Source organism: Lycium barbarum, chromosome 3 (assembly GCF_019175385.1).
Source record: "Lycium barbarum isolate Lr01 chromosome 3, ASM1917538v2, whole genome shotgun sequence".
NCBI classification, from domain to species: Eukaryota; Viridiplantae; Streptophyta; class Magnoliopsida; order Solanales; family Solanaceae; genus Lycium; species Lycium barbarum.
In genome coordinates this window covers 54,351,401-54,423,489 of record NC_083339.1, presented here as the reverse complement: position 1 = coordinate 54,423,489, position 72,089 = coordinate 54,351,401, and positions in this window count along the sequence as shown.

Genomic DNA, 72,089 nt, shown 5'->3' with positions numbered 1-72,089 from the left:
GCAGGTGCACAGGGAGACAGACCTGATCCATAGCTGCCTATTCGGAGATTTCATAGAGAGCACCATTTCCTTCGGAGCCATATCTTTTGGGTACTCATTATTTTGTGTATATAATTATGGGCATAGCGGGGTCCTGTCCCGCTAATGTGATATGTCATACTCTTAGAGGCTCGTAGTCATGTGTATGTGGGTAGAGATGTTCGGCCATGTCGGCCCATGTTTTGTATATCTTTTGTTAGCCACGTCGGCCTTGTACTTATGATGTGGCACAGATGCCTATGATATGTTAAATGATGATGGTCGTCTAATGGGATCAATATGATTAACGACAAGAAAAGCACGAATTGACTTATGGCTCACCTAGATGTTATGTTATGTACGATAAGGGGGTGCTCGGGTGGGGTAGCACCGGGTGCTCGTCGTGGCCCCCTAGCCGGGTCGTGACAAGTGCTCACCCTGCAATTTCCTACTAATAAGCCTCGAGGAAACCCACGAGGCTGAGATGGATCGTGTAACAAACTCAGCACTCAAAGAAAGAGTACAAGAAAAGTAGATTTAGTACAACACTAGTACTGGTAAGCATCATAGGCTGACTAAGATTAGTTCACGCATAGAAAAACATAGAATTAACAAGTCAATATATAGTCACACAATAACCATCAAGACTTACAAAATACAACAAAACCAAGTCATAGCTTAAGGTTAAGCTTCTATACAACAAGTCTGCCAAATCATCAACTAAGCCACAACATGAGAACAAACCAACAAATCAACTGGATCAATGCATGATGTGATAATGAGGAAGCCAATGCAATGATTTGAAATGCCATGCAATGCAATGGACAATAAGTCAAAGTTGTACCCACATGCTAAGGACAGAAATATCGATGTCTCAGTAGTCATGAACCATGGGGGACCCATGAAGTCCATGTACCGTCACTGTAACACCAGACTTTACCGCCAGACTATGACCCTGCCACTATACATCTGCATATACCTCAAATCGATAGCAATAACAATATAACATTGATCTTTCTCTTTCTATCTTTTCAAACGTTTCTATAACATTTTCCCATCAAAGTATTCCACAAGTCTTGTATCAAACTTTTTCCCCCAACATTTCCATCATATATGAATGTATCAATGCAAGAATCAGAAATAAATGCAATCAATGCCATAGAATATACTATGGAGATCACAAACAGCCATAGGCCAATCAATTCTTGCATGAATCATCAATCGTCATGGAAAGATATCAAATATTATGTTCCATTTCCCACAAATGATTCAATCACATCCCACATGTCCAAATCACAGAGTCTAATACACTACATGTTAATCAATGCATAAATAACGGCGACGAGCCCACATAATCAGAAATCATACCAACCTAATTGGATCACACCTCCACACCATGCTTGAAGACCCATCATGCTTTCCCCATCAATACTACGTTACACGTGCGAATCGCTAATCAAAGTCTAACAAAAGTAATACATAACCTACCTCAATGCCGAGCGGGTGCCACGAACTATCCCACTCAAGCCTTCCCTTTGCGAAGAGCTTCCGAACGATCGAAGTCTATTCACAACTGTAATCCATATTAGAAACCGGAACTAATGATACCTATATAGCCATAGACTTAGTCGAATAAACAATAAACCTTTAAAAGAAATATCCGGCCCCATAAGGGAAAAACAGGGATTTCAAGTAAAAACCGGTTACCCAACACTTAAGAGGTCAAATACCATTCCCCCAAATCACTAATTAACCTTACATCGTCATTAATTACCTCATTGATAGAAACCCCCAATTTAGAGAAAAACCCCAACTTATTCCATAATCGAATTCCTTGAATTAAGAAAGATCCAACTTAGCAACTAGTTACCTCATAGATTAGAAGTCAGAATCATGAAGGCTTCCTAACAACACATATTTTTAAATTGAACAAACCACAAATGCTAACTAATGCTCATAACCCACCCTTCTTCAACTAGAACCTTAATACTTAGCATAGACTGCAATCCGAAATCAAAATGAAATCACAAATAGAGTGAAGAGACTTACCCTCAAGAAGATTCAGTCCCAAGCTCCTCAAAATCGCCCAAATGTTTCTCTAGTTTCTTAATTTTTGAATGGGAATGATTTTTGGCACAAATATCTATATTTTATGTCACTTTCCTTCTATTTCTTAATACTTTAATTGCATTCTTTATAATGAAATCGTTGAATTCAATCTTATGTGGGTATGTTTGTCTGTTTAGGTACAATGAGACCAAACGAATGAAAACCGAGCAGTTTTGGTAAATTTGTTAAAGCATATGCACTTGGATGGGGTGACATGAGAAGGGTGCAACAGTTAGAGTAAAAATGGAGAACCACTGAAACATCTGCTATCCATCCGCATCGTGTGAAGAAAGCAGTAAAATCAAGTCTCTGACCAAAACCTGAGATTCTACACACTTCTAGATTTCCTCCGCATCGCCTGAACATCGCACAAGGGTAATCCACGCGATGCGCAAGGATAGCGGATTCGCGCCCAGTTTTCCCGATTTGATTGGGATTTGGTCGACTTATTTTAGCTTTTAAACTACACTATAAATAGAAGTTTTTCATCATTGTAAACGGCGTGGTGGGATATTTTCTTAAGATTTGTAAGTCGTCGTTCTTATCCTCTCTTAGGTTTTATTTTATTTTCTTCTTTCAAGCCTAGATTATTCATGAATTCTTATTCTTCATCAAGAATCACGAGTAGCTAAATTTCCTAATTCTTGGGTTATGGCAAAGACATGATAGTTGGTTTGACGACTATTTCTATCTATTAAATTTTCGTAGTTTGGGTTGCTTATTAATTCTTGTGCTTAATTGTTTAATTACTTGATCACTAACTAGACACTATCTTTTATGTGTGAACTGAACTAGGGAAAGGGAACTTGCATATGCAATAAGAATAAATATAGCTTGTTCAATATAATCGTTTTGCTAATGAGGATAGGAACATACCCTTTAGCCTTGCTTAGTTGAATACGGAGAAGTAAATGCGTTATGATTACTTTTTGGTGACCATTGGGATATAGGCGTTAGAGTAGCATCTACAGGCTTGTAAGCAACTTGGAAGATACTTATAAAGTTATAATTAACCCATCAACTAATAATCAAGGAAATAAGATAGGTAGAATTGTCAGAAGACTAACAAGATCATCGAACGCGATGACCCTATAACTCTTTCTCATTTGATAAACCTTATAGTGTTCGTCACAATTGTCTAAGTCACAAAATACACATATTTGCTTGTTTACTTTCCGTCATAGCTTAGTTACAACAAACATCTTTGTTTTCACCTTCGTGAATAGTAAGAACGGAATTTGAATTAGTTGAACAGTATAAAATCTAAGTCTCTGTAGGTACGATATTTGGACTTGAAATCACAATATTACTTGTACAACCACTTATACTTGTGTGTTTGTTTGGGAGCAACAAGAAAAGGATTCTGAATAAAGAATATAAGGTTTTCTGATTCAACGATTTTCGCTTACGCGAAACTCATGTCTGCCTGCGCGATCCCGCTTCTACGGGTACATGTCTGCAGAGGCGGCTTCATTAAATGACTGGACATTCTGCCGATGGGGAACATCACTCGCAATAGCGGTACCACACCTGCGAAAGAATATTCGCAGGTGCGGATTCACCCAGCTTCGCAGATGTGCCAACAGCCCGCACACACGACGCACCTGAAACCAGAAACATCTAGTTCTCACCATGTTCAACCCCAAATGCCAACATACATCTGAGACCTCCCGTATACAAACCAATTATGCATACATATGTAAAAACGTACTACGAACTCAACCGTGCCCTCGGAATTCCCAACAGAGAACACCTTGACTCAATCAACCTTCAAACGCCCAAAACAAAGTTTCCAACCCAAGGCTCAAAATACCCATGAGTACCTCGGGAACTAAACCGATCATCGTACCTAGTCATAATCGATCATTTGGACCTAATGGAACCGACCAAAATCCCAAAAAGATCCGAATACCAAATTTAAGGACCCATTTGGTTTCTATTTCCTTTTTGATCCATTGACCCCTGTTGACCTTTCCCCTAGCCCTGTTAGTAGGATTTTGACCCACGGGGATAGCCGATGCGGTCCCTGATTTCATCGGGGGAGTTTTATTGTGATTTATCAGAATTAGAGCTTTAAAGTGAAAAACCTTTGACCAATAGTTCACTTTTGGGTAAACGGGCCTTTTTCAAAAATCCGTCAATTTCGTGAGGTTCGGAAGGTCGATTATGACTTGGTGGGGGCATTCAGTTTCATTCTCAAGGCATTCAAAAGCAATTTGTACCAATGGTTGGAAAGTTGGTTTTGGCTTTTTGGGGGTGTCACGACCCAATTCGTGAATCGTGATCACACCTACACTATCCCCCTAGGTAGGGGAACCACTACTAAATCATTCTAGTCATTTATAAGAACTATATAGAAATAAATAATGATTTTGCTAATAGATTCAAATTATATAAATGATAAGTGCGAAAGTAATACTAACCCCAAAAGTTGGTTTGGACTAGTACAACAGCCACTATTACATAGATATAAGTCTGATTGGAAGTACAAATCTCAAAAATCAATAATGTCTTAGAAATACAAAGTAGACAGTTATATACAAAGAAGATTGCCTGAGTTGCGGATCTCGCCCAGAAGCTCACCCTGGAATCTCTGTCAAGCAGACTCAAATCACTCTTGAGGACAAGAACTGAAACTAGTAACAGACTCTGCACTCAAAGAAGAGTACAACAAGAGTAGCATCAGTACAAACAACAAGTACTGGTAGGTATCATAGGCCGACAACAATGTGCTCACATATATAAAGAAAGAAATAAACAAGTAGGCAGATAAGCAGTCAAGCATATTTGCAAATCACATTATCATAATAATAAAGGACTTCAACCCACACATACATCATACAGAAACTAACTTTCGAAGTCATGAGCCTAGTAGAAGCTTCTAAACCATAAGTTTGTCGAGTCTCAATAATCGCAATCGATAATCACAAATCCAACTTCTGGACCTAGGCAGAGTGTCACACCCTAGCAATGGCAAGGCATGACGGGCACCCAACTCTCATCAGAGTCGAGCGAACCCTTAGACATTCGCTCTATCAAAACATGTTATTTCAAAAACTTTTAAAAACATAAAACTTTTCCAAATGGAAATCATTATCTTTATAACGATTATGATATTTTTTTAATCAAATAAGTACTTTAAACCAATTGAAATCATCTAAAATACATACTCTTTTAATATCCACAAATGACTCAACTGACATCACTTTTTCGACATCTCGACAAACATACCACACGACACTGTCTGCAGAAGTCTCTAAGGAGTAAACTAAACATTATGAGTCAGGAAAGGGCCCTGACATACCCATAATCATACATATCTATACATGACTCAACACATCTCCCGAATGAGGTGGAACTTTCCAATCCCAGCTGACGTACAAGCATGCTAGCTATACATTTAACCTGCCAAACAATCTGGGGCTGCAGGCATGAATGCAGCATCCCTAGGCAAAATGACATCAGTACAGACAATGTACTGAGTATGTAAGGTGGTAACAAGTCATAATCATAATTTGACTTAGGAGAGAAAAAAATCACAATTTAACTCGATACCTGCTGCCTTCGCTGGAAGAAACATAAATGCGCGCACGAAGTCTCAATTTTGTTTAAGTAAATATTGCAATCCAACAAACATGCCGCTTCCGACATGTTAATAGAATAGTCCATTCGGACAGCCGGTTCCAGCTAGTATCATAATAGCCCCTTCGGACGGCCGCTTCCGGCATAATAATGATGGCCCCTTCGGGCAGCCGCTTTCGGCTTAATATCACCTTCATATCAACACAAACTCAGTTCACAAATATCAATTTTAATCCATATCATGAGTCACTAATCAATTCATCACAATCCAGTTATTAGCCTTAGTCTTTCATAACAAGTTATCAAATTTGTATCTCACTAGACTTAGGAGGACATATTTCCAGGTTTGAGGGTAGAATTGCTATGAAATTCTTGCTACTTATATTCTACTCAATTTTAGCTTATTGCCCTACCCAAAGAATAAATGATCATATCAATACAAAGGGACGATACTATGGAATGTAAACAGAAATCGTAAATAAAATGAAGTAGTAAAATCTCGCACCCCCTTCGAAGTGGTTTTGAAAATCAAACTTTATGTTTCCTTTAGTATAAATCTCATTTCCTCGAAATCATTAGTAAAATCATATACAAAACTCAACTTGGCACCTTATGTGTGTTCCCTTCGGAATAGAATAGGAGTAAAATATCAATCAGCCAGCACAAGAAACATTTAGACCTTAATCGTCTAAAAATGGAATCATATGGAGTACATATAGAATGGATAACAACAAGAATCATGCCAAAGGAAGAAAGGTTTTCCTTACATACCTTATTTACGCCTCAAGCTAATCCTCGAGTCCCCTCCCGAGCTTAGTGAACTATAATACAATTAAAAAATATAGGGATTAAGACTAGGCCAATATTATTTTCTAACTAATCATTTATTCTTTCGCCTAACGGGAGCTAATCCTCGAGTCCCCTCCCGAATGTTAAATGAAGACTAATACTCGTATCTAATATCACTCAACCCTTCACAATTCCTAAGGTCCTTTTCGATACTTATCTTTCCTCTATAAGCTTCAACTTCCCTTAACCTCATTGATGCTTTCAGTTATATTAATTTCTATAAGGGACACATTACTCCCTTTCCTCACACACATATAATCATCAGAGAACTTAGCTTTCTTACGAGCAATTCCAATTTCGCAATCATAGGTGCACTTTACAATCACTTAATCAAAATTCAAATCTTAAAGTTAGCGGCAAGGATTCAAGGCCTATAACACAGCTCTATAGCATAATCTATGATCTGAATGAAGGGAAACCATCCTAGATGCCCTGTAGCCTCCTGTTCATATGTGTGGTCGCCAACACACCCATGAACAAGACTCTACCTGACACGACTCTGCAAACAACCCATAGAATGAACTGCTCTGATACCACTTTGTCACACCCTAGCAATGGTAGGGCATGACGGGCACCCGACTCTTATCAGAGTCGAGTGAACCCTTAGACATTCGCTCTATCAAAACCTTTCATTTCAAAAACTTTTAAAAACATAAAACCTTTCCAAATAGAAATCATTATCTTTATAACGATTATGAAAACTTTCAATCAAATAAGTACTTTAAACCAATTGAAATCATCTAAAATACATACTCTTTTAAAATCCACAAATGACTCAACTGACATCACTTTGTCGACATCTCGACAAACATACCACAGGACACTGTCTGCAGAAGTCTTTAAGGAGTAAACTTAACATTATAAGTCAGGACAGGGCCCTGACATACCCACAATCATACATATCAATACATGACTCAGCACAGCTCCATAATGAGCTGGAACTTGCCGATCCCAGCTGACGTCCAAGCCTCCTAGCTATATACTTAACCTGCAAAACAATCTGGGGCTGCGGGCATGAACACAGCGTCCCCAGGAAAAAGGACGTCAGTACGGACAATATACGGAGTATGTAAGGTGGTAACAAGTCATAATAATAATATGACTTAGGAGAGAAAAAAATCACAATCTAACTCGATACCTGCAGCCTTCGCTGGAAGAAACATAAATGTGCACTCGAAGTCTCAAAACAATCATTAATTAAATAATGCAATCCAACACACATGCCGCTTCTGACATGTTAACAGAATAGTCCCTTCGGACAGCTGCTTCCTGCTAGTATCGTAATAGTCCCTTCGGACGGCCGCTTCCAGCATAATAATGATGGCCCCTTCGGGCAGCCGCTAACGGCTTAATATCACCTTCATATTAGCACAAACTCAATCAACAAATATCAATTTCAATCCATATCATAAGTCACTAATCAATTCATCACAATCCAGTTATTAGCCTTAGTCTTTCGTAAGAATTATCAAATTTTTATTTGACTAGACTTAGGAGGACATGCTTCCAGTTTTGAGGGTAGAATTGCTATGAAATTCTTACTACTTATATTCTACTCAATTTCATCTTATTGCCCTACCCAAAGAATAAATGATCATATCAATACAAAGGGATGATACTATGGAATGTAAACAGAAATCGTAAATGAAATGAAGTAGTATAATCTCACACCCCCTTCGAAGTGGTTTTGAAAACCAAACTTTATGTTTCTTTTAGTATAAAACACATTTCCTCAAAATCATTAGTAATATCATATACACAACTCAACTTGGCAACTTATGGGTGTTCCCTTCGAAACAGAATAGAAGTACAATATCAATAAGTCAGCACAAGAAACATTTAGACCTTAATCGTCTAAGAATGGAATCATATGGAGTACATATAGAATGGATAAGAACAAGAATCATGCCAAAGGAACAAAGGTTTGCCTTACATACCTTATTTACGCCTCAAGCTAATCCTCGAGTCCCCTCCCGAGCTTAGTCAACTATAATACAATTAAAAAATATAGGGATTAAGACTAGGCCAACATTATTTTCTAACTAATCATTTATTCTTTCGCCTAACGGGATTTGGACAGCATCTCCTCTATAATCTTACCAACCCAACAATTCGAAATTCAGCTAATAACCAACAACAACAATAAATCTAACAATTTACAACAATAATATAACTAAACTCATCTTACAATTCCATCCAAAACATCCCCTAAACCACAACGCCTTAATATTGGGTATACAATAATTATAACTATATTTCTAACACTTTAATCTGTTAAATCTCTACGTAATCATCTCCATAACAAAGATGAGAAGATAATACAGACCTTAGCAGTAGTTCAACAACGAAAATATCATCCCCCAAGCTCAATATTTAGCTTAAAACTACGACAACTCATACTACACGTTATCCTTCACGAGCCTGGGATTCGGAGCCTCGAACTTGATCGAACCCTTGCTTTATCTCTCTAACTCTCCTCACTCTCTCTCTCTAAAATGTTCTGGATCTTTTTGGTATGAAATGGGGAAGATAAGGGTGAAAATTTCCTTAAATAGCAAGGGAAGTGGGCCTGAACCGACTTGGATTCGGGTTGGGCCGAACCCACTGCCCAGTTTGACCTTTCCGCCTTAAAACGTCTGTAGCTTTTTATCCCTATGTCGCATGAAGGCCCACAACCTATGATTGGAAAGGTATTTCAATCATCTACAACTTTCTTTTTGCGTTTTCTCAGATTCTAAACTTATAATGGCGTGTTGACCTCGTAAAGCTAGATCACCCGAAAACGTACCCTTAAATTATCCTCTTGGAGTGCTTATGCTCATATTTGGCTTAAGAGTGCTTCTTAAGAATTGATCAACATTCCATGTACTATTCATATAACTTTTCATATGCCCTATATAAATTCCCAACATATGGGACCCACCTCAGCTTACAGTTACGAGGGCTATATATCTTTTAACGTGTCATTCCAATTATATTGCACGAATTCCAAATATCATACTCGTGCTATCCTCATGCTAATACCGTAGAATTTCATCCTTTATACTTGTAATATTTGCTCCTCCTTGAGCTCACATTAAGCCATCGGCATCCTTAGTAACTCGAAATGTTCTGGGGTGTGACAAGTATAGAAACCCCAATTTGGAACATCAACATAGATGTAAGCATGTGGAATGAGAATGATGCATAATACTCAACCATGGAATAAATCAACGAACTCGTTCTATCAGCACAGAGAATCTATGACACCTTTTACTTTCAAATATAGCAAGTACACCACACAACTAAGTCTTGTGTCCCAAAGTGCCGTATTTTCTCATTTATCATCATCAGTACCAAGTCATAATTCGATATAAATATACATGTTAAATGAGAATGTATGCCATGCATGATATCATCATCAACAGTAAATCAGAATCAAGATTTTAACCATGTATTATCATAATTATACATCACGATTCAGGCCTTATTCATTATTCTTCCCTTCTCTTATGATAAATGACATAACCAGAGGGAAATGAGTGTAACACGTATCACAACACAGTAATTAAGGCAACAAGCCTAATCACAATAACAGGGCAACAAGCCACAATCAACAACAACCAACCTAATAGAATTCCATCCCATGTCCATACCCAAAGGCCTAGCATGCTTTCCCCATCAATATCTAGCTCCCACATATGTTTCATTAATTAGAGTCTAACCGAAAGGTAAGTCGTAACCGACCTCAATGTCTAGCTGGTGTCTCTAACCGCCAAATATGAGCCTTGCCATTTTGTAGTGCCTCGGATCGCTAGTCGTCTAACAATAGCAATACTAAGTAAGTAAATGACTACAATAAACTAACTAATCATAAGAAGAATCGATTTGGGAGAAATTACCCAAAATACCCCTAACGAATCATACGGGTTAAATCAGATATTAAGGGTGAAATTACCCTACCTATAGTCCCAATAGCCATAATCCTTAATTACATAGGTTTCTAATCACATTAGACCCCTCAATTTCATCAAATTAACCAAAACCCCCAATTTGGGCAAAACCTTAAGTTTCATGAATTGATTCCTTAAATTAGGAGTGATTCGATCCTAGAATGTGTTAATTTGCAATTCTAGATGATATAGATAGTAATTTAAGCAACAATAACCTACTTTATATAAAAGTTTTGATGATTAATACCCTAGATCTCATAACCCATCAATATAAGGCCATACTCTCCCACGGAATCTTAAAGAGTACGGTTAAGCAAGATTATAGGTCAGAACTTACCCCAATAGATGGTTTCTCCAAATTCTTCAAAAATCGCCTCTACTAGCTCTTAGAAAAAGGTTTTTGGGTGCTTTGGACTAATGATTCATACTTAGGGTTTTCAAATAAGGAACTGATGTCGTTGATTTGCCACGACGGTCATAAGAATTGCCCCTGGCGATCAAGCCATTCGCCATGGTAGAACTCCACTTAAACATGGACCCTTGCCCGGGCGGTACTGGACTCGCCATGGCGAGAACACCAGCAACCAGATTTTGTGGTTTTTCACAAGTCCATCCCAAAATCACGACATCAATCCTAGGCCTCCCGGACACAAACCAGATATGAACACATACTTAAAAACATGCTTCGAGCTCACCCGTGGCCTCGAAATTCCAAACAGAAGTCTAATTCACCATGTCAACCACTAAATTGATAAAATCAAATTTCCAACTATCACGACCCAATTGGATGGCCATGCCGAGCACTCGAATCTAACTTGCCGAGCACCACAGACATACGTGCATCACATAGTCATATGTGAATGTGGGACATGAGGGCCGCTACGAGACAACCTTCTAACTAATTAATATCATAAGCTGAAAGGGACACAAGACCAAAAGATATACATACGTAACCGTGCTGAACAAAAATGCACAAGCCGACAACGCTAACAAAGTTAATGGTACAACAAAATATAGACCGAGAAGGACATAAGACATTTAACTCTGTGTATATGTCTACGAGCCTCTACTAGAATTAAAGACATAATAAGGACGGAATAGGACCCTGCCATGCCCAAATATACACAAAAGAATCATACCAACCTAGGTTGCAACTCCGGAAAAAGTGGAGTGCACCAATACAAGCGCTGAGAAGGCAGCCTAAGGATATGAATCATCTCCCTGTCTACCTGCAGGCATGAACGCAGCCTCCACAAACAGACATCAATATGAATAATGTACCGAGCATGTAAGGCATGAAGAACAATATAATAAAGACATGACAGTAACATAAGATAAAAGAGAAACAACCTGTACATCTAAATGCCTACAAAGGCGGATGACATGCATTCTTTCCTTTTAAGAAAAACATTTTCATACATACATATATATATATATATATATTATATATATATATATATATATATATATATATATATATATAAGCCACACTATGGGGCTGCATCATCATCATAATACCATACCCGGCCTTAATAGAACTCGGTGTCATCGTACCCAACTGCAGTGGTATGCACAATAGGTACCATACCCGGCCGACTATAGCGTGGCTCAATGTCATAAAATAGACACTGATATATAAAGCATGCATGAGAGCACCAAGAAGCATTAAGACTCTATCGGAGGGACGTCAGGTCATTATACCTCCGATTATCATTATGGAGCTAACATCATCGACATATCTCATCTTCAGGAATCAATGACCGGAAGATGAGATCAACAACCGTAAAACAAAATCAATAACCTTGAGACAAGATCAATAATAATGAGACAAGATCGATAGCATCATAATAATATCAAGAACATAAGCTTTTAATATTTCTAAGAGTGGATTCATTGTGGATATCATTTGTATATGTTCGTATCAATATGATCATGCCATATGAAAGAAAGAGACCGAATTAACATAACTCATCATCTACTTTACCACTCAACATCTATCTCCTCGAGCTTGCAAATCTACAGTGAAGATGATTCACACTAAGGTTAAGTTGTTGAAACACTTATAAGGTCAAGTTAAACTAATAGATAAGCTAACGGAATTTGGACAGCATTTCCCCAATATTACCTACTTCCACCAAACTCCAAAAAAACCCCAAAACATCAATAAAAACATTAAAAATACCATAATCAAGAGATTACATTCAAAATATACTCAAATGAGTCCAAATCCTACTTTCAAAATCAGTCCAGAACCAATACTTCAACATAACACCTTAAGAACTTTCCACCATAATTCTTTTTACTTTTAAGACTTGCTAAACATTCAAATCAACTCAACATATGAAATAGAATGAAGAACATGTCGTATATCTTGAAGAACTTTAACTCACATAACTTTCTTCAAGGCTTAGTCACCACAACTTCAAGTATAAACAAGAACAATCATTTTCTATGCACTAGTTGAGGTTTTTAAAGATTGATCTCTCTTGTGATGGCTTAAGATTGATGGAGAGCTTTTGAGAGAGTTTGAAGGACCTTAGGGTTCTTATTTATGGGGGAAAAAATGAGATCCAATTCGTGGACCACCTATGTATAACTTAACCAAAAAATTGACCGATATACATTTCACGGCACATATTCACGGCCGTGAATTATTTCACGGACCGTGGATTGGTCAGTGTAATGATTGCAGTAACTCCACCCATTGCCAGCATTCCATGGTAAACCAAAACCACTTGCACAGTTCGTGAAATGATTCTGTCACGACCCAACCCCGTAGGCCGTGACTAGTGCCCGATCTGGGCACTCAAACACATTCTAGTATATAGCAGAAGCCGACAAGGCTTTATTTCCAATTTAGATAATTTCCAGAAAAATTTCGGCAGAGTTTCCTTTGTTTTACGGACTATCCCATACACCCTGCACGCAGAAAATACCAACAAAGGCCACACAGGGCCAACAGAGTAACATTTAAATATATGCGGCCCGGCCGCCGCGGCAAATGGGATCGCCCAAACACAACATATACACACAGCTGTACAGAAAGATCCCAACCCACAAACATGTCTACAGACCTCTAAACAGACCAACAGAATCAAATGGCGGGACAGGGCCCCGCCGTACCCATGAACGAGAATATACATATATAGAAGTGACAGACTGTACCAAAAGATGGCTCTGAATAAAAGAGCGTTCCAAATGGCGGAAAAGATATCCTAGACAGACGGATCGGCAAACCTGTCGTCAGTACCTGCGCGGCATGAAAACGCAGCCCCCGAGGAAAGGGGGTCAGTACAAAATATGTACTGAATATGTAAAGCCTGAGTTGCAGAAACAAAATCATAACTGGTATAGAACGTACAGAAAGTAACCAGAAAATACAAAGTATCAGATATATATTTTCAAAACATGCGGAGTGTGTACAGAAACATATGTCATATCAAATCCGGCCCCTGCCAAGGGACTCGGCAGACAGAACGTGGCCACCCTCCCGACGCTGGTGCCACAACACAGAAGAATCAGAATAGGGGCATAACCCCGTAACATAATATGTCATATCATAACAAGCGTACATGGCACAACATACTCCACAAACCCATGTACGCGTATACCTGCCCCCTCACATCGAGGCACGACAAACAATGCAAAGGATCACGCTTGACAACATATCCTGGCCCGGGCTCAGTGTGGGAAACATTGGGGCATCCACGAATGGAGTAGTGAGAGACTAATGCAATTAAAATATCATAAATGTTTTAATAGACTCGATGAGGCATATCAAAGACAAACCGATCAAATGAAGTCGAACGGGAACATAATAAACGAGTTTCGGATATCATAATGGATTACAGAAGTATAACCTTTCTGAAATCGTTCCGAGTGTCAAAACAATTTATCGGACTCAATGGAATATTTAAAACAATGTTTGTTAGGTAATTAGAATAGTAGTCAAAACGTTTCTTTTAAGAACTGCTCGTAAAGAAGACTTAAGTACATTAAGGGAAAAACCGGGAATAGCGGGCCCACCTCGGGACAAACAAGGCGGCGGGCTCAAATTATGCCCTTTTAAGCTTATGGGGTCACCTAAAAAGGTTCTACGGACATTCTATAGCTTTCCAAGTAATTTAGAGAAAGTTTGCATAATTTCAGGGAAAGCACACCAAATGGGCTCAATCTTACTGAAGGAAAAAGCGAGATTTTCAATTGCGGATTCCGAGGGGCAGGAAGTCTTTCGAGGCCCGAATTCGATTCTAATACGCTTAGGCATGCCAAAAGAAGGATCGGGTTAGCTTTACATACCTTTTGAGCTTTTTGAGTCTATCCAAGCTCACTAGCCGTTTCGTCAAAAATCTGCAAATGGTCACATTTACCAGTTGTGAGTTATGGATGCCATGATTTCAACTTAATGCATATTTGTCTACCGAAAATTTCGGCAGCACTTCCCCTATACATATAGCACCCCCGAGAATTCAACTCGGTTAGAAACCATCAACCACAACCCAAACGACAACATCAACATCAACAACGAACATTAAAAACACAAATATCCTTCAACTAGTCATCTTTCTAACAAGTTGACATAACCTTCATTCTAACCCAAACTTTCAAACTGATATCAATGATTTCGCAATTAGCAACTAAACAACTTCATTTTCTTAATGTCGGAAAAATCATACTAAAACGACATAGGTTACGGAATATGGGAGAAGTAGTATAAACAAAGGTAGTGCTTTCCAATTGTCTCTAGAAATAGTAGTGCGTTCTTATAGTTGATTAACTAACGTTAGTACGAATCCTCTTTTGAAAGTACAGACGTGACATTGAAGGAGAATAAGCGAACGCTATATTGCTTAAACGAGAAAGGTATGTGGGGCTTAACTCTTCTTTCAAAAGGCATGAATCCTTCAAGTTTTCCATAATCCTTCTATAAGATGAAGCTTATGAGTTCTTCTATATATCGAATCACCTATAAGCATGATAATAATGACAATGAGCTAGAGTATAGAGATTCAAGAAAATGTGGCACGATGTTCCTACAATACTAATGATGTTGTTATTGTTAACACTCGCCTTATGCTTTATTTCCTTCAAGGCATGGCATGATACTCATAAAATGTCCATAATAAAATCGGGGGTTCACAACCTTACGTCACCCCGACATAGTATGGTTGCCTTAAAGCCTAATGTATGCTCTAAATGCTAATGTATTCTATGACAATAGGATGATGAACAATGCTAAATTGTAATACGACTATGGGATGCATGGAATACCAAGAAATGATAACATGATGCTATGGCATGAGATGTGGAATAGTGATATGTTATGATAGATTTTTGTGATGATATGATTCCACAGCGCCTATATGGCCGGGCATGTCAATGCTAATGCGGGCTGGGTATTATTCCACCTCGCCTATATGGCCGGGCATGTCACCGCTAATGCGGGCTACTATGTTTACACCGATCCGAAAGGGCCGGGCATGATCACCACTAGTGGGCGACATATGAGGGTTACCTGGATGCGGGTAACGATGCGGATCAGGATGTGAGGATGTATGTGGTGATGTATCTGACGTATATGATGATGTATGTGATGATGTATGGGATGTGATAACATGTATACTATAATTATGTAAAATGCAATATATGTAGAGAGTATGTTGTCCATGATATACATTCAGGTTATACCCTCTCTCATAATTCCTGCTCCCTCTATTATGTTTGTTTATTTCATTCCTGCCTTACATACTCAGTACAATATTCGTACTGACGTCCGTTTTCTTTGGACGCTGTGTTCATGCCCACAGGTAGACAGGGAGGAGATCTTGCTCCAGATTCTTAGAGGCGGATAGCTGACTGAAAGCACCCCATTGTCCTGGAGGTGCCTATGATGATTCTTTTGTGTACAATTGTAGATGTCATCTCATAGAGGCTCGTAGATACTCAGTGTGGGTCATGTCGTTTCACAGCGTGGTCATTGTGTAAATATATACATATATATTTTTTTGCTAGCCTAAGGGCTCATGTGTATAAAAACATTATGTTTAAGGAAAACAGGTTTTCTTATAAATCGAGTATGAATCTGATAAATGATGGTTAAATAAGCCTAAGGAGTACTAGTACGAGCGGTGCTCGACGGTTAGCCCCGGGTACCGGTCACGGCCCCTAGCCGGGTCGTGACAAAAGTGGTATCAGAGCAGTTCGGTCCTCGGAAGTGTCTACGAGCCGTGTCTAGTAGAGTCTTTTCTATGGTGTGTAGCACACCATATCAATAAACAAGAGGCTACAGTGCATTTAGGAAAAGTGACCATCTTTCTTTCCATGAGATCGTGCGATAGAGCCATGCATAAGATTTTATCCTCCCTAATAGTGTGTTATGATTTCAGAATGCCGCCAAAGGGAAACGCTACAGCCGCCCAGAAGGGCAAGACTACGACAAAGAGGCGGGTAGAAAGAGAGCCTCCAATGAATATTGAAGAGGGTGAATCGCATAACGAGGCCTTGTCTAATACTTTCTCTACCCCGCCTAATGTGGAAGAGCAAGGACAAGCCCCAGCTCCAATTCCTCCGCCGGTTACTTCGGGTCAACAAATGACCGAGGCAATCCAATTATTGACACAATTGGTTGCCGCACTGGCACAACGACAGAATGTGGGTTCAAGCAATCGGGCAGTGAGTACAAAAGATAGTGATTTTATGAGTCTAAATCCTCCAGAGTTCTTCGGGTCAAAGCCGGAGGAAGACCCACAAGGTTTCATTGATGAAATGTTGAGGACATTGAATATTGTCCATGCCTCCGAAACCGAATCCGTGGAGTTGGCATCTTATAGACTCCGGGATGTGGCGGTGTTATGGTACAACAATTGGGTATTATCAAGAGGAGAGAATGCACCTCCTCCAGTGTGGCAAGAGTTTGTAGATGCTTTTATTCGTCACTATTTGCCACCCGAGGTCCGCCGAGCTAAAGCGGATAGATTGTTAAATTTGAGGCAAGGAAATATAAGTGCCCGGGAGTATAGCATGCGATTCAATTCTTTGGCTAGATATGCTCCGATTATGGTGGCCGACATGGGAGATCGGGTACATAGATTTGTGAGTGGTTTGGGGCCACATTTATTCAGAGATTGTCTGACGGCTTCCCTGCAAGATGGGATGGACATTTCCCGGATACAGGCCCATGGTCATAATTTGGAAGGGCGACAACAACAACAAAGGGGTGATCACGAGAGTGATAGAAGACAAAGTAAAAGGGTTAAATCTATAGGCACAGGCAGTGATTACAGAGGGGGATCGAGGCAGACGTATTCCCGACATTCAGGCCAGTCAGTGACTAGCACACCTCCCAGATTTCAAGATAGAAGATTTGACCGCTCCTTTCGCTCGGGAAAGGATCAGAGTCCGAGGGCTGCAGGTTCCCAGTTTTAGGGTGATTATAGTCTGGGGAGACCCCCAGTTCCATGATGTAGTCGGTGCCGCAAATTACACTCAAGGCCATGTCGTCAGGACATTGATGGTTGTTATGTTTGTGGGCAGACCGGACATTTGATGCGAGATTGTCCCTCGCGATATGACAGAGATGGGGTTCAGCCCACAGGCTCAGCAGCGGGTTCCTCATCAGCACGCCCAGCGGGGCAGACTCCCCAGATGACAGCAGGCTGAGGTAGAGACCGAGGGGCAGCATCTACTTCAGGTGCCACTCAGCCCCGTGTATATGCTTTAGCCGGACGGCAGGATCTCGAGTCCTCTCCGGATGTGGTTACAGGTATATTGTCTATATTCTCCCGTGATGTGTATGCGTTGATAGATCCAGGTTCTACATTCTCTTATATTACTCCATATATTGCTGGTTGTATTGGGGCGAAACCCGAGTCAATTAAACCCTTTTATGTCGTTACTCCGGTTGGGGACCCCGTAATAGCAAGACAAGTGTACAAAATTGTGTCATTGATATATGTGATCGACAGACCAAGGGTGATTTGATTGAGATGGAAATGGTAGATTTCGATGTAATCATAGGTATGGATTGGTTGGCTTCGTGTTATGCAAATGTTGATTGCCGCACAAAAGTGGTCTGATTCCAATTTCCGGGAGAGCCCGTGCTTGAATGGAAGGGTAATACAGCATCGCCAAAGGGCAGGTTTATTTCCTACCTTAAGGCAAGGAAGATGATAGCCAAGGGTTATATCTATCGCCTAGTTTGGGTTCATGACACCGAGGCAAAGCCTCCAACTTTCCAGTCAGTTCCAGTAGTGAATGAATTTTCAGACGTATTCCCAGATGAACTTCCAAGTCTTCCACCAGAAATGGAAATTGATTTCGCTATTGATGTATTGCCGGAAACCAAGACTATTTCTATTCCTCCTTATCGAATGCCTCCGGTAGAATTAAAAGAGCTAAAGGCACAACTGAAAGACTTGCTCGATAAAGGATTCATTAGACCCAGTTCATCACTGTGGGGAGCACCGGTCTTGTTTGTGAGAAAGAAAGACGGATCTCTATGAATGTGTATCGATTACAGGCAATTGAACAAGGTGACGATAAAGAACTGATATCCTCTTCCAAGGATCGATGATTTGTTCGATCAATTGCAAGGTGCCAAGTGGTTTTCAAAAATATATTTGAGGTCGGGCTACCATCAAGTGAGAGTCAGAGAAGCAGATATTCCCAAAACGGCCTTCAGAACGAGATATGGCCATTATGAATTCCGTGTGATGTCGTTCGAGTTGACTAATGCTCTGGCTGTATTTATGAATTTGATGAACAACGTATTCAGGCCTCTCTTGGATCTATTTGTGATACTATTTATTGATGATATTCTGGTGTATTCTCGCACGGAATCGGAACATGCAGATCATCTGAGAATTGTTCTTGGTATTCTTCGAGCCCGAGAATTGTATGCAAAATTTTCAAAGTACGAGTTTTGGCTAAATTCTTTGACATTTCTGGGCCATGTTATTTCAAATGATTGTATTCGAGTCGACACTCAGAAAATTGAAGGTGTGAAGACTTGGCCAAGGCCTACGACGCCTACGGAAGTTCGTAGTTTTCTGGGTTTTGCAGGTTATTATCGAAGGTTTGTAGAGGGCTTTTCATCTATTTCAGCCCCATTGACGAAGCTCACCCAGAAGACAGCTAAGTTTCAATGGAACGACGCTTGCGAACGTAGTTTCCAAGAGTTGAAAAACAGGTTGACTTCAGCTCCAGTTTTAACACTTCCAGAAGGGCCAGATGGCTATGTTGTGTATTGTGATGCTTCCGGTGTGGGATTAGGATGCGTATTGATGTTTTTAATGGTAAGGTTATTGCATATGATTTGAGACAATTAAGGAAACATGAAAAGAACTACGCAACTCATGATCTCGAATTGGCTGCGGTCATTCATGCCTTAAAAATGTGGAGACATTATTTATACGGTGTGCACGTTGATATCTATACAGATCACAAAAGTATTCAGTACATTTTCAAACAGAAGGAGTTGAATTTACGGCAGAGGCGGTGGTTAGAATTATTAAAAGATTATGATGTTAACATTTTATACCACCCCAGGAAGGCGATGTAGTAGCCGATGCGCTTAGCCGACGATCGATGGGCAGTTTATGTGAAGTCCCTCCGGAAAGGAAAGAGATGGTTCAAGAACTTCATCGATTGGCTAATCTTGGAGTGCGTGTAATTGATTCGGGTGATGCAGGTATTAGTATCAAAGATTCCACAATTTCGTCCTTGGATATGGAAGTGAAAGAACGACAGTGTGAAGATCCTCAATTATGTCGTTATAGAGACACATCTCATGGGAAAGAAAAGTATCCGTTTGATGTTTCTATAGATGGGATTCTTAGGTACCGAGGCAGGTTATGTGTGCCGAATGTGGTGGAATTGCGCCGACGAATTTTAGAAGAAGCACATTGCTCTCGATATTCTATTCACCCAGGTGCAACAAAAATATATCATGATCTCAAGATGATATACTGGTGGGATGGCATGAAGAGAGACATAGCAGAATTTGTAGCACAATGTCCGAATTGCCAACAAGTAAAAGTTGAACATCAGAAGCCAGGAGGCTTATTGCAAGCAATAGAGATACCCACCTGGAAATAGAAAGTGATCAACATGGATTTCATCCTGGGATTACCTCGTTCCAGTGGCAGGTATGACTCTATATGGGTGATTGTGGATCGATTGACGAAAGCAGCCCATTTTCTTCTAGTTAGAACTACATATGCGAGGTTTTATCTCAAGGAAATCGTGTGACTCCATGGTATTCCATTATCTATTGTCACAGATAGAGGAGCACAGTTTACAACAAAGTTCCGGAAGTCTTTTTAAGAAGGTTTGGGCACGCAGGTGATGTTTAGCACGACATTTCATCCGCAAACAGATGGGTAGGCCGAGCGTACTATTCAGACCTTGGAAGATATGCTACGAGCCTGTGTCCTGTATTTCGGTGGTAGTTGGGATGATCATTTGCCACTAATTGAGTTTTCATATAACAACAGCTATCATTCTAGTATACAAATGGCTCAATATGAAGCTTTATACGGAAGGAAATGTAGATCTCCAATTGGATGGTTTGAAACTGGGGAAGCACAATTAATAGGCCCCGAATTGATTCAACAAGCAGTAGAAAAGGTCAAGGTGGTCCGAGATTGGTTGTTGACAGCTCAAAGTCGCCAAAAGTCTTATGCGGACAACCGCCGGCGAGACTTGGAATTTCAAGTCAATGATTGGGTATTTCTGAAAGTGTCACAAATGAAAGGGGTGATGAGATTTGGCAAAAAGGGGAAGCTAAGTCCCAGATATATTGGACCCTACAAGATCATCCGAAAGGTGGGTCAGGTAGCCTATGGATTGGATTTGCCTTCAGAGCTTGAATCAGTCCATCCAGTCTTTCACGTTTCGATGCTCCATAAGTATGTTGGAGACCCCACAAAGATTGTCCCGATAGATGATGTGCAAATAACGGAAAAGCTAACTTATGAAGAAGTGCCTATTGCTATCCGAGATAGGCAAGTGCGAAAGCTTCGAAATAAAGAAGTGGCGTCAGTCAAAGTATTGTGGCGAAACAACAATTTGGAAGAAATGACCTGGGAAGCAGAAGAGAGCATGAAATCTAAGTACCCACACTTATTCCAACCCCCAGGAGAGATCCAAGAGGAAACACCGACAATATAAGGTATGTATGCTTTATCTTTATGCTTTTGGTCGTGTGTGGCCATAGATATGTTGCTATTGTGGTGTAGCCCTGTGAGGCGATGATGTTATGGGTTGTTGTGACAGGTTGGTAGTGCCATGTTATAGGGGAAACTCTGGCAAAATATTTGTAGAATTCCGAGTGTTTAACATTCGAGGACGAATGTCCCAAAAGGGGGGAAGAATGTTACACCTTGGAAAAAAAAATTCCCCATATATGTACAGTGAATAGGCTAGCAGAGGGCATAGCATATACGATGTTTTGACGAGTAAGAAAGAGTATTAGATGACCCTCAACGAGATTTTAAAGGCATACAACGCAAGGAGAGAAAGTTGTTAAGGAAAGCGAATCATACGTTGTGTATCGGATAAGAAATTAGAGCAACAAGTCCATGATGGCATAATTATGTCTTAGAGAAGTGTAATAATTTCCCTAAGGTTGATGTTGAGATGTTAAACAAGTGCCAAGAAGGTTCCATAAGGATCGGAGATCAAACGTGTTGATGAGAACGAAAACGAAATCACTGGGCATTATACGGCCCAACATACGGACCGTATAAATTGTACCAGCCGTATGTTGGACCGTATAATTGGCCAAGAAGGCCACCAGCTACTGTTCGTATAAATAGTACAGACCGTATGTTTGTCCGTATAAAGATGGTCGGCCAGGTTTTTAATTTAAGTATAAGGGATCTCTTTCATTTCACACTCACTCAACACTTCAAGAAACATCTGGAACCCTCCGTACTCTTCAATTACAAGAGAAATCAAAGGGAAACTAAGATCAACAACACATAATCCATGAATCAAAGTGTATGAAACCCAAGTAAAGTTCATCTTCCTCAATGAAAACCAAAAGAGAGGAGATAGTAGTGCGTTCTTATATTTGATTAACTAACGTTAGTACGAATCCTCTTTTGAAAGTACAGACGTGACATTGAAGGAGAATAAGCGAACGCTTGATTGCTTAAATGAGAAAGGTATGTGGGGTTTAACTCTTCTTTCAAAAGGCCTGAATCCTTCAAGTTTTCCATAATCCTTCAATAAGATGAAGCTTATGAGTTCTTCTATATATCGAATCACCTATAAGAATGATAATAATGACAATGAGCTAGATTATAGAGATTTAAGAAAATGTGGCACGATGTTCCTAGAATGCTAATGATGTTGTTATTGTTAACACTCGCCTTATGCTTTATTTCCTTCAAGGCGAGGCATGATACTCATAAAATGTCCATAATAAAATTGGGGGTTCACAACCTTACGTCACCCCGACATAGTATGGTTGCCTTAAAGCCTAATGTATGCTCTAAATGCTAATGTATGCTATGACAATAAGATGATGAACAATGATAACTTGTAATACGACTATGGGATGCATGGAATACCAAGAAATGATAACATGATGCTATGGCATGAGATGTGGAATAGTGATGTGTTATGATTGATTTTTGTGATGATATGATTCCACCTCACTTATATGGTCGGCATGTCACCGCTAATGCGAGCTGCGTATGATTCCACCGCGCCTATATGGCCGGTCATGTCACCGCTGGCTGCTATGTTTACATCGAGCCTAGAGGGCCGGGCATGATCACCACTAGTGGGCGGCATATGAGGGTTACCCGGACGCGGGTAACGATGCGGATCACGATGTGAGGATTTATGTGATGATGTATCTGACGTATATGATGATGTATGTGATGATGTGTGGGATGTGATAACATGTATACTATGATTATGTAAAAGGCGATATATGTAGAGAGTATGTTGTCCATGATATACATTCAGGTTATACCCTTCTCTCATGATTCCTGATCCCTCTATTTTGTTTATTTATTTCATTCCTGCCTTATATACTCAGTACAATATTCGTACTGACGTCCGTTTTCTTTAGACGCTGTGTTCATGCCCACAGGTAGACAGGGAGGAGTTCTTGCTCCAGATTCTTAGAGGCTGATAGCTGACTGAAAGCACCCCATTTTCCTGGAGGTGCCTATGATGATTCTTTTGTGTACAATTGTTGATGTCATCTCATAGAGGCTCGTAGATACTCAGTGTGTGTCATGTGGTTTCACGGCGTGGTCATTATGTAAATATATACATATATATTATTTTGTTAGCCTAAGGGCTCATGTGTATAAAAACATTATGTTTCTAAAGGAAAACAGGTTTTCTTATAAATCGAGTATGAATCTGATATATGATGGTTAAATAAGCCTAAGGGGTACTAGTACGATCGGTGCTCGGCGGTTAGCCCCGGGTACCCGTCACGGCCCTAGCCGAGTCGTGACAAAAGTGAACCCCCGATTACATTTTGGAGTGATCATAATCATTATATCTCACCGTGAGGGGACTAACATTTTAAGGTGAATGTACACAAGGAAACGCATCAATGGAACCATACTTAGGATCATTAACCTCATAGACATCGTTTGTTGCTCTAGGATTCTTTGTACTTAAGATCATCATCATCAGCATCATGCTCGTATCTTATCTCTTTTCCTTATCATGTGCGTACGTAGCTCTTTATAGTCATAGACTCATAATTTCCGTTATTTAGAAAGATTATGGAAAATTTGGAAGATTCATGCCATAGGAGTCATTCCTTAGAAGGAAAGGATTAGCCTTACATACCTCTTTTGTTTAACAATTCTATTGCTTGATTGTTCTTCTTCAACGCTCACGTTTCTACCTGCAAGAGAATTCGCATCAACATTAGCCAATCGATTATATGAACGTGATTACTAAAGCTAGAGAAAATTGGGCAGCATTCCTTTGTTTGTACAACTTTCCTCATTTTACATATCAACTCCCAAACTTCCATAACAACATTCACAATATTATAAAAAACAATCATCATTTATCTACATTATCCACATTTCATAATTTCACTTCAATTCCTCCATAATCGTGGTCATAGTTCACTATTGCGTTTTCTCACATATAATGCTTTTCCCATGTTATAAATGTCATTCATAACATACTTACAATTACAACATATCAATATTCATGATTCACTCCAAACTACTACTCAAAATCTGATTATTCATATCTTTGTGACCCATTTTCTATATCCTTCTACAATCCAAGTGTTTCAACTTCTCAATACCTCAAACAACATAAAAAGATCATAAAAATTACCTTAGATTGTGTAGGAATAAGCCTTGAGTAGAAATACTTCTCTTGCACCAAAACCCTAGTTCACTTCCATTGGAATTTCTTGGCTTAGATGAGCCCTAGTGAGTTTCTTGCACTTGTTTCTCTTGATTTGGTGAAGTTGATCCTTAGTTTCACTTGGATTCTTGTAGATGAAGAGTGTGGAAGGTTCTAGAGAGTTCTTGAGTCGTGGAGAGAAAATGAGAATGAAATAAATGAACTTGGGGTGCTCTTTTATAAAATAAAAATTTGTCCCGACATTATTATACGGACACTTATACGGTCTGTATGAGTGACCGTGAAATCATCCCACACACTTCACTTCTGTGACCATTATACGACACATTATACAGTCCGTATACTTTTATATGGTCCGTATAAGTGACCGTATAATCCCATCAGTGAGGGACCTTTACTGTGACGATTTTGCGGACCATTATACGGACCGTATAATATTATACGGACCGTATAATTGGTCATATAATCGATCTTTTTTCCAATTTTGTTCTCGTCACTTCGTTTGATCTCAATTCCTTATGGAACCTTCTTAACACTTGTTTAACACTTCATCAACAATCTAAGGGGCATTATAACTCTTCTCCGAAACATCATTAAGCCATCATTAATTCGATATTCATAAATCTTGGCTGACACACAACAAATACCTTGCTTTCCTTAACAACTTTCGTCTTTACCTCAAACGACTTTGAAATCTCATTTAGAATCATCACATGTTATTTCTTACTTACCAAAACATCGTATGCGTCGTGCACTTCATTAGTCTATTCACTGTATGTTAACGTAATTTTTTTTTCCTGGGTGTAACATTCTTCCCCCATTTTGGAACATTCGTCCTCGAATGTTAAGCACTCGGGCATTCTACGAAAATTTCGCTAGAGTTTCCCCTGTAATATGGCACTACCATCCTGTCATAACAGCCCATAATAAAATTGCCTCACAGGGCCATAACACAATAGGACTATAAGTTGGCCACACATGACCCATATGCATAAAAAGAAAACATACATAACTCACAATCTCGATGTTTCATCGTGGATCTCTTCTGGGGGATAAAATAAGTGTGGGTATTTGGATTTCATACTTTCTTCTGCTTCCCAAGTCATTTCTTCTCGGTTGTTATTTCACCATTGGACTTTAACTGAGGCTACTTCCTTATTTCGAAGTCTCCGTACTTGCCTGTCTAATATAGCAATGGGCACTTCTTCATAGACTAGCTTTTCTGTCACTTGAACATCATCTCTTGGAACAATCCTCGTAGGATCTCCAACACACTTGCGGAGCATTGAGACATGGAAAAATGGATGGACTGATTCAAGTTCTGGAGGCAAGTCCAATTCATAAGCTACTTGACCCACCTTACGGATAATATTATAGGGTCCAATGTATCGAGGACTTAACTTTCCTGTCTTACCAAATCTCATCACTCCTTTCATTGGTGACACCTTTAAGAATACCCAATCATCAACTTGAAATTCTAAGTCTCGCTGGCGGTTGTCTGCATAAGATTTTTGGCGACTTTGGGCTGTGAATAATCGATCTCGGATCACCTTGACTTTATCTATTAGCTGTATTTCTCCTATTTTAAACCATCCAATTTGGGACCTACACTTCCTTCCATATAAAGCTTCATACGGAGCCATTTGGATACGGGAATGGTAGCTATTGTTGTATGCAAACTCAATAAGAGGTAAGTAGTCATCCCAACTACCACCGAAATCTAGTACACATGCCTATAGCATATTTTCCAAGGTCTGAATAGTACGTTCGGCTTGCCAATCAGTCTGCGGATGAAATGTCGTGCAAAGCTTTACTTGAGTACCTAGACCTTCTTGGAAAGATTTCCAGAACATGGCTGTAAATTGCACTCCTCTATCTATGATAATGGATATCGGAATACCATGGAGTCGTACAATCTCCTTGAGATACAGCCGTGCATAATCTTCTGTTGAGTATGCGGTTCTAACAGGAAGAAAATGAGCTGCTTTCGTGAGTCTGTCCACGATCACCCATATGGAATCATACTTGCCTTGGGAACGTGGTAACCCCACAATAAAATCCATGTTGACCACTTCCCATTTCCAAGTAGGGATTTCCATTACTTGCAATAATCCTCCTGGCTTTTGATGTTCGATTTTCACTTGCTGGCAATTTGGACATTGAGCTACAAATTCTGCTATGTCTCTCTTTGTTATATCCCGTAATTTCGCACATTCGGATAAATTGGGATAATCAAGACAAGTTAAGGACAAGGCAATATTTTGATCATACTTAATATATAAGTTGTTCATGAAAATATTGACGCGGAAATATAAAGGAAGGCTAATGGCAAAATTGGAAATTTGGAGAAATGTTCCATAAATTGCAAATTGTCATGAAATAAAAGTGGGCTTGGAAAAAAAAATTGGGCTTGAATTAATTGGCCAAGGTGGCCGTCCACCTTAGTGGGCCAAAGCCCATGTGAGAGCCCATTTTATACTATTAAAAGATGACCAAGTCATTTTATTTATCATCTTTACTATAGAAGGTTCAAGAAAAATTGAGAGGCAAAAATGAAAGGCCATTCGGCCAAGGTGCTCCAAAAATTGAGCCTTCAATTTTGATCCCAAAAAAATATTTCTTCCTAGCATTCCTACTAATTTGAAGGTCCTCTTTAACGTGGTATGATTGTTGAAGCAAGAATCCCTCTCTTTGTTGCAAGTTCTCAACCCTAGCCAAGTGAGAAGTTGAAGGAAAAAGGTAAGATTTAATCTTCTTTTATATGTTATGGAAGGTTTGTGCATGTTGTAGTATGTAGAAATGAATGAAAATCATGAAAATAATGTATGTTGTGTGTTGGGCCGTGTGGTGTGAAGTGGCCGAATGGGACTATAGTGGTAGGATGTGATGAGTTAATTTTATTTGGTATTTTGATTGTTGTTGTTGTGAATCCCATGATAAAAAGGAAGGTTTGATGGCTTGAAAATGAATTTTTATACTTGTATGAATGATGTTGGTAATGTGTGGATTGTTGGTATAGTTTATGAATTTGGAAGAAAGTGTGTTGCTATGGTTCTTGTTACATTTGGAAGATTTTGGGTGAAATGGCATATTGTCTAGATATTTTTAAATGTTGTATGACTTGTTTGAAGTATTCTTGAATTGTGTTTGTAAGGTCTTGGGTAAGTATTTGGATGTGTAAGCATTGATGTTGGCTTGACTATGTATGATGGAATTGGATACAAATGAAATGCCGTTGAATTATGTGATAAGAGTTGTTAATGTTAGAATATATTTTGGATTGATTATGGAAATTGGTAGAATAATTGTTGGCATTGTTAATGGTATTTTGGCCGAGTTAAATTTTCGGATTGTTGTTGATAAAATTGGCCGAGTAGGAATCTCGGGGATGGTGTATTTACAGGGGAAATGCTGCCGAAATTTCAGTAGAATATAAGTGAATTCATTTGAAAGAATAAGACGAGTATATGTCGATGAATCAAATGATTATGTTAACCTTCTTGTATGTAGACTAGCATGTTTGGATAAATAAGCGTAGCTAATAAGGCGTGGCACAGGTATGTAAGGCTTACCCTTTTCTTTCCTTTGGCATGATCCATATGAATAAGTATATGATGTATATGCATGATTTCAAGAGATTCCGATTCTTAGAGCCACTAGGATGGCCACTATTTTTGATCTCCGTAAGCCACTTCATATGGCTTCGATACGTACCTATGATTCCAAAGCTCTATTTGATAATTTCCCAAAGTTGTCTACGATTCTTATTGGTCTGTTGATATGAGTATACTCACTATGGTTAAGATTGTTACATAATTGGATAATGAGCCAAGCAGAAGCGTCATGTTTTTAAAATGGTTCTGTAAGTATTAATGCTTCTAACTTTGGTATACAGTCTTGGATCGGGCCGAACGTTCCTCGGCAGTAATATGTTATAGTATCGATCGGGCTGCACGTTCCGCAACAACACTCTGTTTGATGTTCTATAAGTATGCATGCAGGATTCTGTAATGTGTATATACGATATATGATGTCGGCATATTGATTTGATCCATAATAATATGCAAAAGGTACTTAATATGATTTTTCCTCCGATTTTCCAAAAACGGCTTCTGAAAGGTTCATAAAAGGTTCCGTAGTTCAAAATCCTATAACTTTCCCATACTAACTCCGATTGACTTGAAACTTGTTTCCGAATATTCAGATGTCGATAAGTATATTGGTCTAGCGAGTCTTGATTTGTGTGCATATGGTTTCGCACTACTCTGTTCGTGCAAGTCTTGATATGTCTATTCACTGAGCCCGGGCCAGGATATGTTATCGTGCGCACTCCTCTGCATTGTTCACCGAGTCCCTTAATGGGCCGGGTACGGTATATGTATATGATGATATGATTATGGCACCGAGTCCCATGATGGGCCGGGTACGGTATATGTGCACATGATTTCTTAACCGAGTCCCTTAACGGGCCGGGTACGATATGATTTCATTTACCGAGTCCCTTAATGGGCCGGGTACGGTATGATTTCATTCACCGAGTCCCTCACTAGAGGGCCGGGTACAGTATATATATGTATATGTATATGCATGCATGATGATATGAGCACAGGAATGACATGATTTCATCACTGAGTCCCTTAATGGGCCGGGTACGGTATGATTTCATTCACCCAGTCCCTCACTAGAGGGCCGGGTACGGTATATATATATGTATATGTATATGCATGCATGATGATATGAGCACAGGAATGACTTGATTTCATCACCGAGTCCCTTAACGCGGCGGGTACGGTATGTGTATGATATATGACGTTCGCATGCATGATTTCATTCACCGAGTCCCATAACGGGCCGGCTACGGTATGTAATAAGATATGCACGATTTATGTTCTAAAGGTAACAACTTTGGTATTCTGGACATTGTATATGTTTCTGTACTCCTCTTGTCAGTTACGATTCTTTTATTATGATTCTTGCCTTACATGCTCAGTACATTTTCCATACTGACCCCCTTTCTTAGGGGGCTGCGTTTCATGCCACGCAGGTACCTACAGATGAATAGAAGATTTGTCAGAAGATGTTTCAGCAGGATTGGCGAGCTCCATTTGCTTCTGGAGCGTTGCCGAGTCAGAGTACATGTATGTTCTGGGTTCTGAATTGATGTTAGAGAATTTACAGACAGCGTCGTGGGTATTGGTTGTCGGTTTGTAAGCGGCTCCATCAGCCGATATGTCATTCTGTATTATGTGATAAATTCTATATGATCACAGATTCTGTTTGATTTGGAAAGCATCGAAAAAGAATATTTTGAAAGTTTATTATGTATTTTATCTTTATTTGATTTAAAAGTCTAATAAGATTGTGTGTGTTCTAAAGGTCTGTGGGTTCGCTCGGCTCCGGATGTGGGGCCGGGTGCCCATCACACCCTAGTGAAATTAGGGTGTGACAAAGTGGTACCAGAGCAGGTCCGTCCTAGGGATTGTCTGCAAAGTCGTGTCCGGTAGGGTGCTGTTTATGGTGTGAAGCGCGCCACATTTATAAACAGGAGGCTACGGGGCACCTAGGGATTGTTGACCTTCTTTCTGTCATAGATCGTGCGATAGAGCCAAGTCATAGGACAAATGAAATTCTATATATAAGCCTTACATACGATGGAAGGAGGAAAGTATAGATATATTTGTTCTGTTACCTGAAATTGGCAGTTCCGGATGGCAAAAATGTGATAGATAGCCGTATGCTCTGTGAGGTATTGTTGATGTTTGTTGTGTACATATTTTGAATGGAAAGGATGGTATAAGAGCAGCCAGGTCTGTTGAAGGATTCAGGAAGTCGACAATCGGTTTGTTGCGAGTTGTTATGTAAGAGTGGTAGAGTGGAAATTCAAATAGACTGATACTCGAGATATTCATAAGTAGCGGCAATGAAGGCATGTTCGGCACCATTGGGAATCTGGAAGTCCAGGACATGCAATAATCATGCACATAAGTGAAAAGTGAACAGTGGGAATTGAAAAGGGTAAAATAGTAAATGTACAAAGAAGGACGTGTTACGAGAATGTCTCGGAATCTGTAAGACCTCGATTAGCCCCAAATCATGTAATAAAGGCCATACGAGAAAGTGGACGTGATTCTATCAGTATTAAGGCACCGGATTCCACCAAAGTTTCGAGGTTAAGCGTGCTAAGGTGGGAGCAATTTTTGGATGGGTGACCCTCTGGGAAGTATGCAAGAAATCCTAAAGATTTAGTCGAAAGAGACAAATGAAAAGATAGAGTAACCTAAAGGGAAATTAGCGTATACGGCATGGTTGGAGATTATAAGAAGCCACACAGCACGCGACAGGCTAAACTAGAGAAGAGACAGAAGGTATGCCACAGCTTTGGAATTAGGATAGGCTTGAATGATGGTTGGAAGTATTTTGTGGGCTAGTTGATAATAATTATATGTATATATATATATATATATATATATATATATATATATATATATATATATATATATATATATATATATATATATGGATACGTATGATACCTTAACTGTGATTGTATTAGTGGACACGTCTGTCCTAGCAACCGGTGCTACGATATGGAATGCACCAATTGAGTAAGGATACCGAAGTCCAAGTAACAACAAAGGTAAAGGATACAAGTGTTACAAGATAACATGACATTATTTTACTGCAGGTCAAGATTGGAAATTTTGATACAATGATATTTGGAAAAGAAAGTGAGTAAGTAGATGGGAAATAAGGAGATCAAAATGTCGGAAAAAGATGAAAGTTAAGAAAACCTTAATGAGTGGAACCCCCGAGAGAAATTACGGGTAAAGTACGAGACGGTTTGGATAAAAATTCAAAGGTAGGCATGTGAAAACGATAAAGTGTGGCGATATGGAACAGAAGAGGAATGTGTGAGGTTTGAGAACCAATTTCAATAAGTAAGGCTAAGGAAATAGTAACTACGACAAGGAATGTGAAGTGAGAGAAAGAATGATAAAACCTTGTGGCGATGCTAGAAAATTTCGACCCTTGAAAGGTATATACAGGAATAAATGTGCAGCTACGTTAATATGATTTGCCTCGGGAATGGAAGCGTTTTCTTGAGAGGATGACTTAGAATTGTAACAGATTTGTGAGCTTAAAGTAATATTTCACTAACTTCAGAATTCATACGGCAAATAATAAGAAAAGAGAAATGCTCGAGAGGGAAGGAACCCAAATAGGTTAAGGATGGAAGTAGGAAAAATGTACTAACGGATTAGTCGAAGGAAGAGTAGAACCTTTGGAAACTAAAAGCGTGGAGCGAGAATTCATGTGAAGTCTGAAAGATTTGATCCTAGAGAAATGGAATGAAATATAAAGAAGGTGCATGAAAGACCGCTCCGTCATAGTGCCATAAATGTAGTTAAAGGGTTGATGAGTGAGGATAGAGAGAGTGTAGGCCGTAAGGATTTTGTGTTGTGAGCAAAAGTAGCGAGATGTTTGAGAATGTGGACGCATAGCTGCGACGCGGACGTGTAGTTAAGAAGGACTACGAGTAACTAAATTAACATAAGTGAAAGGATTAAGAGTGGATGGAAAAGCATGGGAATGTTGACAAGAATAATAATGTAGATAGAAAATGAAAAGGGAGACTCATGGTAAGAAGTTACGACATGTTATGCTCAGGGTTGGAAAGATCTCACAAAAAGACTATTGGCATATAAAGAGCCCCTTAAAGGGGGGGAGACGATATTAGGCTTACAAGGAATTCCTTAGCTCGGGACCAGAGTTCGAAACGTGTTGGCACATCAAAAGGATACATGAAAGAAGTAGAAACGAATTAACAATGAGTGAACCGTAAGGCCGACATAAAGGGAAGGTTGGAGGATACCTTAAGCGAATGCTTCATGCTAACATGAATTATGCTATGTTTACTTCATGATTCGAATTCCCCTTACCGGGCAAATTTGCACCGTACCTAAGTACGCAGCGACGTGCTGTAAGAGTAATAAGATAGAAAGAAAATGGCTAAAAGCTGAATGCAGAAAGGATAAGGGAGAAAATGATAAGATTTAAAGATGTTTCGGACGGGAACGACTATTATAACGGAAAAGGGACCACTATAAGAGGGACCCTCCCCGAAGTGTTACAAGGCCCTATGAGGTCAGTTCAACATTCGAGGACAAATGTTTTAGAGGGGGGGAGGATGTTATATCCCGTAATTTCGCACATTCGGATAAATTGGGATAATCAAGACAAGTTAAGGACAAGGCAATATTTTGATCATACTTAATATATAAGTTGTTCATGAAAATATTGACGCAGAAATATAGAGGAAGGCTAAGGGCAAAATTGGAAATTTGGAGAAATGTTCCATAAATTGCAAATTGTCATGAAATAAAAGTGGGCTTGGAAAAACAAATTGGGCTTGAATTAATTGGCCTAGGTGGCCGTCCACCTTAGTGGGCCAAGGCCCATGTGAGAGCCCATTTTATGCTATGGAAAGATGACCAAGTCATCTTATTTATCATCTTTACTATAGAAGGTTCAAGAAAACTTGAGAGGCAAAAATGAAAGGCCATTCGGCCAAGGTGCTCCAAAAATTGAGCCTTCAATTTTGATCCCAAAAAAATATTTCTTCCTAGCATTCCTACTAATTTGAAGGTCCTCCTTAACATGGTATGATTGTTGAAGCAAGAATCCCTCTCTTTGTTGCAAGTTCTCAACCCTAGCCAAGTGAGAAGTTGAAGAAAAAAGGTAAGATTTAATCTTCTTTTATATGTTATGGAAGGTTTGTGCATGTTGTAGTATGTAGAAATGAATGAAAATCATGAAAATAATGTATGTTGTGTGTTGGGCCGTGTGGTGTGAAGTGGCCGAATGGGACTATGGTGGTAGGATGTGATGAGTTAATTTTATTTGGTATTTTGATTGTTGTTGTTGTGAATCCCATGATAAAAAGGAAGGTTTGATGGCTTGAAAATGAATTTTTATACTTGTATGAATGATGTTGGTAATGTGTGGATTGTTGGTATAGTTTATGAATTTGGAAGAAAGTGTGTTGTTATGGTTCTTGTTACATTTGGAAGATTTTGGGTGAAATGGCATATTGTCTAGATTGTTTTAAATGTTGTATGACTTGTTTGAAGTATTCTTGAATTGTGTTTGTAAGGTCTTGGGTAAGTATTTGGATGTGTAAGCATTGATGTTGGCTTGACTATGTATGATGGAATTGGATACAAATGAAATGCCGTTGAATTATGTGATAAGAGTTGTTAATTTAGAATATATTTTGGATTGATTATGGAAATTGGTAGAATAATTGTTGGCATTGTTGTTGGTATTTTGGCCGAGTTAAATTCTCGGATTGTTGTTGATAAAATTGGCCGAGTTGGAATCTCGGGGATGGTGTATTTACAGGGGAAATGCTGCCGAAATTTCAGTAGAATATAAGTGAATTCATTTGAAAGAATAAGACGAGTATATGTCGATGAATCTAATGATTATGTTAACCTTCTTGAATGTAGACTAGCAAGTTTGGATAAATAAGCGTAGCTAATAAGGCGTGGCACAGGTATGTAAGGCTTACCCTTTTCTTTCCTTTGGCATGATCCATATGAATAAGTGTATGATGTATATGCATGATTTCAAGAGATTCCGATTCTTAGAGCCACTAGGATGGCCACTATTTTTGATCTCCGTAAGCTACTTCATATGGCTTCGATACGTACCCATGATTCCAAAGCTCTATTTGATAATTTCGCAAAGTTGTGTACGATTCTTATTGGTCTGTTGATATGAGTATACTCATTATGGTTAAGATTATTACATAATTGGATAATGAGCCTAGCAGAAGAGTCATGTTTTTAAAATGTTTCTGTAAGTATTAATGCTTCTAACTTTGGTATACAGTCTTTGATCGGGGCGAACGTTCCTCGGCAGTAATATGTTATAGTATCGATCGGGCTGCACGTTCCGCAACAACACTCTGTTTGATGTTCTATAAGTATGCATGCAGGATTCTGTAATGTGTATATACGATATATGTTGTCGGCATATTGATTTGATCCATAATAATATGCAAAAGGTACTTAATATGATTTTTGCTCCGATTTTCCAAAAATGGCTTCTGAAAGGTTCATAAAAGGTTCCGTAGTTCAAAAGCCTGTAACTTTCCCATACTAACTCCGATTGACTTGAAACCTGTTTCCGAGTCTTCAGATGTCGATAAGTATATTTGTCTAGCGAGTCTTGATTTGTGTGCATATGGTTTCGCACTACTCTGTTCGTGCAAGTCTTGATATGTCTATTCACTGAGCCCGGGCCAAGATATGTTATCGTGCCCACTCCTCTGCATTGTTCACCGAGTCCCTTAATGGGCCGGGTACGGTATATGTATATGATGATATGATTATGGCACCGAGTCCCGTGATGGGCCGGGTACGGTATATGTGCACATGATTTCTTTACCGCGTCCCTTAACGGGCCGGGTACGATATGATTTCATTTACCGAGTCCCTTAATGGGCCGGGTACGGTATGATTTCATTCACCGAGTCCCTCACTAGAGGGCCGGGTACGGTATATATATGTATATGTATACGCATGCATGATGATATGAGCACAGGAATGACATGATTTCATCACCGAGTCCCTTAATGGGCCGGGTACGGTATGATTTCATTCACCCAGTCCCTCACTAGAGGGCCGGGTACGGTATATATATATGTATATGTATATGCATGCATGCTGATATGAGCACAGGAATGACATGATTTCATCACCGAGTCCCTTAACAGGGCGGGTACGGTATGTGTATGATATATGACGTTCGCATGCATGATTTCATTCACCGAGTCCCATAACGGGCCGGCTACGGTATGTGATAAGATATGCACGATTTATGTTCTAAAGGTAACAAGTTTGGTATTCTGGACATTGTATATGTTTCTGTACTCCTCTTGTCAGTTACGATTCTTTTATTATGATTCTTGCCTTACATGCTCAGTACATTTTCCGTACTGACCCCCTTTCTTAGGGGGCTGCGTTTCATGCCACGCAGGTACCTACAGATGAATAGAAGATTTGTCAGAAGATGTTTCAGCAGGATTGGCGAGCTCCATTTGCTTCTGGAGCGTTGCCGAGTCAGAGTACATGTATGTTCTGGGTTCTGAATTGATGTTAGAGACTTTGCAGACAGCGTCGTGGGTATTGGTTGTCGGTTTGTAAGCGGCTCCATCAGCCGATATGTCATTTTGTATTATGTGATAAATTCTATATGATCACAGATTCTGTTTGATTTGGAAAGCATCGAAAAAGAATATTTTGAAAGTTTATTATGTATTTTATCTTTATTTGATTTAAAAGTCTAATAAGATTGTGTGTGTTCTAAAGGTCTGTGGGTTCGCTCGGCTCCGGATGTGGGGCCGGGTGCCCATCACACCCTAGTGGAATTAGGGTGTGACAAAGTGGTACCAGAGCAGGTCTGTCCTAGGGATTGTCTGCAAAGTCGTGTCCGGTAGGGTGCTGCTTATGGTGTGAAGCGCGCCACATTTATAAACAGGAGGCTACAGGGCACCTAGGGATTGTTGACCTTCTTTATGTCATAGATCGTGCGATAGAGCCAAGTCATAAAACAAATGAAATTCTATATATAAGCCTTACATACGATGGAAGGAGGAAAGTATGGATATATTTGTTCTGTTACCTGAAATTGGCAGTTCCGGATGGAAAAAATGTGATAGATAGCCGTATCCTCTGTGAGGTATTGTTGATGTTTGTTGTGTACATATTTTGAAAGGAAAGGATGGTATAAGAGGAACCAGGTCTGTTGAAGGATTCAGGAAGTCGACAATCGGTTTGTTGCGGGTTGTTATGTAAGAGTGGTAGAGTGGAAATTCAAATAGACTGATACTCGAGATATTCATAAGTAGCGGCAATGAAGGCATGTTCGCCACCATTGGGAATCTGGAAGTCCAGGACATGCAATAATCATGCACATAAGTGAAAAGTGAACAGTGGGAATTGAAAAGGGTAAAATAGTAAATGTACAAAGAAGGACGTGTTACGAGAATGTCTCAGAATCTGTAAGACCTCGATTAGCCCCAAATCATGTAATAAAGGCCATACGAGAAAGCAGACGTGATTCTATCAGTATTAAGGCACCGGATTCCACCAAAGTTTCGAGGTTAAGCGTGCTATGGTGGGAGCAATTTTTGGATGGGTGACCCCGTGGGAAGTATGCAAGAAATCCTAAAGATTTAGTCGAAAGAGACAAATGAAAAGATAGAGTAACCTAAAGGGAAATTAGCGTATACGGCATGGTTGGAGATTATAAAAAGCCACACAGCACGCGACAGGCTAAACTAGAGAAGAGACAGAAGGTATGCCACAGCTTTGGAATTAGGATAGGCTTGAATGATGGTTGGAAGTATTTTGTGGGCTAGTTGATAATAATTATATGTATATATATATATATATATATATATGGATACGTATGATACCTTAACTGTGATTGTATTAGTGGACACGTGTTTCCTAGCGGCCGGTGCTACGATATGGAATGCACCAATTGAGTAAGGATACCGAAGTTCAAGTAACAACAAAGGTAAAGGATACAAGTGTTACAAGATAAGATGCCATTATTTTACTGCAGGTCAAGATTGGAAATTTTGATACAATGATATTTGGAAAAGAAAGTGAGTAAGTAGATGGGAAATAAGGTGATCAAAATGTCGGAAAAAGATGAAAGTTAAGAAAACCTTAATGAGTGGAACCCCCGAGAGAAATTACGGGTAAAGTACGAGACGGTTTGGATAAAAATTCAAAGGTAGGCATGTGAAAAGGATAAAGTGTGGCGATATGGAACAGAAGAGGAATGTGTGAGGTTTGAGAACCAATTTCAATAAGTAAGGCTAAGGAAATAGTGACTACGACAAGGAATGTGAAGTGAGAGAAAGAATGATAAAACCTTGTGGCGATGCTAGAAAATTTCGACCCTTGAAAGGTATATACAGGAATAAATGTGCAGCTACGTTAATATGATTTGCCTCAGGAATGGAAGCGTTTTCTTGAGAGGATGACTTAGAATTGTAACAGATTTGTGAGCTTAATGTAATATTTCACTAACTTCAGAATTCGTACGGCAAATAATAAGAAAAGAGAAATGCTCGAGAGGGAAGGAACCCAAATAGGTTAAGGATGGAAGTAGGAAAAATGTACTAACAGATTAGTCGAAGGAAGAGTAGAACCTTTGGAAACTAAAAGCGTGGAGCGAGAATTCATGTGAAGTCTGAAAGATTTGATCCTAGAGAAATGGAATGAAATATAAAGAAGGTGCATGAAATACCGCTCCGTCATAGTGCCATAAATGTAGTTAAAGGGTTGATGAGTGAGGATAGAGATAGTGTAGGCCGTAAGGATTTTGTGTTGTGAGCAAAAGTAGCGAGATGTCTGAGAATGTGGACGCATAGCTGCGACGCGGACGTGTAGTTAAGAAGGACTACGAGTAAGTAAATTAACATAAGTGAAAGGATTAAGAGTGGATGTAAAAGCATGGGAATGTTGACAAGAATAATAATGTAGATAGAAAATGAAAAGGGAGACTCATGGTAAGAAGTTTCGACATGTTATGCTCAGGGTTGGAAAGATCTCACAAAAGGACTATTGGCATATAAAGAGCCCCTTAAAGGGGGGGGAGACCATATTAGGCTTGCAAGGAATTCCTTAGCTCGGGACCAGAGTTCGAAACGTGTTGGCACATCAAAAGGATACATGAAAGAAGTAGAAACGAATTAACAATGAGTGAACCGTAAGGCCGACATAAAGGGAAGGTTGGAGGATACCTTAAGCGAATGCTTCATGCTAACATGAATTATGCTATGTTTACTTCATGATTCGAATTCCCCTTGCCGGGCAAATTTGCACCGTACCTAAGTACGCAGCGACGTGCTGTAAGAGTAATAAGATAGAAAGAAAATGGCTAAAAGCTGAATGCAGAAAGGATAAGGGAGAAAATGATAAGATTTAAAGATGTTTCGGACGGGAACGACTATTATAACGGAAAAGGGACCACTATAAGAGGGACCCTCCCCGAAGTGTTACAAGGCCCTATGAGGTCAGTTCAACATTCGAGGACGAATGTTTTAGAGGGGGGGAGGATGTTATATCCCGTAATTTCGCACATTCGGATAAATTGGGATAATCAAGACAAGTTAAGGACAAGGCAATATTTTGATCATACTTAATATATAAGTTGTTCATGAAAATATTGACGCAGAAATATAGAGGAAGGCTAAGGGCAAAATTGGAAATTTGGAGAAATGTTCCATAAATTGCAAATTGTCATGAAATAAAAGTGGGCTTGGAAAAACAAATTGGGCTTGAATTAATTGGCCAAGGTGGCCGTCCACCTTAGTGGGCCAAGGCCCATGTGAGAGCCCATTTTATGCTATGGAAAGATGACCAAGTCATCTTATTTATCATCTTTACTATAGAAGGTTCAAGAAAAATTGAGAGGCAAAAATGCAAGGCCATTCGGCCAAGGTGCTCCAAAAATTGAGCCTTCAATTTTGATCCCAAAAAAATATTTCTTCCTAGCATTCCTACTAATTTGAAGGTCCTCCTTAACGTGGTATGATTGTTGAAGCAAGAATCCCTCTCTTTGTTGCAAGTTCTCAACCCTAGCCAAGTGAGAAGTTGAAGGAAAAAGGTAAGATTTAATCTTCTTTTATATGTTATGGAAGGTTTGTGCATGTTGTAGTATGTAGAAATGAATGAAAATCATGAAAATAATGTATGTTGTGTGCTGGGCCGTGTGGTGTGAAGTGGCCGAATGGGACTATAGTGGTAGGATGTGATGAGTTAATTTTATTTGGTATTTTGATTGTTGTTGTTGTGAATCCCATGATAAAAAGGAAGGTTTGATGGCTTGAAAATGAATTTTTATACTTGTATGAATGATGTTGGTAATGTGTGGATTGTTGGTATAGTTTATGAATTTGGAAGAAAGTGTGTTGTTATGGTTCTTGTTACATTTGGATATTTTGGGTGAAATGGCATATTGGCTAGATTGTTTTAAATGTTGTATGACTTGTTTGAAGTATTCTTGAATTGTGTTTGTAAGGTCTTGGGTAAGTATTTGGATGTGTAAGCATTGATGTTGGCTTGACTATGTATGATGGAATTGGATACAAATGAAATGCCGTTGAATTATGTGATAAGAGTTGTTAATGTTAGAATATATTTTGGATTGATTATGGAAATTGGTAGAATAATTGTTGGCATTGTTGTTGGTATTTTGGCCGAGTTAAATTCTCGAATTGTTGTTGATAAAATTGGCCGAGTTGGAATCTCGGGGATGGTGTATTTACAGGGGAAATGCTGCCTAAATTTCAGTAGAATATAAGTGAATTCATTTGAAAGAATAAGACGAGTATATGTCGATGAATCTAATGATTATGTTAACCTTCTTGAATGTAGACTAGCAAGTTTGGATAAATAAGCGTAGCTAATAAGGCGTGGCACAGGTATGTAAGGCTTACCCTTTTCTTTCTTTTGGCATGATCCATATGAATAAGTATATGATGTATATGCATGATGTCAAGAGATTCCGATTCTTAGAGCCACTAGGATGGCCACTATTTTTGATCTCCGTAAGCCACTTCATATGGCTTCGATACGTACCCATGATTCCAAAGCTCTATTTGATAAGTTCCCAAAGTTGTCTACGATTCTTGTTGGTCTGTTGATATGAGTATACTCACTATGGTTAAGATTATTACATAATTGGATAATGAGCCAAGCAGAAGACTCATGTTTTTAAAATGGTTCTGTAAGTATTAATGCTTCTAACTTTGGTATACAGTCTTGGATCGGGCCAAACGTTCCTCGGCAGTAATATGTTATAGTATGGATCGGGCTGCACGTTCCGCAGCAACACTCTGTTTGATGTTCTATTAGTATGCATGCAGGATTCTATTATGTGTATATACGATATATGATGTCGGCATATTGATTTGATCCATAATAATATGCAAAAGGTACTTAATAGGAATTTTGCTCCGATTTTCCAAAAACGACTTCGGAAAGGTTCATAAAAGGTTCCGTAGTTCAAAAGCTTGTAACTTTCCCATACTAACTCTGATTGACTTGAAACTTGTTTCCGAGTCTTCAAATGTCGATAAGTATATTTGTTTAGCGAGTCTTGATTTGTGTGCATATGGTTTCGCACTACTCTGTTCGTGCAAGTCTTGATATGTCTATTCATTGAGCCCCGGCCAGGATATGTTATCGTGCGCACTCCTCTGCATTGTTTACCGAGTCCCTTAATGGGCCGGGTACGGTATATGTATATGAATATATGATTATGGCACCGAGTCCCATGATGGGACGGGTACGGTATATGTGCACATGATTTATTTACCAAGTCCCTTTACGGGACGGGTACGATATGATATCATTTACCGAGTCCCATAATGGGCCGGGTACGGTATGATTTCATTCACCGAGTCCCTCACTAGAGGGCTGGGTACGGTATATATATGTATATGTATATGTATATGTATATGCATGCATGATGATATGAGCACAGGAATGACATGATTTCATCACCGAGTCCCTTAACGGGGCGGGTACGGTATGTGTATGATATATGACGTTCGCATGCATGATTTCATTCACCGAGTCCCATAACGGGCCGGGTACGGTATGTGATAAGATATGCATGATTTATGTTCTAAAGGTAACAACTTTGGTATTCTGGACATTGTATATGTTTCTGTACTCCTCTTGTCAGTTACAATTCTTTTATTATGATTCTTGCCTTACATGCTCAGTACATTTTCTGTACTGACCCCCTTTCTTAGGGGGCTGCGTTTCATGCCACGCAGGTACCTACAGATGAATAGAAGATTTGTCAGAAGATGTTTCAGCAGGATTGGCGAGCTCCATTTGCTTCTCGAGCGTTGCCGAGTCAGAGTACATGTATGTTCTGGGTTCTGAATTGATGTGAGAGACTTTGCAGACAGCGTCGTGGGTATTGGTTGTCGGTTTGTAAGCGGCTCCATCAGCCGATATGTTATTCTGTATTATGTGATAAATTCTATATGATCACATATTCTGTTTGATTTGGAAAGCATCGAAAAAGAATATTTTGAAAGTTTACTATGTTTTTTATCTTTATTTGATTTAAAAGTCTAATAAGATTGTGTGTGTCCTAAAGGTCTGTGGGTTCGCTCGGCTCCGGATGTGGGGCTGGGTGCCCATCACACCCTAGTGGAATTAGGGTGTGACAATCTTCATGTCATCCCACCAATATATCAACTTGAGATCATGATACATCTTCGTTGCACCTGGGTGAATAGAATACCGAGAATAATGAGCTTCTTCTAGAATTCGACGGCGCAATTCTGCAATATTCGGGACACATAGCCTGCCCCGGTATCTAAGAATTCTATCCATAGAAGTTTCAAATGGAGACTTCTCTTTTTCATGAAATGTGTCTATGTAACGGCTCAACTGAGGATCTTCATATTGACGCTCTTTCACTTCCATATTCAAGGACGAAACTGTGGGATTATTAATGCCAATTCTTGCACTACCTGAATCAATTAGACATACTCCAAGATTAGCTAGTTGGTGGAGCTCATGAATTAATTCTTTCTTTTCCGGAGGGGCTTCACATAGGCTGCCCATCGATCGGCGGCTAAGCGCATCAGCTACTACATTTGCCTTTCCGGGGTAGTATAAAATACTCACATCATAATCATTCAATAATTCTAACCACCGCCTCTGCCGCAGATTCAACTCCTTCTTTTTCAAAATGTATTGAAGACTCTTGTGATCTGTATAGATATCAACATGCACGACATACAACTAATGTCTCCACATTTTTAATGCATGTATAACGACAACCAATTCGAGATCATGAGTCGGTTAGTTCTTTTTATGTTTCCATGGCTGCCTCGAAGCATAAGCAATGAATTTACCGTGCTGCATTATCACACATCCTAACCCCACACCGGAAGCATCACAATATACAACATTGCCATCTGGCACTTCTGGGAGTGTCAAGACTGGGGCTGAGGTTAATCTATCCTTCAACTCTTGGAAGCTACATTCACAAGCATCATTCCACTGAAACTTAGCTGACTTTTGGGTTAGCTTTGACAATGAGGCTAAAATAGAGGAAAATCATTCTACGAACCTTCTATAGTATCCTGCCAATCCTAGAAAACTACGGATTTTTGCGGGCGTCGTAGGCCTTGGCCAAGTCTTCACGGCTTCAATTTTCTAAGTATCAACTCGAATGCCATCATCTGAAATAGCATGACCTAAGAATGTCATAGGATTCAGCCAAAACTCGCACTTTAAAAATTTAGCATACAATTCTCGAGTTCGAAGAATTCCAAGAACAATACGTAAATGATCTGCATGTTCTGATTTTGTGCGAGAGTATACCAGATTATCGTCAATGAATACTATTATGAATAAATCCAAGAGAAGCCTGAATACATTATTCATCAAATTCATAAACACTGCTGGAGCGTTAGTTAACCCAAATGACATCACTCGAAATTCATAATGGTCATATCTCGTTCTGAAAGAAGTTTTGAGAATATCTTCTTCTTTAACTCTTACTTAATGATATCCTGACCTCAAGTCTATTTTGGAAAACCACTTGGCACCCTGTAATTGATCAAATAAATCATCAATCCTCGGAAGAGGATATTTGTTCTTTATCGTCACCTTATTCAACTGCCTATAGTCGATGCACATTCGTAAGGAACCATCTTTCTTTCTCACAAATAGGACTAGTGCTCCCTACGGTGATAAACTGGGTCTAATAAACCCCTTTTCAAGCAAATCTTTCAACTGTGCCTTTAGTTCTTTCAATTCTACTAGAGCCATTCGGTAAGGAGGAATAGAAATAGGCTTGGTGTCCGACAACACATCAATAGCGAAAATCAATCTCTCTTTTCGGGGGAAGACCTGGAAGTTCATCTGGAAATACATTCGGAAATTCATTCACTACCGGAACGGATTGGAAAGTTTGCGACTTTGCTTCGGTATCATGAACTCGGACTAAGTGATAAATATAACCCTTAGATATCATCTTTCTTGTCTTAAGGTAGGAAATAAACCTACCTCTGTGAGATGCTGTATTAACCTTCCATTCAAGCATGGGCTCTCCCTGAAATTGAAATCGAACTACTTTCATTCGGCATTAAACATTAGCATAACATGAGGCCAACCAATCCATACCCATAATTACATCGAAATCTAACATTTTCAGCTCAACTAAATCAGCTTTAGTCTGGCGGTCGACAATTACACAATTTTTGTACACTTGTCTAGCTATCACAGGATCACCAACCGGAGTAGATACCTCAAAAGGTTTAATTGGCTCAGGTTTCACCCCAATGCGACCAGAAAAATACGGAGTAATATAAGATAGGGTAGAACCCAGATCTATCAATGTATACACATCATGGGAAAATACAGATAATATACCTTTAACAACATCCGGGGAGGACTCAAGATCCTGTCGTCCGGCTAAAGCATACATACGGGGCTGAGTGGCACCTGAAGTAGATGCTCCCCCTCTGCCTCTACCTCGACCTGCTGGGATCTGGGGAATCTGCCCTACCGGTCGCACTGAAGAGGAACCAACTACTGATCCTGTTGGCTGAACCCCATCTCTACCATACCTCGAGGGATAATCACACATCAAGTGCCCAGTCTGTCCACAAACATAGCAAGCATCTGTGCCTTGGCGACATGGCCTCGAATGTAATTTACCGCACTGACTACATCGCGACACTGGTGGTCTCCTCTGACTATGATTACCCCCAAACTGAGAACCTGAAGCTCTCGAACTCTGACCCTGTCCTGAAGTAATGGAGCGGTCAAATCTCCTACCTGGAAATCATGGAGGTGCACTAGTCGCCGATTGGCCTGAGTTCCTAGAATATGCCTGCCTTGATCCCCCTCTATAATCACTACCTGCCCCCACAGATCTGGCCCTCTTGCTTTGCCCTCTATCAATATCATGATCACACCTTTGCGGATGTTGTTGTCTTTCTAAATTCTGAGCTTGGGCTTGAATGTGGGAAATATCCATCCCATCTTGCAACGAAGCCGTCAAGCAGTCCTTGAACAAATTCGGACCTAATCGACTCACGAATCTGTGCACTCTATCCCCCATGTCGGCCACCATAGTCGGGGCATATCTAGCCAATGAATTAAACTGAAGCTTATACTCCCGGGCACTCATATTTCGTTGTTTTAGAGTTAAGAACCTATCCGCTCTAGCTCAGCAGACCTCGGGTGGCAAATAGTAGCGGATGAAGGCATCTACAAATTCTTGCCAAACGGGAGGAGGTGCATTCTCTTTGCTTGATGATATCCAATTATTGTACCATAATACCGCCACATCTTGGAGTCTTTAAGATGCCCACTTCACAGATTCAGTTTCGGAGGCATGAATAATCTTCAATGTTCTCAACATTTCATCGATAAAACTTTGCAGGTCTTCATTCGATTTTGACCCGAAAAACTCTGGAGGATTCAAACTCATGAAATCACGGGCTCTGGTACTAGCTGCCTGATCACTTGGACCCGCATTTTGCCGCTGTGCCTGGATGGTAACTAACTGCGTCAATAGATGAATAGCCTCGGTCACTTGTTGACCCGAAGTAGCCGGTGGAGGAATTGGAGACATAGGAGCTGGAGCTAAAGCCCCTTCTTGTTCTTCTATAATAGGCGGAGTGAGAGAAGTATTAGATGGAGCCTCATTATGTGATTCACCCTCTTCTACATTCATTGGCGGCTCTCTTTCTACCCGCCTTTTCATCATAGTCTTGCCCTTCTGTGCGGCTCTAACTTTTCCCTTTGGCGGCATTTCTGAAATAATAGCACACTATTAAAGAGGAGAAAATCTTATAACACAGCTCTATCGGACGATCTCTTAATATGAAAGATGGTCATTTTTCCTAAATGCCCTGTAGCCTCCGGTTTATTAGTGTGGTGCACAACACACCATAAACAAGACTCTACTAGACACGGCTCGTAGACACTTCCTAGGACTGAACTGCTCTGATACCACTTTTGTCACGACCCGAGTAGGGACCATGACGGGGACCCGGGGCTAACCACCGAGCACCGCTCATACCATTACCCATCGTACACATCGAGCGTTCATTCATTAACCTTATACTCAAATCATAGGAAAACCATTTTTTTCACTTTGAAACATAATTACTTTTATATAAATAAGCCTTTCGGCTATCAATATATATATATATATATATACATATATATATATATATACACGTGGAAAAAATCGTGAGACCATACTATCCACACATGCGTATCTACGAGGCTCTACTAGAGTACTAGACATATGGACGGAACAGGGCCCCGTCGTGCCCAAAATACATATATATACACAAAATAATGAGTCAATGGCACCTCCGGGACAATGACGTGCTCTCAAGTCAGCTAACAGCTCCTACGAGTCCGGATCACCTCTCTGTCTACCTGTGGGCATGAACGCAGCGTCCAAAGAAAACAGACGTCAGTACGAATATTGTACTGAGTATGTAAGACTTGAATGAAATGAATATAATAGAGAAATCATAAAACATAAGATGAAGATATACCCTGCGTAACTTTTAAGGACGGATACATTTCATACATATATCATATATAATCATAGTACATGTATCATCATAGCGCATACATCATCGTATCATATATTTCATCATCGTTAACCCGCGTCCGGGTAACCATCATATGTCACCCACTAGTGGTGTCATGCCAGGTCCTCTAGGCACGGTGTAAACATAGCATCTCGCCTTAGCAGTGACATGCCCGGCCATTTTGGCACGGTGGAATCGTACGCAGCCCGCCTTCGCGGTGACATGCCCGGCCAACTAGGCGCGGTGGAATCGTATCGTCATATAGTAAACATAAACTTATTATTATGATACATCTCATAGGCACATCATGACTTTATCATAACTTAGCATCATTATACATTTATCATCAAAACATACACTAGAGCTTGAAGGCAACTATGGCTATGTCTGGGTGACTTAAGGTCGTGAACCCCCGATTACATTATGGAGTGATCATAATCATAATATCTCACCTTGAGGGGACTAATATTTTAAGGTGAGTGTACACAAGGAAACACATCAATGGAACGATACTTAGGATCATTAACCTTATAGACATCGTATGTTGCTCTAGGATTCTTTATACTTAAGTTCATCATCATCATCATCATCATGCTCGTATCTTATCTCTTTTCCTTATCATGTGTGTACGTAGCTCTTTATAGTCATAGACTCATAATTTTCGTTATTTAGGAAGATTATGGAAAAGTTAGAAGATTCATGCCATATGAGTCATGCCTTAGAAGGAAAGGATTAGCCTTACATACATGTTTTGTTTAACAATTCTATCGCTTGATTGTTCTTCTTCAACGCTCACGTTTCTACCTTCAAGAGAATTTGCATCAACATTAGCCAATCGATTATATGAACGTGCTTACTAAAGCTAGAGAAAATTGGGCAGCATTTCCTTTGTTTGTACAACTTTCCTCATTTTACATATCAACTCCCAAACGTCCATAACAACATTCACAATATTATAAATAACAATCATCATTCATCTACATTATCCACATTTCCTAATTTCACTTCAATTCCTCCATAATCGTGGTCATAGATCACTATTGCATTTTCTTACATATAATGCTTATCCCATATTCTAAATGTCATTCATAACATACTTACAATTACAACATATCAATATTCATGATTCACTCCAAACTACTACTCAAAATCTCATTATTCCTATCTTTGTGACCCATTTTCTATATCCTTCTACAATCCAAGTGTTTCAACTTCTCAATACCTTAAACAACATAAAAATATCACAAAACTTACCTTAAATAGTGTAGGAATAACCCTTGAGTAGAAATACTTCTCTTGCACCAAAACCCTAGTTCACTTCCATTGGAATTTCTTGGCTTAGATGAACCCTAGTGAGTTTCCTGCACTTGTTTCTCTTGATTTGATGAAGTTGATCCTTAGTTTCACTTGGATTCTTGTAGATGAAGAGTGTGGAAGGTTCTAGAGAGTTCTTGAGTCGTGGAGAGAAAATGAGAATGAATCAATGAACTTGGGGTGCACTTTTATAAAATAAAAATCTGTCCCGACATTATGATACGGACACTTATACGGTCCGTATTAATTTGTACGGTCCGTATAAGTGTCTCACGACCCGGCTAGGGGCCGTAACAGGTACCCGGGGCAAACCGATGAGTACCGCTCGTACTAGTACCCCTTAGGCTTATTTAACAATCATTTATCAGATTCATGCTCGATTTACAAGAAAACCTGTTTTCCTTTAGAAATATAATGTTTTTATACACACGAGCCCTTAGGCTAGCAAAATAATATATATGTATATGTTTACACAATGACCACGCCGTGAAACCCCATGACCCACATTGAATATCTAAGATCCTCTATGAGATGACATTTACAACTGTACATAAAAGAATCATCATAGGCACCTCCAGGACAATAGGGTGCTTTCAGTCAGCTAACAGCTTCTAAGAATCTGGAGAAAGATCTCCTCCCTGTCTACCTGTGGGCATGAACACAGCGTCCAAAGAAAACGGACGTCAGTACGAATATTGTACTGAGTAGCTAAGGCAGGAATGAAATAAACAAACATAATAGAGGGATCAGGAATCAAGAGAGAAGGATATGACCTGAATGTATATCGTGGACAACCTACTCTCTACATATATCACATTTTACAAAATCATAGTGTACATGTTATCACATCCCATACATCATCACATACATCATCATATACGTCATATACGTCATCACATACGTCCTCACATCGTAATCCGCATCATTACCCGCGTCCGGGTAATCCTCATATGCCGCCCACTAGTGGTGATCATGCCCGGCCCTCTAGGCTCGGTGTAAACATAGCAGCCCGCATTAGCGGTGACATGCCCGGCCATATAGGCGCGGTGGAATCTTACGCAGCCCGCATTAGCGGTGGCATGCCCGGCTATATAGGCGTGGTGGAATCATATCATCACAAAATCAATCATCACACATCACTATTACACATCTCATACCATAGCATCGTGTTATCATTTCTTGGTATTCCATGCATCCTATAGTCGTATTATAAGTTAGCAGTATTCATCATCTTTTTGTCATAGCATACATTAGGCTTTATGGCAACCACACTATGTCGGGGTGACGTAAGGTCGTGAACCCCCGATTGTATTATGGACATTTTATGAGAATCATGCCTCGCCTTGAAGGAAATAAAGCATAAGGCGAGTATTAACAATAATAACATCATTAGCATTGTAGGAACATCGTGCCGCAATTTCTTGAATCCCTATACTCCAGCTCATTGTCATTATTATTATGCTCATAGGTTATTCGATATATAGAAGGACTCATAGGCTTCATCTTATAGAAGGATTATGGAAAACTTGAAGGATTCATGCCTTGTGAAAGAAGAGTTAAGCCTCACATACCTTTCTCGTTTAAGCAATCTAGCGTTCGCTTATTCTCCTTCAACGTCACGTCTCTACCTTCAAAAGGGGATTCGTACTAACGTTAGTTAATCAACTTTAAGAACGCACTACTATTTCTAGAGACAATTGGGCAGCACTTCCTTTGTTTATACTACTTTTCCCATATTCCATATCAACTCCCAACACCCACAACAACAATTACAATATAGCAATCAACAATCATCATTCATATACAATGACCATGATCCACCATTTCTGTTCATTTTTCCCACATTTATGGTTTTGGGTTCGCTATTGTATTTTCTCATGTATCACACTTATCTCATGGTCAACATGTCATCTATAACGTATTCATACTCTCAACACATTAACATTCATGATTCAATTCAACTACCATTCACTCGTGGCACTATTCACTCATTTATGACCCATTTGCTATGCTTTTCTACAATTCGGGTATCTTAACCTTCCAATACCTTAAACAACATGAAATGGTCATGAAACTTACCTTGGATGATGGTGGAACAATCCTTGAGTGGAGTTTCTACTCTAGTACCAAAACCTTACTTCACCTCTTTTAGTTTTCTTTGAGGAAGATGAGCTTGAGCTAGGTTTCACACTCTTGTTTTCATGAATTTGGCGTTGTTGATCTTGATTTTCCCTTGATTCTCTTGAATTCTTCTGGATGAAGTGTTTTGTAGTATTCTAGAGAGTTCTTGAATTGTGAAGATGAGAAATGAAATAAAATGAGCTTGGGGTCCCTTATACTTAACTTGAAAATCTGATTTTTTTGTGAACAGTAGTCGGGATGCACAGTGGCCGTAAACCTAGTTTATGGGCCGTATTCTGGTTTACGGTCTGTCCTTCATGACCGTATTTAAGTATATCAGAAACAGAAAGGTTTGCTGTAGGTCATGGTGGTTTACGGTCACAGTTTACGGGTCATATTTCGATTTACGGTCTGTATTCTGAGTCGTATTTAACCATTTCAACATTTGACAGAAAGTTAAAGTTTTGATAGTTGGAAGACGATGGCACTTTATGGTCTGTAAATCGCTTTACGGGCCGTATTCTGTTTTACGACCACTGGTCGAAATGCAAATCTGCAACCTTCGCATTTTCAAAACTCATGGGTAGTCATTCCCTTCTTAGTAAAACATCGTACACTCATACTCTTCGTTGGTCTATTCATTGTATGCTCATGAAAAATTTTCCGAGGTGTAACATTCTCCCCCCCTTTTGGGAACATTCGTCCTCGAATGTTAGATCATCGGGGATTCTAGAAAAATTTCGCCAAAGTTTCCTTTATAATATGGCACTACCCTCCTACCACAACAACCCATAATATCACATCACTGCCTCACAGGGCTACATCACGACATCGACATATCTATAGCCACACACGACCAAAAGCATAAAGATAAGCATACATACTGTATATTATTGGTGTTTCATCTTGGATCTCTCCTGGGGGTTAGAATAAGTGTGGGTACTTGGACTCCATATTCTCTTCCGCTTCCCAAGTCATTTCTTCCCGATTGTTGTTCCGCCACAATACTTTGACTGATGCTACTTCTTTATTTCGAAGCTTTCACACTTGCCTATCTAGGATGGAAATAGGTACCTCTTCATAGGTTAGCCTTTCCGTTACTTGCACATCATCTATCGGGACAATCTTTGTGGGATCTCCAACACACTTGCGGAGCATCGAAACATAAAAGACTGGATGGACTGATTCAAGCTCCGAAGGCAAATCCAATTCATAGGCTACCTGAGCTACCTTGCGGATGATTTTGTAGGGTTCAATGTATCTGGGACTTAGCTTCCCTTTCTTACCAAATCTTATTACCCCTTTCATGGGTGACACTTTCAAAAATACCCAATCATTAATTTCAAATTCCAAGTCTCGTCGGCGGTTGTCCCCATAGGACTTTTGGCGACTTTGGGCTGTCAACAACCGATCTTGGATCACCTGGACTTTTTCTATCGCTTGTTGGATCAATTTAGGGCCCACTAATTGTGCTTCTCCTATTTCGAACCATCTGATTGGATATCTGCATTTCCTTCCATATAAAGCTTCATATGGAGCCATTTGTATACTTGAATGGTAGTTGTTGTTATATGAAAACTCAATTAGTGGCAAATGATCATCCCAACTACCGCCAAAATCCAGCACACACGCTCGTAGCATATCTTCCATGGTCTGAATAGTGCGCTCGGCTTGCCCATCGGTCTGTGGATGAAATGTCGTGCTAAACTTCACTTGCGTGCCTAGACCTTCTTGAAAAGACTTCCAAAACTTAGTTGTAAACTATGCTCCTCTATACGTTATAATAGACAATGGAATACCATGGAGTCGCACGATTTCTTTGAGATATAGCCTTGCATAGACTTCTGCTGAGTACGTGGTCCTAACTGGAAGAAAATGGGCTGCTTTCGTCAGCCTATCCACGATCACCCATATAGAGTCATACCTGCCACGGGAACGGGGTAATCCTACGATGAAATCCATGTTGATCACTTCCCATTTCCAAGTAGGGATTTCCATTGCTTGCAACAAGCCTCCCGACTTCTGGTGTTCAGCTTTTACCTGTTGGCAATTTGGACATTGTGCTACAAACTCTGCTATGTCTCTCTTCATGCCATCCCACTAGTACATCATCTTGAGATCATGATACATTTTGGTTGCACCTGGGTGAATAGAATATCGAGAGCAATGTGCTTCTTCTAAAATTCGTCAGCGCAATTCTGCCACATTCGGCACACATAATCTGCCTCGGTACCTAAGAATCCCATCCATGGAAACATCAAACGGAGACTTTTCTTTCCCATGAGATGTGTCTCTATAACGACATAACTGAGGATCTTCACACTACCATTCTTTCACTTCCATATCTAAAGACGAAATTGTGGAATCATTTATACTAATCCCGACATCGGCCTAATCAATTACACGCACTCCAAGATTAGCCAATCGATGAAGGTCTTGAACCATCTCTTTCCTATCCGGAGGGACCTCACATAAACTGCCCATTGATCGGTGGCTAAGTGCATCGGCTACTACATTCGCCTTCCCGGGGTAGTATAAAATGTTAACATCATAATCTTTTAATAATTCTAACCACCGCCTCTGTCGCAGGTTCAACTCCTTTTGCTTGAAGATGTACTGAAAATTTTTTTTATTTGTATAGATATCAACGTGCACACTGTAAAAATAATGTCTCCACATTTTTAAGGCATGAATGACCGCAGCTAGTTCGAGATCATGAGTTGGGTAATTCTTTTCATGCTTCCGCAACTGTCTCAAAGCATATGCAATAACCTTTCCATGCTGCATCAATACACATCCCAATCCGACACCGGAAGCGTCACAATACACAACATAGCCACCTGGCCCTTCTGGAAGTGTTAGAACCGGGGCTGAGGTCAACCTGTTTTTCAACTCTTGGAAACTACGCTCCTAAGCATCGTTCCATTGAAACTTAGCTGACTTCTGGGTTAGCTTCGTCAATGGGGCTGAAATAGACGAAAAGCCCTCTACGAATCTTCGATAATAACCTTCCAAACCCAGAAAACTACGAACTTCTGTAGGAGTCGTGGGCCTTGGCCAAGTCTTCACCGCTTTAATTTTCTGGGTGTCAACTCGAATGCCATCATTTGAAATAACATGGCCCAGAAATTTCACAGAATTTAGCCAAAACTCGCACTTCGAAAACTTCGCATACAATTCTCGGGCTCAGAGAATGCCAAGAACAATTCGCAAATGATCTGCATGTTCTGATTCTGTGCGAGAATACACCAGAATGTCATCAATAAATACTATCACGAATAAATCCAAGAGTGGCCTGAATACATTATTCATCAAGTTCATGAACACGGCCGGAACGTTAGTCAACCCAAACGACATCACTCGGAATTCGTTGTGGCCATATCTCGTTCTGAAAGTTGTCTTGGGGATATCCGCTTCTCTAACTCTTACTTCATGGTAACCCGACCTCAAATATATTTTAGACAACCACTTGGCACCTTGCAATTGATCGAATAAATAATCAATCCTTGGAAGACGATATTTGTTCTTTATCGTCACCTTGTTCAATTGCCTGTAGTCGATACACATTCGTAGAGATCCGTCTTTCTTTCTCACAAACAAGACCGGTGCTCCCCATGGTGATGAACTGGGTCTAATGAATCCTTTCTCGAGCAAGTCCTTCAGCTGCGCCTTTAGCTCTTTTAATTCTGCCGGAGCCATTTGATAAGGAGGAATAGAAATAGGCTTGGTGTCCGGCAACACGTCAATAGTAAAATCAATTTCTCTTTCTGGTGGAACACCTGGAAGTTCATCTGGGAACACAGCTGGGAATTCATTCACCACTGGAACAGATTGAAATGTTGGCAACTTTGCTTCTGTGTCATGTACTCGAACTAAATTATAAATATAGCCTTTCGCTATCATCTTCCTCGGCTTAAGGAAGGAAATAAACCTGCCCTTTGGAGATGCTGTATTTCCCTTCCATTCAAGCACGGGCTCTCCCGGAAATTGGAATCGGACCACTTTTGAGAGGCAATGAACGTTTGCATAACACGATGCCAACCAATCCATACCCATGATTACATCGAAATCTACCATTTCCAGCTCAATCAAATCAGCCTTGGTCTGTCGATCACATATCACAATTACATAATTTTTGTACACTTGTCTTGCTATAACGGGATCACCAACTGGAGTAAGCACCTCAAAGGGTTTAATTGACTCGGGTATCACCCCAATACAACTAGCAACATATGGAGTAATATAAGAGAATGTAGAACCCGGATCTATCAGCGCATACACATCACGGGAGAATATAGACAATATACCTGTAACCACATCCGGAAAGGACTTGAGATCCTGCCGTCCGGCTAAAGCATATACACGGGGTTGAGTGGCATCTGAAGTAGATGCTGCCCCTCGGTCTCTACCTCGACCTGCTGACATCTGGGGAGTCTGCCCCGCTGGACGTGCTGATGAGGAACCCGCTGCCGAGCCTGTGGGCTGGACCCCACCTCTGCCATATCGCGAGGGACAATCTCGCATCAAATGTCCGATCTGCCCAAAAACATAACAAGCATCAGTGTCCTAACGACATGGCCCTGAGTGTAATTTGCGGCACCGACTACATCGTGGAACTGGGGGTCTCCCCTGACTATAATCACCCTCAAACTGGGAACCGGAAGCCCTCGAACTCCGACCCTGTCCCGGGCGAAAGGAGCGGTCAAATCTTCTATCTGGAAATCTTGGAGGTGCGCTAGTCGTTGACTGGCCTGAATGTCGGGAATAAGAATGCCTCTATCTCCCTCTATAATCACTGCCTGTGCCCATAGATCTAGCCCTTTTGCTTTGTCTTCTATCACTGTCGCGATCACCCCTTTGTTGTTGTTGTCGCCCCTCCAAATTCTGAGCATGGGCCTATATCCGGGAAATGTCCATCCCGTCTTGCAGGGAAGCCGTCAGACAATCTCTGAATAAATGTGGCCCCAAACCACTCACAAATCTATGTACCCGATCTCCCATGTCGGCCACTATAGTCGGAGCATATCTAGCTAAAGAATTGAATCGCATGCTATACTCCTGGGCACTCATATTTCCTTGCCTCAATTTTAAGAATCTGTCCGCTCTAGCTCAGCGGACCTCGGGTGGAAAATAGTGACGAATAAAAGCATCTACAAACTCTTGCCAAACCGGAGGAGACGCGTTCTCTCCTCTTGATAATACCCAGTTGTTGTACCACAACACTGCCACATCCCGGAGTCTATAAGATGCCAACTCCATGGATTCTGTCTCGGAGGCATGGACAATCTTCAAAGTCCTTAACATCTCATCTACGAAACTTTGCGGATCTTTATCCGGCTTTGACCCGAAGAATTTCAGAGGATTTAAACTCATAAAATCACGGGACTTTATACTCGCTGCCCGATTGCTTGAACCCACATTCTGTCGTTGTGCCTGTGCGGAAACCAATTGTGTCAATAACTGGATGGCCTCGGTCATTTGTTAACCCGAAGTAGCCGGCGGAGGAATTAGAGCTGGAGCTCCTCCCTGCTCTCCCACATTAGGCGGGGTAGATGAATAGTTGGACAAGGCCTCGTTATGTGATTCTCCTTCTTCTACATTCATCGGGGGCACCCTTTCTACCCGCCTCTTTGCCATAGTCTTGCCTACTGGGCGGCTGTAACTTTTCCCTTTGGCGGCATTCTGAAATCATAACACACTATTAGGGAGGATAACATCTTATACACGGCTCTATCGCACGATCTCTTTAGAAGAAAAATGGTCATTTTTCCTAAATGCCTTGTAGCCTCTTTCTTATTGATGTGGCGCGCAACAAACCATAAACGAGACTCTACTAGACACAACTCGTAGACACTTCCTAGGACCGAACTGCTCTGATACCACTTTTGTCACGACCCGGCTAGGGGCCGTGACAGGTACCCGGGGCTAATCGCCGAGCACCGCTCGTACAAGTACCCCTTAGGCTTATTTAACAATCATTTATCAGATTCATGCTCGATTTACAAGAAAACCCATTTTCCTTTAGAAATATAATGTTTTTATACACATGAGCCCTTAGGTTAGCAAAATAATATATATGTATATGTTTACACAATGACCACGCCGTGAAACCCCATGACCCTCATTGAGTATCTAGGAGCCTCTATGAGATGACATCTACAACTGTACACAAAAGAATCATCATAGGCACCTCCAGGACAATATTTTGTGCTTTCAGTCAGCTAACAACCTCTAAGAATCGGGAGCAGGATCTCCTCCTTTTCTACCTGTGGGCATGAATACAGCGTCCAAAGAAAACGAACGTCAGTACGAATATTGTACTGAGTATGTAAGGCGGGAATGAAATAAACAAACATAATAGAGGGACCAGGAATCATGAGAGAAGGATATAACCTGAATGTATATCATGGACAACCTACTCTCTACATATATCACATTTTACAAAATCATAGTGTACATGTTATCACATCCCATACATCATCACATACATCATCATATACGTCATATACGTCATCACATACAACCTCACATCGTAATCCACATTGTTACCCGCGTCCGGGTAACCCTCATATGCCGCCCACTAGTGGTGATCAAGCCCGGCCATCTAGGCTCGGTGTAAACATAGCAGCCCGCATTAGTGGTGACATGCCCGGCCATATAGGCGCGGTGGAATCTTACGCAGCCCGCATTAGCGGTGGCATGCCCGGCTATATAGGCGTGGTGGAATCATATCATCACAAAATCAATCATCACACATCACTATTACACATCTCATACCATAGCATCGTGTTATCATTTCTTGGTATTCCATGCATCCTATAGTCGTATTATAAGTTAGCAGTATTCATCATCATTTTGTCATAGCATACATTAGGCTTTATGGCAACCACACTATGTCGGGGTGACGTAAGGTCGTGAACCCCCGATTGTATTATGGACATTTTATGAGAATCATGCCTCGCCTTGAAGGAAATAAAGCATAAGGCGAGTATTAACAATAATAACATCATTAGCATTGTAGGAACATCGTGCCGCAATTTCTTGAATCCCTATACTCCAGCTCATTGTTATTATTATTATGCTCATAGGTTATTCGATATATTGAAGGACTCATAGGCTTCATCTTATAGAAGGATTATGGAAAACTTGAAGGATTCATGCCTTGTGAAAGAAGAGTTAAGCCTCACATACCTTTCTCGTTTAAGCAATCTAGCGTTCGCTTATTCTCCTTCAACGTCACGTCTCTACCTTCAAAAGGGGATTCGTACTAACGTTAGTTAATCAACTTTAAGAACGCACTACTATTTCTAGAGACAATTGGGCAGCACTTCCTTTGTTTATACTACTTTTTCCATATTCCATATCAACTCCCAACACCCATAACAACTATTACAATATAGCAATCAACAATCATCATTCATATACAATGACCATGATCCACCATTTCTCTTCATTTTTCCCACATTTATGGTTTTGGGTTCGCTATTATATTTTCTCATGTATCACACTTATCTCATGGTATACATGTCATTTATAACGTATTCATACTCTCAACACACTAACATTCATGATTCAATTCAACTACCATTCACTCGTGGCACTATTCACTCATTTATGACCCATTTGCTATGGTTCTCTACAATTCAGGTATCTTAACCTTCCAATACCTTAAACAACATGAAATGGTCATGAAACTTACCTTGGATTATGGTGGAACAATCCTTGAGTGGAGTTTCACCTCTAGTACCAAAACCCTTTCTTCACCTCTTTTAGTTTTCTTTGAGGAAGATGAACTTGAACTAGGTTTCACACTCTTGTTTTTATGAATTTGGCATTGTTGATCTTGATTTTCCCTTGATTCTCTTGAATTCTTGTGGATGAAGTGTTTTGGAGTATTCTAGAGAGTTCTTGAATTGTGAAGATGAAAAATGAAATAAAATGAGCATGGGATCCCTTATACTTAACTTGAAAATCTGATTTTTTGTGAACAGTAGCCGGGATGCACAGTGGCCGTAAACCCAGTTTACGGGTCGTATTCTGGTTTACGGTCCGTCCTTTATGACTGTATTTAAGCATATCAGAAACAGAAAGGTTTGCTGTACGTCATGGTGGTTTACGCTCACAGTATTGTGAGTCGTGTTTAACCATTTCAACGTTTGACAGAAAGTTGAAGTTTTGATAGTTGGAAGACGATGGCACTTCACGGTCCGTAAATCGCTTTACGGGCCGTATTCTGTTTTACGACCACTGGGTCGATATGCAAATTTGCAACCTTCGTTTTTTCAAAACTCATGGGTAGTCATTCCCTTCTTAGTAAAAAAAAGTACACTCATACTCTTCGTTGGTCTATTCATTGTATGCTCACGGAAAATTTTCCGAGGTGTAACAAAGTGACCGTGAAATCATCCTAACCACACTTCGCTTCTGTGACCATTATACGACACATCATACGGTCCGTATACTTTTATACGGTCCGTATAAGTTACCATATAATCCCATCAGTGAGGGACCTTCACTGTGATGATTCTGCAGACCATTATACGGATCGTATAATTTGTCATATAACCTATCTTTTCTCCGATTTTGTTCCCGTCACTTCGTTTGATCTCAAATCCTTATGGAACCTTCTTTGCACTTGTTTAACACTTCATTAACAATCAAAGGGGCATTATAACTCTTATCCAAAACATCATTAAGCCATCATTAATTCGATACTCATAAATATTGCCCGACACACAACATATACCTTGCTTTCCTTAACAACTTTCGCCTCCTACCTCAAACGTCTTTGAAATCTCATTTAGAATCATCAAATGTTATTTCTTACTTACCAAAACATCGTATGCGTCGTGCCTTTCGTTAGTCTATTCACTGTATGTTAACGATTTTTTTTTCCGGGGTGTAACACCGCAAAATTCTCAGACAGATGCTAGATCATACCTGCAGAACTTTTCTCGCACGTGCAGAGTTCGTTAACAGTACCAAGAACCCAGAAATTGTTGAAATTTCTCGGTCTAATCTCAAATTTTAAGAAGGAAATTATCACCCTACACCTCTAATTCCGCATCTATACTAGCATGCATGACTCATGGACTCAATAGATTGCCATTTCATTTCAAACAACACCCAAATTTTCAAAATCCTACAACACCCACATGCAACAACCCAACTCAAATTCTGAGAAATCTTCTACAAAAATTCAAACCCTTAACAATGCTATAACAGTGGTAACAATGATAAATACCCATTAATTTTTTTCTACATTAAACAGATGAAAAGAAAGTATACCTTGTTGAAGAAATTGAACAACATAGAGTGGGAATTTAGGGCTTCCCTTCATGAATCCAACGGTTCTCCTGCAGATTTTGTTCTATTCCATGTTTGTTTGTATGTGAGAATTGGAATGGGGTGTCACGACCCGACTCGGGGCCGCGACGAGCACCCGGTGCTAGCCCACCCGGGCACCCACTTACCTTACTCTTATGCTTACATCTAGGTAAGCCACATAATTATACATGCATTTCCATTCATTCGTCAACTAGTCCCATTTGGACAACAACATCTTTAATCATCATAGGCATCTGTGCCACAACAATGTACAGGGGCCGACGAGGCCAACAAAATGCAATACAAAATATAGGCCGACAAGGCCGGACATATCTAACCATATACACGTGACTACGAGCCTCTAAGAAGAGCATAACATATCACATGAGCAGGACAGGACCCCGCTATGCCTATAATTATATACACAAAAGAATGAGTACCCAAAAGATATGGCTCCGAAGGAAATGGAGCTCTCTATGTAATCTCCGAATAGGCAGCTATGGATCAAGTCTGTCTCCCTGTGCACCTGCGGGCATGACGCAGCGTCCACAAACAAAAGGACGTCAGTACGAAGAATGTACTAAGTATGAAAAGCATGAGCAACATCGATAAATAAGCATCATGAACAACATATGAAATAGCATAGAAGAGGGGGGGGGGGGGAGACAATAATATCATCGTCATAGCGCTTACCTGCCTTTCGTAGGACTTTCCATTTCTCATACGTATTTGTACACCTACGTCATCATCCGTATTACATAATAGTACTCGTACCATACTTGTGCTCATATTCGTATACATGTCCTTATTCGTATTCTTATACATAGTCTCATCACATTCATATTCATATTATATACATAGTCATTTCATATACATAGAATTTACATAGCATACCCAACCTCTTAGGATCGGTGTTTCATACATACTTGGCCAACCAAGGCTCAAGGTTACACATACCTGGCCCTACCAAGGTGTCACGACCCAACCCCGTAGGCCGTGACTAGTGCCCGAGTTGGGCACCCTAACGAACTTATCTAATTCGAATCACATACAGATAGCATATATTGGCACAATTGTCACACGCTGCCTTAAATTATATCAAACTATCTCAGACACATTTCAGCACAACCAGATGCATATACATATATATCAGAAGCCGACAAGGCTATCAAATGGCACAACGACCCCAAAACATATACAAAATACACGCCGACAAGGCTGCCATAATGAGTAGGATCATACAAACACATCTGAACAGAAGTAGGCACATACACCCACAAATACGTCTACAAACCTCTAAACAGACCAACCGAAACATATGGCGGGACAGGGCCCCGCCGTACCCCTGAACCAATGTATACATACACAACAAACAAATATGTATACCAAAATATATGCTCTGAAATGAGAAGAGCACTCCAAACAGCAGAAGAGTATCCTAAACTGGTGGATCACAAAACTGTGCGTCTATTCCTGCGGGCATGAAACGCAGCCCCCCGAAGAAAGGGGGTCAGTACGAAATATGTACTGAGTATACAAAGCAGAAAATACAGAAACAAATCTGAGGCATAACCGAAATAGTAGTACAGAACATAAGTATAAATTCAACATATCAAAATGTTTACTTTAAAACATAAGTCATGCGTAGGGTATAGAAGAATATGGTCGCCCGCCCGTCGATGGCGCCATAACACAGCATAACACCAGCAAGTTTCAAATCTCCTTACCTCCGTCACATATCATAACGCAGCATAACGCCATACACAGCATACCACCATACACAGCATAACACCAAATATAAGTGGAACCCGACCCTCTTGGCGAGTAGCTCGGTGAACCATAAACATAGCATAACTCCGGAGTATATCAAAGTGCGCACGACAACCGAACCGGCCCGGGAACCGGCGAAAGATATAACAGAACGCACGAGTAGAGTCGTGAGTAGTCATATGCATAAAATCATTATCATGAACTCAACATAAGTAAAATGATCATACTTGATAATCGAAATAATAGTCATAACAGATTCTTTCAAAAGTTCTCCGAATTACATAAAGGAAAGTCGCGGGACCCGCGGACGGGTATTGACCCGAGTCGGGCCCGCCTATGGAAAACATACTCATTATACATCATGCCAACTTCTATAAAAATATTGGAACAATCCGAGCCTTTATGTGAAAGATATGACATTCAAAAATTACGAAATTTCTTAAAGGGAAACCTTTCTATGCAAGGTTCGGAAAGCGATTATTTCAAAGACATAATGGTTCATTTTTCATCAAATCGTACATAAGAGTGCCAAGGAATATATAAGGATCATAACATGCTCGGATTTCGAATCTTAGAATTTTCCTCAAGGCTTATAATCTAGCCTATCGAAAACTAAGGCATGCCAAAAGAAAGAAGGATTGGGCTTTACATACCTTTAGCGTTTAGTCGTATTATAAGTTGTACTTGCTGCCCAAAAACACTTATCCTATATCAAGATATCAAGAGCTACAATTAGTCTACAAAGGAATTAATACGTATTTTGACGCTCACAATCCCTTTCTAACATTTAAACGACGTTTCGTTCGCATTCAAACCAACTAGTGCTACAAGCTAACATTGCTAATCATTCTTTCATATATCAATCCAAACTTGTTTAACATGACTTAGGGGACTTTGGACAGCTTGCACATCATTCAAATCAGTCTCAAACTCACGGCCAAACAGCACATACCACAATACCATTTTCACTTAGCAATTTTCCAGTCTTAACTTACCACGACAACAACACGTTTAATAACATTACTTTCATGATTGTTGGAACTGTTTTAGCATCATTTTTATTCTTACAACAGCCCACAAATCATTTCAATTTCAACTTGAATCATTGCACTTCACTTTCACTATATGTTCATAACAACATTCAACATTCAACATACACTAATTCACTTCTAACCTTAAAACAGTCCACGGTTTTGGACTGCTTGTATACTTCAACATGATTCGTTTCTTTAACACCTCAATTCACATATTCAATATGCATACAATACCCCATAATGTCCATAACAACAACAATCAAAATATGACACAAAACAGTCCATAAATTCCCCTAAAACAGCCCCCTACACGGCTTCAACACAACTACAACATCTTCATGATTTTCATCCATTTATCCATACTACAACACATTCAATTCATTCCCAATACATGTACAAGAAGATTAAGCATGATTCCATCTAAGTCTAAAACACACGACCCTCTTCAACTTCAAGAAAAACAGTCCAATACCAACATGCAACACCATATACATTCAATTCATCACAAAACATATGAAAGATTATCAACTCTTACCTTGTCACTCAATCCTTCAATCGGCTAGCCCTTCAAATTCACTTCTTGAATTTCAACACTTGTTCTTGCTATTCCAATAAATGCTACACGTTATTGTACACCTTCAAAGGGGTTAGATTGCTTGAGAAACTGAATTCTTGATCAACTTGGAGAGCCAAGTTCTGGCCATGAGCTTCAAGAGCATGCATGGCATGTTTATGGTTTCTTCTTCCCTTGAAACATAATGGTGAATGTGTAGAACACTTTAGGGGTTTAATGGTAAGAAAAATAGAAGGGCTGGCCGTGCAATGGTGGTGGAAATGCCATGGCTGGCCGTGGCTCTCTCTCTCCCTTCACTTGGTGAAGATGAGAGCCTCTCTCTCTAAGTTCACTTGGTGGGATTGGGAAATGAGTTGTGGCATGCAACATTGGTCAACAAGGAGACCATTTACCTGCCCAAGAAGGTCTTACACGTTCCCCCAACTAAGCATGGGAAAAAATCTGATTTTGTCATGTGTTTGTGGGGCCCACACGGCCACTAGTGAAAAATTTGTGAACATTTAAGTCTTAATCCCCACTCAGCCCAACTTGCATCGTCCATATCTCCTTATCCCGATATCATTTTGATGAGAGGTTTGTTGCATTGAAAACTAGACTCGATGAACTTCATTTTAGGCTTTTGAAACATCTTAAAACTCCTCATATACTAGGAGATATGGCTCCTACAATATAAGCTAAAATCGTGTCCGAGATTTTACTGAAGTTGTTCCGATTCATTTCGTTTAACTTCTTATCCTCTTCCAACCTCATGTAACCTCTTATACATACATATACACACTTATATACATCAATAAAAATCCATATACACGTCTCGAAGGGTCCGGAGAATCACAATGTTATATCCCGTGTTTTCACACGTTTGGAGAAACTTGAATTATATTGGATTCTTGAGATATAAGGTCAATTTGATATTTTGTTGAACATAGGAGTTATGCATGAAAGAATAGAATCATGAAAGTGTGGGACAAGGCTAAGGGTAATTTTGGAATTTTGGAAAGTAGTTTCGGGAATTACAAAATACGATCCATAAGTTATTGGGCTCAAAAAATGAATTGAAAATGAGGCCCAAAGAGTTAAGGGTGGCCGGCCATGATGGCCTTGGCCCAAACCCAATTAGTGGTTATGTGCTTGGTCATGTGACCAAGCACTTCAATACTTATATAATTGAAGACTTATGATAAGGATCAACTAGAACAAACAAGAACAAAAAAAATAGAAGAGGAGAGAAAGAAGAGGTCTCGGGTTTGTGGAGAAAAATTGGGTATCAAAAATCTTGTTCTAAAAATTCATTTCTTGTTAAATTCCTACTAAGTCAAGGTTCCTTTGTAACTTGGTATAGTTGGATTGGAGTGGGGAGCATTAGAATCACCAAAGTGATCATATCTCCAAGTGAAGAAGACTTGAAGAAAAGGTAAGAATTTCTACCTTTTTATTGTGTTATGAAGTTTTGTTTGTGTTGTAGTATGTAGAAATGTGTTGATTATATGGAAAAATGGAAGTTTGTAATGTGGGTTTGGAATTGGAGGTGTAGCCGTGTGTATATATATGTTGTATAGCCAAAATGTATAGAATTGATGTTATATTCTAGTTGTGATTGTGATGAAATGCATATGGGAATTGAAAGTTGGATGAATTTAGTTGATATGGAAAAATAAGCATATGGCCGTGTGGTATATTGGATTTGGAATAGAAATGAATTAAGTTGTTTAGTGTATTGGAGTGTTGTTGTAATGTTTGATATGTAAATGAAGTTAGAATGATATAAGTTTGTATTGAATTGGAATGTAGAAACTTATGTCGTTTTAGTATGATTTTCCAACATTAAGGAAATGAAGTTGTTTGGTTGTGAATTATGATGATCATTGATGAATTTAGAAGTCGGAAACTTGCTATGAAGTTGTATGCCAAAGATTTGACGTTTTGCATAAGTTATGACTTTGGCGAAAAGTTGTATATTATGTATATCGAGTGTATATCTTAAGGAAAACGATATGAAATGTTTCTAGAACTATATGGTGATGATCTTGATTGTTGTTGAATGTGAAATTATTGATATTAGTTGAAAGTTGGGCTGAATTGAAGATTTTGTCAACTTGTGAGAAAAATGACTAGTTGAAGGATATTTGTGTTTTTAATGTTCATTGTTGATATTGTTGTAGTCGTTTGGGTTGTTGTTGATGATTTATAGCCAAGTTGAATTCTCGGGGTGCTATATGTATAGGGGAAGTGCTGCCGAAATTTCGGTAGCCAAATATGCATTAAGTTGGAACTTTGGTATTCATAGCTTACTATTGGTAAACTTGACCAATTGCAGTTTTTCGACGAAACGGGAAGTGAATTTGGAAAGGCTTAAGGAGCGTGAAAGGTATGTAAAGCAACCCTATTTCTTCCCTTGGCATGCCCTTAGTGAGTTAGGGTCGGATCCGGGCCTCGAAGGACCTCTTGGCCCTCGGAATCCGCAAGACAAAATTTCAGTTTTTCCTTCAGTAGAATTGAATCATTTTTGATACGTTTTTTTCTGGAATTATGCAATTTTGCTCTAAATTACTCAGAAAGTCATAGAATGTCTGTATAACCTTTTTAGGTGATACTATATGCTTAGCGGGCACAATTTGAGCCCGCCGCCTTATTTATCCCGAGGCGGGCCCACTATTTCCGGTTTTTCCCCTAATTTGCTAAAGCTTACTTTTTAAGCGGTTTTTGAAAGAAATGTTTTGATTACCCTACTAATCGCTTAAAGAATATTATTTTAAATATTCTATTAAATCTTATAAATTATTTTGACACTCGGAATGACTTCAGGGAGGTTATATTTCTGTAAATTATTATGATATCCGAATTGTATTAATTCTGATTTCGTCCGACTCCATTTTATTTGTTTGTCTTTGCTACGCTTCATCGAGTCTTTGAAAACATTTATGATATTTTTAAATTGCATTAGTTTCTCACTACTCCATTCGTGGATGTCCCAATGTTCCCCACACTGAGCCCGGGCCATGATATGTTGTCAAGCGTGATTCTCTGCATTGTTCGCCGCGCCCCGATGTGAGGGGGCAGGTATACGCGTACATGGGTCTGTGGAGTATGATGTGCCATGTCCGCCTATTCTGATCTGATCTGTTATGGCCATTCTGATATGACATTTTATGATACGGGGCCACGCCCCTTTTTCTGATTCCTCTGTATTGTGGCACCAGTGTCGGGAGGGTGACCACGTTCTGTCTGCCGAGTCCCGTGGCAGGGGCCGGATATGATATGACATATGTTTCTGTACACATTCTGTCTGTTTTGGAAATATGCATTTGACACTCTGGATTTTGTACTCATTTTCTGAAATCATTATGATTTGACTTCTGTGATTCCGCTTTACATATTTAGTACATATTTCGTACTGACCCCCTTTCTTCGGGGGGGCTGCGTTTTCATGCCGCGCAGGTACAGATGACAGGTTCGCTGATCCATCTGTTTAGGATCCCACTTCTGCTATTTTGGGGCGCTCTCTTCTTCAGAGCCCACTTTTTGGTACAGTCTGTCACTGCTATCTGGATATGTACATTGTTCTGGGTATGACGGGGCCCTGTCCCGTCTTATGATTATGTTATGTTCTGTAGAGGTCTGTGGATACATCTGTGTGGGTTCTGTACATATGTTTGGGATACTTTGTTCTATGATGGTCTTATCGGCCTATGTGTGCCAAGTCTGCTTTTCTGTTAAATTCTGTAACGTCCACTGATACTATTATAATATTATTTTTCTGTTAATATGCTAATTTGGGTATCGGGTACGTATAGGTGCCCAGCTCGGGCACTGGTCGCGGCCCACGGGGTTGGGTCGTGACATAACCTTAAACATAACTAGAGAACTCACAAAGCTTTGACGAAACTCCAATCGCAAAAGTATATTCATATCTTTTGTCCATCCTCTATATCATTACTAATAATCTCAAATACTTTAAAAGGTCACTCGCATTACCTCATATACATACTCATAGCGCGATTTCAAATCCTTTAGGTAACCGTGTCACCTTGGGATACTTAAGGAAACCATATATATAACGATATTCTTACTAACTCGATTAACTTTCCTTGAACCTTCTTAACTCATTCTTTCTTGTTTTAATACAAGTAGCACGGATTATTATGGAGCGTAACACAAGGCTTCAGGGTTATCCATACCATCTGCAGATGTGTGCGCGCGTTTCGTAATCGTATACATACTTTATACATATTCATATGTATATATCCTACCCGGCGTTATAAGATCGGGGTGTCATTATAGCCCTTCATAGGTACATGTAAGTATAATAGCCTGTAGGTACCTTTAGCATCATTATTATTGTCATCGTCATCACTATCATCATCATTTTCGCTACATCTATATCTTATGTTTACTCGTCATATAGGGTGCGTAGTACAATCGTAGCACATATCGAGGATCGTGAGCTTATGAGCTCGCAGTGTCAATCGTCTGAATACAACATACTCATATAGAGGATTTAAGAGTTTGGCCAAGGAACCATGCCTTATGAAAGAAGGGTTAACTTTACATATCTTTTCGTCGGCCTATTCTACACTTGCACGCTTCCTTCCAACGCTAGCGTCTATACCTTCATTAATATCATAACAATGGCCATTAGTCATTCACTTTATCCACATTATTTAGATTCCTTAATTTGCCTCTAATTCACCCATATTCATGGTCATAACATCCAACTTCGTCCATAAGTCTAAAGTGTCTAGTTCATGATCATAGTACCATTTATAATGCATTCATATCACAACACAACAATATTCATGATTCAATTCAAACTATTCCTCAAAATGTCACTATTCATCATTCATGACCTACTTGACCATATTTTCTACAATCCATGTATTTCAACTCTTCAATACCTTAAACATCATGTAAAAATCATGAATCTTACCTTAGAAGTTGTAGGAACAAGCTTTGGTTAATAATACTCCACTTTGAGCAAAACTCTAGTTTTTCTCCATTTGGATTTCTTGACCTAGATGATCTTTGATAATGTTCTTACTCTTGATTCACCTCTTAAATATCCTTGAAAACTTGTATAATAAATGTAGAGAGAGGTTTTAGAGAGAAGTGGTGTAATGTTGTAATGAATTAAAACAAGTCTTGGTCCTCATATTTAATGAATTGAAAATCTGTGCTGAGGTGAACAGTGGTCGTCCATGGAGGTTTACGGTCCGTATTCCAGTTTATAGACTATCCCTCGTGGTCGTCTTTAACCCTAAGCAGAACCAGAAACTTTGGCTGCATGCTTGGTGATTTACGACCATGGTTTACGGGCCGTAAATCACTTTACGGTCCGTCCACCAGGTCGTTTTTAACCATTTACTCGACTGGCAGAAAGCTGATGTTTTTGCATGCCACTTTACGACTGCCAGTTTACGGACCGTATTCCATTTTACGGTCCGTATTTTGCACTTTACGACCACTGGGCAGTTTTGCCAACTTTCAACTTTTCACATTGCTCGACTTTTCATTCTAATCATTCTCGTCCATATACGCACATTGCTCATGAAACATTATACACTCGCACTCCTCGCACACATCACTAGTTCATTTACTTGCGTACCAAGGGGAAATTTTCCGAGGTGTAACATTTTTCCCCCCTTAGGAACATTCGTCCTCGAATGTTAAAGTCTCGGGGAATTCTACAAAAAACTTCGCCAGAGTTCCCCTTATAATATGGCGCTACCATCCTGCCACAACAACCCATAATATCGATGCCACATAGGGCCACAACGTAACAACATAAAAATTTTGGCCACACATGACCCAAAAGCATAAAAGGAAATATACATACCTTATGATCTTGACGTCTCATCTTGGGCTTCTTCCAAGGACTGAAATAAATGTGGGTATTTGGATCGCATATTTTTTTCTGCTTCCCATGTCATCTCCTCTCGTTTACTGCTTCTCCATAGAACCTAAACCGAGGCCACCTCTCTATTTCTAAGCCTCCGTACTTGCCTATCTAATATGGCAATGGGTACCTCTTCATAAGTCAATTTCTCTGTCACTTGCACATCGTTTACTGGGACGATCCTAGTGGGATCTCCAATACATTTCCGGAGCATCGAGACATGGAATACTGGATGGACTGACTCCAATTCCGGAGGTAGTTCCAACTCATAGGCCACTTTTCCTATTTTGCGCACAATCTCATATGGTCCAATATACCGGGGACTAAGCTTCCCCTTTTTGCCAAATCTCATAACGCCTTTCATTGGCGACACTTTCAAGAATGCCCAATCCTTCACTTTGAACTCCAAGTCTCTTCGACGATTATCCGCATAGGATTTCTGACGCCTTTGGGCTGCTAACAACCGATCTTGTATAAGCTTGACCTTCTCTATAGCTTGCTGGACCAATTCTGGCCCTATCAATTTAGTTTCTCCGGTTTCAAACCACCCAATTGGGGATCTACACTTTCGCCCATATAAAGCTTCATATGGCGCCATTTGAATGCTGGAATGATAACTATTATTGTAAGAAAATTCAATGAGTGGCAAATGATCATCCCAATTCCCTCCAAAATCTATCATACATGCTCGTAGCATATCCTCAAGAGTCTGAATAGTACGTTCAGCTTGTCCATCGGTCTGGGGATGAAATGCCGTGCTAAGGCTAACTCGGGTCCCTAAACCCTCTTGGAAAAACCTCCAAAACTTAGCTGTAAACTGATTCCCTCTGTCAGAGATAATAGATACCGGGACGCCATGGAGTTTTACTATCTCTTTAAGATAAAGCTTGGCATAATCTTCTGCCTCATAGGTCGTTCTGACTGGCAAGAAATGAGCTGACTTGGTGAGTCTATCCACAATCACCCATATGGAATCATACTTACGTCGAGGTAAGCCTGAAATGAAGTCCATGTTAATCACTTCCCACTTCCAAGTTGGGATTTCTATAGCTTGCAACAATCCACCCGGCTTTTGGTGTTCAATCTTCACTTGTTGGCAATTAGAACACTGAGCTACGAATTCCGCTATATCTTTCTTCATCCCATTCCACCAATATATAGATTTAAGATCATGATACATCTTCGTCGCTCCGGGGTGAACAGAATAATGGGAACTATGAGCATCTCTCAAAATCCGGTGGCGTAGACCTGCCACATCAGGGACACATAATCTGCCTCGGCATCGGAGAACTCCATCTCCTGAAATATCAAACGATGACTCCTCTTTCTGAGGGAGTGTATCTCTGTACTGCATTAGCATGGGATCCTCATATTGTCGCTCTTTTACTTCCGCTACTAGCGATGAAGCTGCTGAATTATGAATAGTAGCTCCGCTGCTACCTAAGTCCACTACTCGGACTCCTAGGCTAGCTAACTATTGAAACTCACGGGCCATCTCTTTCTTTTCTGGTCGTACATCACTTAGACTTCCCATCGACCTACGGCTAAGAGTATCAGCCACAACATTTGCCTTTCCGGGGTGGTACAGGATCTCAACATCATAGTCTTTTAGCAACTCTAGCCATCGTCGTTGCCGGAAATTCAACTCTTTCTGCTTGAAGATGTATTGAAGACTCTTATGACCTGTGTAAATATCCACGTGGACACCATATACGTAATGTCTCCATATCTTTAATGCATGGACCACCGCGGCCAATTCTAAGTCATGGGTAGGATAATTTTGCTCATGTTTCCGCAATTGCCTTGAAGCATACGCAATCACCTTGCCATGTTGCATCAACACACAGCCTAGCCCAACACCTGAAGCGTCGCAATACACAACGTATCCTTCCAATCCCTCTGGAAGTGTCAGAACTGGGGCAGAAGTAAATCGACCCTTTAACTCTTGGAAACTACGTTCGCAAGCATCTGTCCATTGAAACTTGGCTGATTTCTGTGTCAACTTTGTGACTGGTGCAGAAATAGAGGAAAAACCTTCAACGAATCTCCTGTAATAACCTGCTAAGCCCAGAAAGCTACGAACCTCTGTAGGAGTTGTGGGTCTTGGCCAAGTTTTCATGACCTCAATCTTTTTACTATCCACTCGAATACCATCGGCTGCCACAATATGCCCTAAAAATGCCATTGAGTTCAACCAGAACTCACACTTGGAAAACTTTGCAAACAATTCTCGAGTTCGAAGAACTCCAAGGACAATACGCAAATGATCCGCATGTTCTGCTTCGGATCTAGAATACCCCAAAATATCATCAATGAATACGATTACAAATAAGTACAGAAAGGACCTGAACACATTATTCATCAAATCTATAAATACCGCTGGCGCATTAGTTAGCCCAAATGACATCACCCGGAATTCAAAATGACCATATCTCGTTCTGAAGGCTGTCTTAGGGATATCTTTCTCCCTAACTCTCACTTGATGATACCCGGACCTCAAATCAATCTTTGAAAACTATTTGGCGCCTTGCAATTGATCAAACAAGTCATCAATCCTTGGGAGAGGATATTTATTCTTAATCGTTACATTATTCAATTTCCTATAATCAATGCACATTCTCAGGGAGCCATCTTTCTTTCGGGCGAACAATACGGGCGCTCCCCACGGGGATGAACTAGGCCTAATGAAGCCTTTATCAAGCAAGTCCTTCAATTGTTCCTTCAACTCTTTCAATTCTGCGGGTGCCATTCTATATGGAGGAATAGATATAGGTGTGGTGCCTGGAAACACATCAATGGAAAAATTAATCTCCCGTTCGGGAGGAAGGCCTGGAAGCTCTTCCGGGAACACATCTGGAAATTCGTTCACTACGGGAACTGACTGAAGAGTCGGCGATTCAGCTTCTACATCTTGAACTCGCACTAGATGATAAATGCACCCTTTTGTGATCATTTTTCTTGCCTTTAGATAGGAAATAAACCTACCTTTTGGTGATGCCATATTTCCTTTCCATTCTAACACTGGTTCTCCCAGAAACTGGAAACGAACCACCTTAATCCGGCAATCAACGTTAGCATAACAAGAAGCCAACCAATCCATGCCCATAATGACATCAAAATCTACCATTTCTAGCTCATGCAAATCAATCATAGTACGGTGATCACAAATCACAATCACACAATTCCTATATACTCGGCTAGCTATTACCGATTTACCCACGGGTGTAGACACCTCAAAAGGTTTGATAGACTCCGGCTCAATTATAAATCGACCCGCAATATATGGAGTAACATATGATAATGTGGAGCCCGGATCAATCAAAGCATATACATCATGAGAGAATACCGATAATATATCTGTGACCACGTCAGGAGAAGACTCAAGATCTTGGCGTCCAGCCAAAGCATAAATACGGTGCTGAGGACCGCTAGTACTGGGAGCTCTGCCTCTACCTCTACCATGGCCGACTGGCGCATGTGTACCTGGCCCCGTAGGGCGCACAAATGCCGAAGATTCGGATAC